The following is a 71,625-nucleotide window of genomic DNA, read 5'->3' on the forward strand; positions in this document are numbered from 1 at the left end:
ATTATTTTTATTTTTATAACTTAATGGGTTAATGGTGGGTTTGGGGAAGTTGTGACCTGACCAATATATGGTTGCCTACTTACCTCCTTAGCAGAAGGATCAGGTCATCATGTAGTTCATTTTATTTGCCTTAACTTTTGCCTAGGCTGCCCTTTTGGGTTTTCAACCTAGTAGGCTCTCTCTCTTTTCTTTTTTTTGCTCTCCTTTTGCATAGATCACCATTTCAAGTTTTCAACCTACCTCTCTTTTCAATACCTTAATTTTTGCCTAGACCGCCCTTTTGGGTTTTTAGCCTAGCGAGATTTTTTTTCTTCTTTTTATTTTATTTTTATTTTATTCGAACCTAGGAAAGAAATTAACATGATTTACAACCACTTCAGACATGGTATTTTCAGACTACCACTTTAGACGTGGTATTTCTTCAATTGATCCATATTGGTTGGTTCAGTGAAACGGTTTGAATTTAAGTCCATCAACCTTACTACTCCCCCAAAGTATATCTGCTTGATAATATATGGACCTACCCAATTTTGCTTGAATTTTCATTCATTTCTTGAATCGGGGCTCAGATCTCTTTCAGTACTAAATCTCCCAACTTCAAATCTCTTACTTTTACCTTTTTATCAAAAGCTTTCCTAAGTCGCCTTTGGTAACCCTAAATGTGATAAAAGGCTTGAAGTTTCTTCTCATCCATCATGCATAGTTGGTCACATCTACTTTACAACCATTCTACTTCAGGGATTTCACTTTCCAATAATGTTCTTAATGAACGAACACCCATTTCAATGGGAAGGACTGCCTCCATCCCATACACGAATGAATAAGGAGTGGCTCTTGTGGAGAACCGAATTGATGTCATATACCCCCAAAGTGCATAGGGTAATTGTAGATGCCAATCCTTGTAGTTCTTCACGCTCTTCTTCAAAATTCGCCCTATATTCTTGTTTGTAGCTCCAACTGCTCCATTGGTCTACGGACGGTAGGGTGAGAATTTATGGTGCTGAATATTGAATTTTCGAAGTAGCCTCTCTATTTCTCCCTTGAAATGCAACCCATTGTCTAAATAAACTGAGCAACTTTCTTTGAGTTCAAAACCTTGTATGAGGCAACTTCCACCCATTTAGTGAAGTAATTAATAGCAACAAGTATAAATTCATGGCCATTAGATGCTATTGGGTGAATCTTCCCAATAATATCTATTCCCTATGTAGAGAACGGCCACGGTGAAGTCATGGTATGTAATGGCATAGGTGGCATGTGCTTTAGATCTCCATGGACTTGGCACTGGTGGCATTTTCGAACATGAGCTGCGCAGTCTTCTTCCATAGTAGTCCAATAATAACCTTGTCTCATTATCTTTCGTAAAAGCATATGTGCATTCATATGTGGCCCATAACTTGACTCATGAACCTCTTCAATTATTTGTTGTGCTTCCTTGGCAGTCACACAAAGGAGATGAATCCCGTCAATTGATCTTCTGTAAAGCCTCTCACCACAAATAATATAGTTAGTGGACAATCTTCTAATGGTCAATTGGTTATTCTTGTTTGCAAACTTTGGATACGTCCCATCCTTGAGGTACTATAGGATGTCTAAATACCATTCACCTTCTCCATTCATTCCCTCATCTTCTTCTATTAACATGCAACATGGATGCAATTGTTGCTAAAGCATCTACAATATGATTCTGCATTCTTGGCATATACTAGTACTGAATCTTACCAAATTTTGAGGCCAACTTCTAAAGACATTCATAATAAAGCATTAGCTTTTCTTCCTTGATCTTCCATCTATTCTAAATGTAAGAAATTATCAAGGCTGAATCACCATATACTTCCAATTCTTTTACTCCAAGATGTAAGGCTACTTGTAACCCCATAATGCAAGCTTCATATTCAGTGGCATTATTAGTGGTAGGAAAGTTGAGCCTACCAGAAAGTGGGATGTGTACCCCTTTTGGAGAAATTAGGAGAACTCCAATGTCACTTCCATTCTGATTAGTTGCTCTATCAAAGTACATCTTCCATGGTTCTAACTCTATCCCCATGATATCTTTATCTGGAAAGTCTCCTTGGCTTTCTTTAGCTTCTTCAGATGAACAGTGGGCTAAGTGATTAGCAATTGCTTTTCCCTTTATAGACTTCTAAGTCAAATATTTAATATCAAATTTTGACAAAAGCAGAAACCATTTAGCTGTTTTCCTATCTTGCACAGGTTTCTCCACCAGATATTTCAAAAGGTCCATTCTTGCAATCAACAAGACCTTGAAAGCAAGCATGTAATGTCTAAGTTTTTGGGTTGCCCATACAAGTGCTACCCATGTTTTCTCAAGTGGTGAATACTTCTCTTCATAAGCCAACATCTTCTTGCTAATGTAATAAATCACATTCTCTTTCCTAGACTCTTCTAGATACTGAGCAAGCAAAGCCCCCATTGCTGTATCCATGGTTGTGAGATATAAAAATAATGGCTTTTCAAGTACCGTTGAGACTAGTATTGGTGGGTTCATTAAATAATTCTTAATCTTTTCAAAAGCTACTTAGCATTGTTCATTCCATTATGTGGGGACTTCTTTCTTGAGCAATCGAAAAAGAGGCTCACATGTCATGGTAAGCTGGGCTATAAATCTGCTGATGTATTGTATCCTCCTTAGAAATTCTCAAATCTCCTTTTCAGGCCTGGGAGGCTTCATCTCCATAATTACTTTGATTTTGTTAGGATCCACTTTAATTCCCCTCTGACTTACTATAAACCCTAACAGCTTTCTAGATGTTAAGACAAAAGTGTGCTTCTTTGGATTCATCCGCAGCATATAGAATTGGATTCTTTCAAAGAACTTCCGTAAAGCTAGTATGTGCCCTTCATAGTCTTTGGACTTCACTATCTCCACGGTCACTACTGATGTTATTACTACTATTATCACTCTTGTTGTCGCTACCTTCATCATCATTGTTAGGGGCTTCTCCCCTTTCCTCATCTTCATCATTTGTTCTTACTTCATATGGGCTTTCCAATATATGTTGGCAAGCCTCCCAGTACTCTTCTTCTTCTATATTGCATATGGCATCTCCCAAAAGTGTGGTCATTGCATTAGGATCAATGTAATCAGCCCAACTAGTTGGGTCCTAATTTGTGTCTTTCTTCTTCAGTTTTAGAAGCTTGTTGTTACAATCAAAGAATAACTCAAACCCAGGCACCATTGTTTTCAACTCAAGATCGTATCTCGGTTCAGGAAATTCCCAATAGCTTTGATTATCTCCAGCTTTAACAAATTTTTCGTTCAATGTGGGGGTGTAAGGCTTTAGGGGTTTCGAGGGACAAGGAAATCCCTTTGCTTTGGCCTTTGCACAAGCCATTCTTCTCACTTCCATTTCTAACAAGTCATCAATAGTAGGTTTATAACCTAGCCCAAAAGGTGATGTGGCAGTAGGAATTATCGAAACTTGAGCAGTTGCTTCATTCATAGTCTTCCCCAAGTTCATCCTTGGAAAAAAATTCATTCTCCTCATCTTTGCCACCACATTATTATTGCTGTAGGGAGCAAAGTCCATGAGAATCTTTTTCACCTCTTCTTCTCTTCTTCCAAAACCAGGCTTCTCAATTTCAAAGCTACCCAAGGTTAATGGCTCTTTCTCATAATCTATACCAAAAATGGGCTTTGGTATGGTCAAAGCATTGCCATATATGGTAACTATGGCTCTTTCATGCGGAAACTAAACCTTTTGGTATCATGGATCCATGGTACGGCCTCTGTATCATGGATCCATGGTTGCCCAAGCAGCATATTGAAGCATGAAACTATGTTCAGCACTTGAAATTCCACTTTCTTGATCATTGGCCCTATGGTGAGCTCTAGTGTCACGGTTCCCAAGACCTCTCTTCTACTATTGTCATATTCTCTCACATGCTAATCAGTTGGCACAAAATCCTCAATGCTTAGGCCTAGGCAACTTGTAGCTTTTAAAGGACACAAATTTAAGGCACTTCTATCATCAATTAGGACCATTGGTATCCTCTTACCTTTGGCATCTACAATAATGTGCAATGAGTCATTGTGGTGCTTCCCTTTCTTCATCAAATCTTTGTCAGAGTAGGAAATAGTGAGTTTCCTACTTATAGATCTAATCATAGCATTCAGATCTTGAGAAGTAGCCATTGTAGGGACTTGGATTTGATTGAGAAGGTCTACCAAATTCTGGCGGTTCTTGCATGAGGCCATGAGTAAACCCTATAAAGATATATTGGTTTGTGTCTTCTGCAATTGCTTGAGGACCTCATCCTTTTTAGTGAGTGTCTGTTGGGTGGATTTTTTCAACGTTTCTATCAAGTTGTCTATCTCTAGGTGTAGGGGTTTGAAGTGTCTCCTCCCCTTGTGATGTGGGCAATTTTTGATGGGTCATTTAGTTCGGTATCTTGGGGTTTAAAGTGTTTCCCCCCATATGCGGATGTTGGGTCATTTGATTTGGGTTCGAAGTGTCTCCCCCCATATGTGAATGTTGGGCCGTTTGATTTGGGTTCGAAATGTCTCCCCCCATATGTAGGTGTTGGGTAATTTGATTGGGGTTTGAAGTGTCTCCTCACATTTGTGGACGTTGGGTAGTTTGATTGGAGTTTAAAGGGTCTTCCCCCATATGTGGATATTGGGTAATTTGGGGTTTCTGTAGCATCTTCACTCCATATATCATACCATGCAGTGGATGTCATACCCATCAACTTTTCCCATGTCATCATAAAGCACTCGGGTAAGTCATAAATTAAATCAGACGGGTCCTTTTCACCTTCCTTTCTAGTCATCAAGCAATTAATCCTCAGTCCTTTTCCAAAATTATGGTTGGGCAAAGGATTATTGGTGATGCTAGGCCTTGTAGGTGGTGCAATCACCTTAGTGTCTATTAAATCTTGAATTGCATGACGAAAGCTAAAACACTTGTCAGTGTCATGGCTTGGGCCCTAATGGTAGGCACACCTCTTACTCACATCAAATCTTATAGGTAATGGGTTTGGGATTGGTCTTAGGTCTAAAGGTTTTAGCAACCCCTTTACTTTTAGTTTTTCAAACACTTGACTTACGGGCATATACAACTCATGAAATTCCCTCCTAGGCCTTGGAGGCGGCCTTTATGATATTTGCACTGGGGCAATAGAGGCAATAAGTTGGTAAGGATTATTTTTGTATATATTAGAAACTTCCGCAGTTTTAGAACTAGACCCTAAATTCTTTTTAAACCTAGGTGCATCCTTATTTTTTATGGTGCCATTATTTATTGTATTCTCAATTTGGGTACCAGTAGCAATTAAAGCTTTAAAATTCAAAAAATACTAAGCAAACAAATACTTACGGTATATAGGTAACAAATTTTTTACAACCATGGTTAATTGTTCTTCTTCACTTGGCCTATTCATCATCTGTGCAGCTTTAGACCTCCACTTGGTAATGAAGGCAGAGAAGGATTCTTTGGGCTCTTTTTTAGTGGTCTCCAAATCTCTCCTCATCACATCCACTTCTATGTTGCACTTGTACTGATGGTGAAACTTGCGGCAGATGTGCTCCCAACTTCTTGCTCTAGCATCATCTAGGTTGGGAAACTTCCTAAGAGCGGTTTCGGTCAAGGTATTTTGAAACATTTGAGCAAGTGGTTCTTCAGTTGCTCCTAGGGGCTGCATAGCCCTCATATACATCTTCAAATGGGACTTGGGGCAGCCAGTACCATCGAACTTGTCCAAGGTTGGCATCTTGAACTTGGGAGGCAATCTTACATCTGGGAAAAGCGAGAGTGATTGGTAATCCATGAGGTCTACCATATTGCAGGCCATTTTTATCATCTCTTCCACCTTATTTATCCTTTCATTAATCTTCTTCTCACCCTCCAAGATAAAGGGATTCTAATCAGTCTTGTTCTCCTCTTGGCCACCCTTCAAGTTCTAAAACTACTGTACGATAAGGTTAATGTCTTCCCTCAACTGGATTTGACTTGCTACCATGGTGTTTAGTAGCTTTTGAGTGTTCATTGGCTTTTGAGTGTTTGGATGCTCTCCTTCTGCCATGGTGATGGAGTCTTCAAACTTCTTGTGGCTTGGGCTATCTTGTAAGTCAAACACAGGATTGAGATGTTGTAACTGTGGGGTGCCTTCTATGTTGACAAGCCTTAGTATTGTGACGGGCTTGGAATTGGAATTGCTAGCTTGAATGTCATCCTTGGATTCTTTTTGGTATCTTCCCTCTGATCTTGACCATATTCTCACCTAAGAAAAGGCTTGGTTGGGTCAAACAAAGCTAGGTTCCCATCTACATCAATCTATCAACCAAACAAACACACACAAGATGCAATGTAATATTAACATGGACAGGTCTAAGGGTAGGTTCTAAGTCATTACATTGTAGGGTGGGTATGTTGTTTCATTGTTTCCCATAGCTAGGATGTTACACCTCCCAACTTGTAATGTGATGAACATTACGTTGGTCCAAACGGCATGGTCTATCCTTTGTATTCAACAAGAAATGATCCAGTCACTTTGGGCTATGAGTTGGTGAGTTAACCACTGGGTACTCGAATCTAATGAAGATCAGTGATCCATGGTTACTACCACCATATGTTAAGATGGGTGCATGCATATTTGTTGTTTTGATGGCACACATTATGACAATTAGGGAAAGCTTTTAACAATCAACATGGCAAATTCAAACAAAATATCACACAAACATCTTAAGACATAGACAATCGAACAAACAAAAACATCATACAAAAAACAAGGGTATATAATTGGTCACTTAAAGTCTAACGCGAAACTTAGCCCAGCGAAGTCACCACTGTGAGAGACCGCGCTTCTTGGAGGGGTGCTCTCAAAAGGAGATTTGGGTGCTTAGGACACCTCTCTTTTGGGTAATTGTGTAGAGTCGTCACTTATTTTTTATACAAAAAAATAAGAAAAAATAAAATACAATTACATGTCCAAAATATCTCAAATTCATTAATTGATTATACAATTACATCTTGGTAGAATTGTTGGAAAATCTGGTTTTGCATCTCATACAAAACACATAGCGAAAGCAACAAACATAGATCTACTTCATTCATGAAAGATAACATGTAACCTTGAATTATAGAACAAAGAATAGAAAGCGTACCTTGATGCAGTGAAATTCAAAAACAAGACTTGAGAATATCTCTAATCAACATCCCAATTCCACATGGTGCCCAAGAAAAGTGGTCTCTCAATCAGACTTTATGTACGTTGATTCTCAAAGAAAGTTCTTCTTCTTCTCATTGTAGAGAAAAACTATTTTCTTTTCTTTTCATCATATGTACATTCTAACTACCTTGGTAGTTATTTTATTTAATAACACTTATTAAATGAAAACTGATTATCTAATTGGGTTAGCCTTTTGGTCCTGCCCAATTGGGCTTTAGTTTGTGCCTTGAGATGGAACCAAAGGAACAAATAAGACTCTATCTCTAATGGGCCTTGGGCTTATCTGTCAATTCTTGACAAGTCCAAAGTTATTATTAATTATATTTAATACCATTATATAAATATAATTGCATTCTAGACCTTATTAATAAATTATATACCAAGATTCTAATGATATCATTTGACCCATCCATGAAATATCCATAGTGAACATAGTCATAATGAACTATCACTTTGTAAACAACTATTTTATTCTTGAGTACCCGGTTTAATCTTTTAGTTATTCATATTTATTGAAATCTGATTTCAATAAATATAAACTTTAGTAACTCCTTACTAAAGTGGGCGCCCCGAATAACCAGTTTCCATTAAACTTATCTTAAAGGGATATTTTATGTCTCTATAAAAAGAGATTATAGATTCCATTTTGAGAATATGTGTTCCCTCAACACTATGTGTGGTCCAGTTTAATATGTCTTAACACTTAAGACACATCAACACATCAACTAAAAGTCTCCACTTCCATGATCAAAACAAACCATTTTAGTTAATGTGTTATAGTCTTCATAGATGAAACGTCCAATTTCATTACCGACTACGTACTACGTTTTGAGTTTACAAGGAACTTGTAATTTATATCTTCTGTGACTAAATCACATGAATTACATTCAATGCATCTCAATGACTATGATAATGTTCTATTAGTTTATTTATAAATAGTCTCATATAATTAAACAATTTAATTATTTATGACATGCCAATAAATTAGATTTTAGGGCATAAACCCCAACAATCTCCCACTTGCCCTTAGATAGCATTCACACATAAGATTGAATGTAAAACTATTATGACTTTAAAAAGATCTCCGAAATAAATACTAGAAAAAAAAAATTACATAAAAGAAAAATAGACACAATCACAAAAGTTTTGTTAGCTTTGGCCATAGGATCCTCCCACATACATATAATTTGAGAGAGCCCTAAAGTGATTTTGTTATTTGTGAGTTCAAACTCACCTATGATCATAGTTTTCAGACCCGGATCGTTCATTGAACCGTAAAAGAGAGAGGTTCAAGGTTTTTAAGGTTGAACCGAGGTCGAACCGGGATCGAACCGTAATGACGTCATAATTAATTTAATATAAATAAATATATTAAATTAGTATAAATAGAAAATTTAACTAAAATAATCCAATTAAATATAAATATCTATATTTTAAATGTATATTTTCATATCATAACTTTTACAAGACAAATAAGAAATATCAAATCCTAAGCAAATTTAAATATAATATCTATTTATTTATTTATTTATATATTGATTAGTTAAACTTGTAATAATAATTATTATTATATAAGAATTAGAAAGACACTCAAATAAAATAAAATAAATTATTTAATAATTTTAAATTGAAATAATTATTTAATAATTATTATATACTTAACTGTAAATTTTAATTAAAATTAGAGCAATAATAGTACCATAACATTTTATACAAGTTTTGCCACAATTTGCCATGTGAGTGGTAGAGATGTAAACTCATAATTTTTTTTTCATTATTTACACTTTACCATGTGTCAAATTATAGCAAAAAATTGTGTAAAATATTGTGATACTACATTAGTCTTAAAAGAATAATGCTAGAGATATAAATTATCTTACAAATTTTTTTACAAACTACTAATGTTATGAGTAATTATGAGTAAATAAAAATGTGATATTAATGGTGGACCTAAATGTGATACAAATTCTTTAATTAGATTGTTAATCAATGCTCTACGACACTCGTTAACATAATCCTTTATAAAAATATTGTAAAATAATGTGTGCTAGAGCATTACTCTTTTTAAAAATACTTAAAATATTTAATGCAACCAACCATACATGTCACGTCATGCTGAAGCAGATGAAAAAAACTTGAATCTAATGGCTGAAATTTTTTGCTTTTACTAAAAAATTAAATTCTTTCATCATTCCAATATTAGCCACGTGAGAGATGCATATCACATCATGCTGGCAGCCGAAAAAAATATCTCAATTGAATGGTTGAAGATTTTTTGCTTTTATTAAAAATTTAAAACCTTCCATCATTCCAATGTTAGACACGTGAGGGACTTTGGAATTCAAAACTCAAAAGAAGTAACAAAGTAACACAAGAAAGAAAGAGAACACATTGATAGCACTGATAGCGGTAGTATTCAGCGAAAAAGAGTGATCTCCATCAACGGAAAAAAGAAAGAGAAGAAAGAAAAAAAAAGAAAAGAAAAGAAAGAAGAAGAAGCAGCAGCAGACGACGGAGGCGTGATCGGCGAATGTGTTGGCAGTCTACTGGCTGCTGCTTCAACTGGGCGCAGACTCTGTTTAGTTGTGTTCTTCTACTTCCTTTTTTTTTTTTTTTTTTTGAGGAACTTGTCTTCTTCTTCTCTGGTTCTTTTTTTTTTTTTTTTCCTTACAAATCCTTTTGTTCAAGATCTGAAATTATCAGATCTCCTTCTGATCTTTGTTCTTCTTCATGTTCTTTCATTTCTTCTAGATCTGATCATAACTTCATACCAGTGTATTGGCCAAAAATCACTGGAAAAGCTGAAACAAAAGGAAACCGTCCAATCCTCAAAAACCGGTCACGGTTCACAGAACCGGGCGGTCGGACCGCGGTCCGTGCGGGTCTCTGCTTTTTTTGCATGGAACGGTTTTTCATCCTAAACAGACCATAAAGTTGAACGGTTCAAAGTTTTTTCGGTCGGACCATACGGTCCGGTTCGGGTTTCAAAACCTTGCCTATAATAGCTCGCCTTCCTATGATGATTTTTGAACATAAAATTCAATATTTTTCGAGCAGATATACTTAATTATAATTGGAATTGCTTTGGCAATAGTATCATGTGAATTCTAATAAAGGCCCAACAAAATTCTCTCGTACATAGGCACCAAGTAAACTTTTACTGTTTCCTTTTCTGTTTGAATTGAATTTATTTTTCTAAAGGACGCTGATAATTTATGGAGGAAAATAATATGCCATTCTAGTTCTGAATGAGAGCTACATACAAGAGTTCATTCCAAGTATCAGGTACACCGGCTAGGCACCAATGGCTGCAATCCATGAACCTGTGTCCAAAAATTCCATAAAATGATGGATGCCCATCTTTTCTAAGTTGCGATAGGGTTGTAACATTGAGCAAGTAGACCGGCTTCGAAATGGTGCCGAGAACTTTCTCTACCACCAGCTCTGCTGGTTCTGGACCTCCTGGATAATTTTGGCCAAGCAATGGTTGTGCTTGCCCCACGCATTGATTTGCACTTGGTTCCCCCCATAAACTTCCACTGATTCAATAAAACATACATATAATTATAGGAAGTGAGGCACTTTTTTTTTCTATGTTATGAGGATGTACAATAACTAAAAATACTAACTAATTGTATAAATAATGAATGATTTTTTTTTTTTTTTTTAATTAGGAAGCGATTTTATCTTTTAATACTAATTGATTAAGAACGAGTCTCTCCATCTTGGATGGTTACAATGTCTTTTCCCTTTACTCCAATCATTGAACTTTCAACACAATGTGGTGTAGAAATTTAGCCATTGCCGAAACTGTTAATATTATAGTCAAGTAAATTAATTCACCATTTTGTAAAAATTTAAACTTTTGGGGAATCAATAATTTATTATGATTTGATCATTATCTCCATTCTACCTCTCATTTAAAATTTAAAAAACATCTTACATGTTGGACCCCATTTATTAAGGGGAGGGTAAGAATTATGGTTAAGTAATTAAAATTAAAATTTCTTATTAACTTAAACTTTTAAGAAAATCGGTAATTTATCTTAAATCAAAGTTAGAAGTAATTTTGTCCCTTTTTGAAAATTTCTAGGGAAAAGACTAAATGCTAGAATTGCAACAAAGCAACAATAACAAAAACAGAAAGAAAATGCAAGGTACTTACTTTGAATGATCTGGAGAAACACCTTGGAAGAAGACCTTAGTTTTTGTGGGGTCGACACTGTAGTCTATCGATTTAGCCCATGTTTTCAAGGCTATCTCGAATGCAATCAAGCGATTCATATCCTTGTAAATCTTTCCCCCTGTTTGAATAAAATCCCATCTGCATTATATTCCAAAAATAATTATTCAAGAATAGGATAGAAAAGCCATAAACTTCAACATAGAGAGTTCAAGCTCAAAAATTATAAACCAAATTAAAGTAACAATAATAAGGGTTCTACATACGGTTGTTCACTTCCCGTGTGAGTCCACCAATGCCATGTATTGAAAATTGTTACGTCGATTCCATTCCATACTTGTGCACCTCCAATCGTGTCTAGGTTAAGAACACGCCCCTCACTTGTGTTTGTAATGTCAACAAGGAATGCATTGCGGTAGAACAACACTTTAACATCGTACTCCTGTGGATTATGGAATATGCATCAGTACATAGATGGTGAAGTTATGGAGGAAGTGTAGCGTCTATCTTCTAAAATATTCAAAGTCATACAAAATTTAGAAGTTTTCATACGGAACTATGATAATAATTTCTTGAAGATCGAGGTGAGATTAAGTTCTAAGCAACTTATTTATAAAATATAAAAGTTCTAAATTAATTTGTAAATGAAATAATAAATTGAAATCAGCCTTTTATTATTATTATTATTTTTTTTTTTTTGAGAATGTGAAATCAGCCTTTTGAATCTCTTCTGACATAAATAATAACATTTACTTTCGTATAAAAGATTTTTAGAAAATTGAAGGCAATAACTTGAGTAGTATATTCTATCCAAGTATATATAAAATATTGTTATGTATAAACTAGGTCGATTGTTTCTTATTCTCAAACGTTGAGCTTCTACCAGTGAAGTTGTTTAATTTAAATGGTGCGTATTAGTTAATTCATATACATCTAGATCTAGTTGTTTCTCAAAAAAAAAAAAAAGATACATCTAATTATTATTCCCAAATTTTTTATTTAATTATTAGTCACACCTAAGTTGTTATTATAACATTGTTATTCTTATATAAAGGGAAATAATACTTTATTTAAACAGTAATTTATTCATATATAGAGACAAACATCGAAAAGAGAAAAATCTATTCAATTTCAACTACAAAGAGTGTCAGGATTATATTTAATAGTAGATAGATTAATTTGTCGGCGGAGATATATATATATATATATATATATTGATAACATGTCGGCGGAGATACATGTTTCAAATTACGATTCTCCCTAACATTTCAAAGTCCAATCATCAAATTTGCCCATTGCCACGAGTTGTAATCATTGTAAGATGTGGTCTATAGTGAAGCAACATACATGTTTGGAATATGATCCCAAGATTTAACCTCAAGATGCAATTATATTCTTAGACTCTATGCCCGTTTTGAGTTTCTTGTATAGCATGCTACTTGTACTGCACAGTCTGCACTCGTATTCAAGGGTGGGACCATATCTAACATAGGGGGGCGATGGCCCCTCACAAATTTTTTAAAAATTAAAATAATAGTAGGCAAATATAAGACTCACCAATTATATATATATATATATATATATAGACTTGGCCCCACAAGAAAATAATTGGGCTCCCAACTATGACATTTCTGTGTAGCAAATTAGAAAAAATTTGTATACTCAACAGAGTTTGGAAAGATGTAAAACTTTCATATAAGATAATTTTGTAGAAATATAACTTTTGTATGCAATATATATGAGTTATGACTCACTTTAGAATTAAAAATCCAAGACATGTTTATGTGGTGCTTTGAGTTTTTCTTGAATTGTGAATCAATGTGATAGTCTAGTTTCAGTCCTCGCAAAGTAAAATCCTCCTAATCATAAACTGTTTATATAAAAACACCTCTTGTATACAGTGGTGGCTTAAGGACTTTTTTTTTTTTTTTTTTTTTTTATAGGGAGGTCAGCATTGGCGGAGCTAAGAATTTGTTGGGGTTGGGGGAGGAAAAATAACTATTAAATTAATTGCTTCAAATACAAAAGAATTATTCCATAACTCTAATTAACTAGTCATGAAATATGCCTTAATAAAGAACATAGTTAGACAAAGAATTCAAGGAACTCATAATCTCACCGTGATCGTGAATGTCGAGACGGCCCCTGTCCTCGTCAAGGTGTAGTTAGCCGTCGGTACAGCTGTATGAAGCATGCAAGTGAGTGATTGCCATTGGTTCAAACTTAACGAGTCACCCACAAACATTAGGCTTTTCCCTCTAAGTCTTGACAACAAATCTCCACCATTGAATCTACATTGAACAAATTAAGCAGAGTCCGATTAAGATATTCATGATTAGCACGCACGCAAACACATATATATTTGTGTGTGAGAGATGTGAAAAATAGAGAAACAGATACTCAAAAGAAAGAACAATCACATGGCACAAAGAATTACTAGTATTGGTAATTTTCCCATGTACGTCCATGGAGTTGTTGCGTTTTTAGTATGTCAAGGAGAAAAATATAACAGCCACCGTATATTACAGCTCTGCAATACAAATAAATATCCTAAAATAACTGGACTAAAATGTGCCAAAACATGGGCAGACCGGTCCATGGATTAAGCATAAAAAATTCTCCCATTTAAAACCTAAAGCTTTTAAGTCGAGTCAGGTCACAAACAAGATTGAACACAAATTAAGCTCCACATAGCCCAATAATTTTATCCTCTGCTTATACTATCATCCACGCCCATCTTATAGGAAATTTGGAATTTTTTAAAGTATTTTTTTGGGCCTTTTTAGTGCCTCTTTCTATCATCCGCCAAATAGGTAAATGTAAATAATTTCCATATTAAACATGGGACAAAACGGGCTTCTGCCCTTTTTGGGAAAATTATATAAGAAAATGTCTCCCTTCCCAAACTAAATAGGAAAAAGCCTTTATTTTAAAACTCGATTTTTGATAAATCAAGTTAAAAAAAAAAAAAAATTCCTGAAGCCCTATAGTAGCGTTTTAAGGAACCTATAGTGACGTTTTTTAACTCGATTTCAAAAAAATCAATTATAAGTAAAAAACAAATGCCACTATAGGTCAATTTCATTGCCTATAACTCGATTTCATTGAAGTCGAGTTAAAAAACATCACTATAGGTCCTTAAAACGTCACTATAGGCTCCTTAAAAACGCTACTATAAGGCCTAACTCGATTTATTAAAAATCGAGTTTTAAAAGAGGAGCATTTCCCTATTTAGTTTGGGAAGGGGGACATTTCCCTATATAATTTGCCCGAAAAGGGCAGAAGCCCATTTTGTCCATTAAACATGTGTTTGGCTCCAAATTAAAAAGTTAGCATATTTTAATATTCAGCTTATTTTTTCTACTATTTATGGGTCTCACTGCACTTTTTGATACTATTTATGAGTCTCACTGTACTATTTTAGTTAATTTTTACCTTTATCTATAATACTTTCAACAAATAGTTTTCAGTTTTAGCAAAATAAACGGATCCCAAATAGACCCTAAAAGAGGTTAGGTGACCGATCGGCGGATTTGCAATTTGCTTATATGCTTCCATAAGATGTCATTGTCCCATATAGCAATCAATATAGAGGCAAAAGCCATAAGATGTCAAGAAATTAAAAGTGGCGCCAAATTTACCATAGCAACAAAATATTTGAACCAACAAAAAATGTTGGAAAATTTTCTAACAGTAATCTTAATCCATTCATCCGATAATATTGCAAAACAGATTGTTATCCAAAAAGAACAAAGTAAACCAAACCAATTTTTATGAACAAATAATCATCCATATATGGACATCTCTTGTAAAATTAAATTGGATTGGATATAAACTATAAAGCAAGCAAACCTTTAAAATATGTGAAAAGAAAAAGATATATAGAAAAGGGTATGTACCTTGGTAAGTTGCAGCCAGTGGGTTGCCATCTATATTTGAGATAATCTGTGTCTGGACGACCATTCTTTTGGCAATCGAATTGCTTCTCAATGAATGTGCAGCTTGATGCATTGTAAAGAGGGTACGATGTATCGAAAACCCAATTCCCTTGGTAAAGGTCACAGCCACTCTCTACAGCTTGTTCCACCTTGTAAGAATGCTCACTGTGTACATGGTGCAAAAGAGAAAGTAGTAGAAATGCAACAGAAATAGAAAAAGCTCCCATGACCATGAGGGAGAATTTGTTGTTTTTGTTGTTCAGGGTTAGTCGGTGAAACTCACAATGTATGTGATTTTGAATAGAAGCAATGTGTATGGATTATAAAATATTAAATATATAGTAATTATTTAGAAGATTATAAATGTAAAAAAAAAAAAAGGTAATAATTTCAAAAAAGAAAGGTTGTCCCAAATTACAAGTCAATAATTTTGTTTCAAGTTTTAACCCAAATCGTAATTAGATACTAAAAATAAATAATTATTTTGTGCACCATAAATGACTAATTACCATATTATGAATCTTCAAAGGACATTCCAAATTTTCATAATAATTTAGTTGCGCACATTTTATCCCAAGTTGTAAAAAAAGGTTTTTGCTATGTGACTCATTTTTTGGAAATGAAATATAATATTTCTCACTTTCTATATATAATATAATAAAAAAAATACTATTCATTACCTTTCATCTTATAACAAATTAAAATGAAGATCAAGGAGATCACAAGATGAGCTTTTTAAAGTAGATGCATCCGAGGTGTGATTCTCTAAACCCTAATTTGAAAATTCAAAAGTGCACATATTCTAGGAACATAGAAGTAGATTTTGGTTCCGTATTTTGTTGCACATAATTTGTATAAGATGAAAATATTTTTCCAATAATATATATATATAGAGAGAGAGAGTTGCACATAATTTGTATAAGATGAAAATATTTTTCCAATAATATATATATATATATATATAGAGAGAGAGAGAGAGAGAGAGAGAGAGAGAGAGAGAGAGATAGATGTAAAAAAGGGTTTTGCTATGTGACTCATTTTTTGGAAATGAAATATAATATTCCTCACTTTCTATATATAATATAATATATAAAAAATTATTCATTACCTTCCATCTTATAACAAATTAAAATGAAGATCAAGGAGATCTCAAGATGAGCTTTTTAAAGTAGATGCATCAAAGGTGTGATTCTCTAAACCCTAATTTGAAAATTCATAAGTGCACGTATTCTAGGAATATAGAAATAGATTTTGGTTCTGTTTTCCGTTGCACATAATTTGTATAAGATGAAAATATTTTTTCAATAATATATATATATATATATATATATGAGTAATGCTACAGACACCAACTATTCTACAAACATTTTACAAACTACTGATGTGGCAAGCTCCACGTCAGCTTTTTAAAAACTAAAATGCCACATAAGATATCAACAAATTCTAATTAAAATAACCAAAAAAAAAAACCCAAATCAACTCTAGGGTGTGCTTCTTGAGTTTTCTGCCTTATCGGTGCCTCCCAGCCTCCCTCATCGGTGCCACTTGTGTCCTTGCCTCACGACGAACGACGGACGGTAGACTATTCCCTCCTTGCCTCACGACGGACAGACGACACCTCCCTCCTTGCCTCATCAGTGCTAACAAACTCCTAAACACAAAACATTTTGATGAAAAACCCCAGCCTGAAGCTTCTCGCGGCCAAAACACAAAACTCCTAAACAAAATGTTTTTATTTTTAGGCTAGAAATAGTGTAGCCTTTTTCTTTCTCATTTCCTATTTTCCATTGAGCTGATATTTAGTTAAGCCATTAGGTCTACACCTGGTTTGCCTTTCACTGCATTAGAATGTAGTGGCATTCTCACACACAATAATCGTTGTTGCAAGAGATGCAATTTGCTGCTGATTTTCTTTAGAGTTGTTATGTTTGGCTGCAATTTGCACACCAACCTTGTGTTTTATGAGAGAATTAAAGGTGTGTTAATTTTTCTGAGATATTCTACTAATTAAGAAAGTTGTTGCTTAATATATGAAATTAAATACAAAATCAGAGAAGCAGCGTTGTGAGTTATGCCAGAATTCTGATTTGGGGTTTCGTCGCGAGGCAGAGAAGCAGAGAAGTTTGAGGTGAGCAGCGGTGAGCGCCATCATTCCGTCCTGAGGCAGAGAGGTTTGAGGCCAGGGTTTTAGAACTCTTGGTTTTCTTTTAGATGGTGTCTGATACGTTTGTTTAGGAATAATTCTGTTTTGGGTTTGTTTTTTGTTTTGTCTAATACATTTGTTTAGGATTAATTCTGTCATGGGTTTCTTTTTTGTTATTTAATTAGAATTTATTAATATTTGATGTGGCATTTTAGTTTTTAGAAAGCTAATGTGGAGGTTGCCACATCAGCCGTTTGTAAAATATTTGTAAAATAGTTTGTATCTGTAGCATTACTCTATATATATACAGTGGCGGTTTCAGAAATTTTGTTTAGGGTGTTCCTTAGAAAGCATAAATTACACAATCTTATTTCTTTTTAACCTTTAGGTAATTAGGTTTGATTCAATGTTATTAATTCCATTATGTTCCTGCCATAACGGCCAGAAAATACTGTGCCGATAAACAAACCAGAATAGTAACCCACCCTATTCCACTTCGGAAAAAATTTCAAGTCATTCCAGTCTATTTTGGGTTTTTCAGTAAATACTAGCCGAAATTCAAGATTTGGCCTGCATGAATTTTGTTCTTAAAAAAAAAAAAATTGTTCTTAAAACCAAAACAAATTTGCATTCTATAAACCAAAAAATCTCAAGGAAAAAAATGAAATGAAATGAACAAAGATACCTGTACAGCTAAAAAAAATCGTATTGAAAAATTTGAGACTCAAAACTTGAGAAGAGGCACTGCCGCACTAGTATTGTTAGAAGACACAAAAGTTACGAACAATAAGGAAGGCAAAACGTAGATGTAAAAGTGTAGATAAAAATGTGATAAAATTTAAAAGTATGAAGTGTAAAAATGGGAAGACATAGGACGTGTGTAGTTAAGAATAAACAAGAAAAAATAATTATAAATGAGAAGTAAGTAATATATGTCTAGTGAGGAAAAATAATACTACAATAGAAAATAATAAAAGGTTAAAAATTGTATTGTATTGGGCAATGTGCTTAGTTGAAGGAATCAAGCCACTGTCCAGCCTATAGTAGTTTTATTATAATTTTTTTTTTCAAATTTTAGTTCAATTTACCATTTTGCTTGAAAGACCCTAATATATTGTTAAATTGCTCAAATTATGGACCAAAATTTAATTTTATTGGCATAAAAAAAAAAATTCAGGGTGGTCCTAAAAAATTTTTAAAGGAAAGGTGGCGCCGCCACTATATATATATATATAGAGAGAGAGAGAGAGTTTGTTTTAAGAGACTAGTAGCCAACGATAATTTTCGAAGAATTCTTATATTCAGAGCTATTACATGACTTGAATAGCTTTTATGTTTTTTTTTTTTTTTTTTTTAATGAATAACTATTTCTTATTTGAAATGTTAACGTGTATTAGGGTATGTGGGCTTTAGGCCCACCTTGTTTACTTGTGCTGCACACTCTGCCTCCTATATAAAGGTACTCATGTATATTTTATTACTTAAGAAATACAATAAACTTATTCAGTATTTCCAACATGGCATCAGAGCCACTGCTCTAATTTTCTTGTGTTTTGCAGTCTTGTTTTGTTTGTATTTTCTGCTGCCTCAACTTCTGTGGTTAGTAAACCCTTTCAATGCCCTCTCTCAACTACTCTGCCGCCGTCAGAAGTCCTCAAGGTTGAATCTCCGCTGCCAGAAGCTCCTCCATCGCCAAAACCACTTCCATCATCGGATCTGTCACCTCTAACCTCCAATTAGGATATAAGACATATCGCCATGTAGCTTTTCAATCCCTCTACACAATGCCGCTGGAAACATTCTTATCTAACCATTGACATGCCGCCACACGCAAGTCAAAGTTTCGGAAAATCTTCCACGTGCCACCAAGGTTGCTCCGATCTTGTTGCCGCCGACCCCATCGGAATCGAATTTCTCCAATCTACATCTTCAAAAAAGAATTGGCTTCATCGGATAGCCCACACGCCGCCCAAAACTTCGGCGAAGTTGATCCATGCGCCACTAGGTTACCTGCTGACGTCATCACTGCCACGTCAGCCTTAGCTAACGTCACCTGCTTACGTCAGCATACGGAACTATGATAATAATTTCTTGAAGATCGAGGTGAGATTAAGTTCTAAGCAACTTATTTATAAAATATAAAAGTTCTAAATTAATTTGTAAATGAAATAATAAATTGAAATCAGCCTTTTATTATTATTATTATTTTTTTTTTTTGAGAATGTGAAATCAGCCTTTTGAATCTCTTCTGACATAAATAATAACATTTACTTTCGTATAAAAGATTTTTAGAAAATTGAAGGCAATAACTTGAGTAGTATATTCTATCCAAGTATATATAAAATATTGTTATGTATAAACTAGGTCGATTGTTTCTTATTCTCAAACGTTGAGCTTCTACCAGTGAAGTTGTTTAATTTAAATGGTGCGTATTAGTTAATTCATATACATCTAGATCTAGTTGTTTCTCAAAAAAAAAAAAAAGATACATCTAATTATTATTCCCAAATTTTTTATTTAATTATTAGTCACACCTAAGTTGTTATTATAACATTGTTATTCTTATATAAAGGGAAATAATACTTTATTTAAACAGTAATTTATTCATATATAGAGACAAACATCGAAAAGAGAAAAATCTATTCAATTTCAACTACAAAGAGTGTCAGGATTATATTTAATAGTAGATAGATTAATTTGTCGGCGGAGATATATATATATATATATATATTGATAACATGTCGGCGGAGATACATGTTTCAAATTACGATTCTCCCTAACATTTCAAAGTCCAATCATCAAATTTGCCCATTGCCACGAGTTGTAATCATTGTAAGATGTGGTCTATAGTGAAGCAACATACATGTTTGGAATATGATCCCAAGATTTAACCTCAAGATGCAATTATATTCTTAGACTCTATGCCCGTTTTGAGTTTCTTGTATAGCATGCTACTTGTACTGCACAGTCTGCACTCGTATTCAAGGGTGGGACCATATCTAACATAGGGGGGCGATGGCCCTCACAAATTTTTTAAAAATTAAAATAATAGTAGGCAAATATAAGACTCACCAATTATATATATATATATATATATATAGACTTGGCCCCACAAGAAAATAATTGGGCTCCCAACTATGACATTTCTGTGTAGCAAATTAGAAAAAATTTGTATACTCAACAGAGTTTGGAAAGATGTAAAACTTTCATATAAGATAATTTTGTAGAAATATAACTTTTGTATGCAATATATATGAGTTATGACTCACTTTAGAATTAAAAATCCAAGACATGTTTATGTGGTGCTTTGAGTTTTTCTTGAATTGTGAATCAATGTGATAGTCTAGTTTCAGTCCTCGCAAAGTAAAATCCTCCTAATCATAAACTGTTTATATAAAAACACCTCTTGTATACAGTGGTGGCTTAAGGACTTTTTTTTTTTTTTTTTTTTTTATAGGGAGGTCAGCATTGGCGGAGCTAAGAATTTGTTGGGGTTGGGGGAGGAAAAATAACTATTAAATTAATTGCTTCAAATACAAAAGAATTATTCCATAACTCTAATTAACTAGTCATGAAATATGCCTTAATAAAGAACATAGTTAGACAAAGAATTCAAGGAACTCATAATCTCACCGTGATCGTGAATGTCGAGACGGCCCCTGTCCTCGTCAAGGTGTAGTTAGCCGTCGGTACAGCTGTATGAAGCATGCAAGTGAGTGATTGCCATTGGTTCAAACTTAACGAGTCACCCACAAACATTAGGCTTTTCCCTCTAAGTCTTGACAACAAATCTCCACCATTGAATCTACATTGAACAAATTAAGCAGAGTCCGATTAAGATATTCATGATTAGCACGCACGCAAACACATATATATTTGTGTGTGAGAGATGTGAAAAATAGAGAAACAGATACTCAAAAGAAAGAACAATCACATGGCACAAAGAATTACTAGTATTGGTAATTTTCCCATGTACGTCCATGGAGTTGTTGCGTTTTTAGTATGTCAAGGAGAAAAATATAACAGCCACCGTATATTACAGCTCTGCAATACAAATAAATATCCTAAAATAACTGGACTAAAATGTGCCAAAACATGGGCAGACCGGTCCATGGATTAAGCATAAAAATTCTCCCATTTAAAACCTAAAGCTTTTAAGTCGAGTCAGGTCACAAACAAGATTGAACACAAATTAAGCTCCACATAGCCCAATAATTTTATCCTCTGCTTATACTATCATCCACGCCCATCTTATAGGAAATTTGGAATTTTTTAAAGTATTTTTTTGGGCCTTTTTAGTGCCTCTTTCTATCATCCGCCAAATAGGTAAATGTAAATAATTTCCATATTAAACATGGGACAAAACGGGCTTCTGCCCTTTTTGGGAAAATTATATAAGAAAATGTCTCCCTTCCCAAACTAAATAGGAAAAAGCCTTTATTTTAAAACTCGATTTTTGATAAATCAAGTTAAAAAAAAAAAAAATTCCTGAAGCCCTATAGTAGCGTTTTAAGGAACCTATAGTGACGTTTTTTAACTCGATTTCAAAAAAATCAATTATAAGTAAAAAACAAATGCCACTATAGGTCAATTTCATTGCCTATAACTCGATTTCATTGAAGTCGAGTTAAAAAACATCACTATAGGTCCTTAAAACGTCACTATAGGCTCCTTAAAAACGCTACTATAAGGCCTAACTCGATTTATTAAAAATCGAGTTTTAAAAGAGGAGCATTTCCCTATTTAGTTTGGGAAGGGGGACATTTCCCTATATAATTTGCCCGAAAAGGGCAGAAGCCCATTTTGTCCATTAAACATGTGTTTGGCTCCAAATTAAAAAGTTAGCATATTTTAATATTCAGCTTATTTTTTCTACTATTTATGGGTCTCACTGCACTTTTTGATACTATTTATGAGTCTCACTGTACTATTTTAGTTAATTTTTACCTTTATCTATAATACTTTCAACAAATAGTTTTCAGTTTTAGCAAAATAAACGGATCCCAAATAGACCCTAAAAGAGGTTAGGTGACCGATCGGCGGATTTGCAATTTGCTTATATGCTTCCATAAGATGTCATTGTCCCATATAGCAATCAATATAGAGGCAAAAGCCATAAGATGTCAAGAAATTAAAAGTGGCGCCAAATTTACCATAGCAACAAAATATTTGAACCAACAAAAAATGTTGGAAAATTTTCTAACAGTAATCTTAATCCATTCATCCGATAATATTGCAAAACAGATTGTTATCCAAAAAGAACAAAGTAAACCAAACCAATTTTTATGAACAAATAATCATCCATATATGGACATCTCTTGTAAAATTAAATTGGATTGGATATAAACTATAAAGCAAGCAAACCTTTAAAATATGTGAAAAGAAAAAGATATATAGAAAAGGGTATGTACCTTGGTAAGTTGCAGCCAGTGGGTTGCCATCTATATTTGAGATAATCTGTGTCTGGACGACCATTCTTTTGGCAATCGAATTGCTTCTCAATGAATGTGCAGCTTGATGCATTGTAAAGAGGGTACGATGTATCGAAAACCCAATTCCCTTGGTAAAGGTCACAGCCACTCTCTACAGCTTGTTCCACCTTGTAAGAATGCTCACTGTGTACATGGTGCAAAAGAGAAAGTAGTAGAAATGCAACAGAAATAGAAAAAGCTCCCATGACCATGAGGGAGAATTTGTTGTTTTTGTTGTTCAGGGTTAGTCGGTGAAACTCACAATGTATGTGATTTTGAATAGAAGCAATGTGTATGGATTATAAAATATTAAATATATAGTAATTATTTAGAAGATTATAAATGTAAAAAAAAAAAAGGTAATAATTTCAAAAAAGAAAGGTTGTCCCAAATTACAAGTCAATAATTTTGTTTCAAGTTTTAACCCAAATCGTAATTAGATACTAAAAATAAATAATTATTTTGTGCACCATAAATGACTAATTACCATATTATGAATCTTCAAAGGACATTCCAAATTTTCATAATAATTTAGTTGCGCACATTTTATCCCAAGTTGTAAAAAAAGGTTTTTGCTATGTGACTCATTTTTTGGAAATGAAATATAATATTTCTCACTTTCTATATATAATATAATAAAAAAAATACTATTCATTACCTTTCATCTTATAACAAATTAAAATGAAGATCAAGGAGATCACAAGATGAGCTTTTTAAAGTAGATGCATCCGAGGTGTGATTCTCTAAACCCTAATTTGAAAATTCAAAAGTGCACATATTCTAGGAACATAGAAGTAGATTTTGGTTCCGTATTTTGTTGCACATAATTTGTATAAGATGAAAATATTTTTCCAATAATATATATATATAGAGAGAGAGAGTTGCACATAATTTGTATAAGATGAAAATATTTTTCCAATAATATATATATATATATATATAGAGAGAGAGAGAGAGAGAGAGAGAGAGAGAGAGAGAGAGATAGATGTAAAAAAGGGTTTTGCTATGTGACTCATTTTTTGGAAATGAAATATAATATTCCTCACTTTCTATATATAATATAATATATAAAAAATTATTCATTACCTTCCATCTTATAACAAATTAAAATGAAGATCAAGGAGATCTCAAGATGAGCTTTTTAAAGTAGATGCATCAAAGGTGTGATTCTCTAAACCCTAATTTGAAAATTCATAAGTGCACGTATTCTAGGAATATAGAAATAGATTTTGGTTCTGTTTTCCGTTGCACATAATTTGTATAAGATGAAAATATTTTTTCAATAATATATATATATATATATATATATGAGTAATGCTACAGACACCAACTATTCTACAAACATTTTACAAACTACTGATGTGGCAAGCTCCACGTCAGCTTTTTAAAAACTAAAATGCCACATAAGATATCAACAAATTCTAATTAAAATAACCAAAAAAAAAAAACCCAAATCAACTCTAGGGTGTGCTTCTTGAGTTTTCTGCCTTATCGGTGCCTCCCAGCCTCCCTCATCGGTGCCACTTGTGTCCTTGCCTCACGACGAACGACGGACGGTAGACTATTCCCTCCTTGCCTCACGACGGACAGACGACACCTCCCTCCTTGCCTCATCAGTGCTAACAAACTCCTAAACACAAAACATTTTGATGAAAAACCCCAGCCTGAAGCTTCTCGCGGCCAAAACACGTCCACCAATGCCATGTGTTGAAGATCACTACGTCCATTCCTTTCCATACTTTTGCGCTTTCAATTGAGTCTAGGTTAAGAACAGCCCCCTCACTTGTGCTTATAACATCAACAAGGAATGCATTGCGGTAGAACAACACTTTAACATTGTACGCCTGTGAATTGTGGAATTTGCATGAGTACATAGATGATGAAGTTATTGAGCAAGTGTAGCATCTATATCTATTCTAAAAAATTAGGAGTCATTCAGAATTTAAAAGTTTTCGTATGTATGTTACTTTAAGATGATGTTTGATATATTTAGTACTTACCGGAGTCATAGAGACTACAGAGTAGTGGCTAAATTACTATAATCCTGATCTTGACATCTTAGTGAACCTGGTACGGTAGTTCTGCAGAAGAAATACCTTTTAGAGAGAGAGAGAGAGAGAGAGAGCCCTAAATTGTTTTCAATTCATATTGACTTATGTCAAAAATTTATATGATGCCAATTAGTTTATTTGGTTAGTAGTTATTTTTAGATAGGTTGTGCTTGTTATACAGAATGTGTTATATAACTGAAAACGTGATACGTGAGTGTGTGAAAACACACTATATGTGTATAACAGGATTTATCCTTCTTGGATAAAGGGAAATAACTTTATTAAAACAGCAGTTTGCTCATATAAAGAGACAAACATAAAAAAAGAGAAAAGACTTATAAGTTCGAAATCAAAAGCCAATAATAGGGAATTCTCCCAATGCTATTTCAACTTCAAAGAGGTCTCAAAAAATTTTAAGAAGAATTTAGATACGGTGTAATAGTTAGGGCTATTGTCCTACAATTCTACTATTTAGTGAGATATAAAAGTTAATAAAAAGGTAATAAAAAGTTAACATAAAAAAAAAAAAAAAAAAATTATTATGTTAACTTTTTCATCTCACATTAAATAGTAATTGCATGATGCAATAGCTAATCCAAATCCATCCATTTTTTAATAGTAGATAGAAGTGTCGGCTTAGATACATGTTTCAAATTCGGATTCTGCCTAATATGACAAAACCCAACAGCATATTTGCCCACTGTCACATGAGCTGTAAACATTGTAAGATGTGGTCCTAGTGAAGCAACATATTTGTTTGGAATTTGATCAACTGGTGGAAAACTTGTCTTTCAGGAAGAAAATCCAAATGCACGGTCGAAAATGATTTTGTAAATTATATTTTTTCCCTTTTTATGTCAGAGTGAAAACGAGGGCTTATAGCATCCACCCATTGAAACCTCCAAGTTAGCCATAACACAGAGATAGAGAGTAGTGAATATTTGCCATTTTGGCTATGAGAAGCAGATATGTGATTACTGTTTGTTAACTTAAGAATTTTCACTTTATCTATTTCTTTTTTTGTTTTTATCCTTTGCTAAATGCTAATTACTTTTATTTCTATGCTAATGCTATATATGATTCTTACTTATTATGGTCAATGAGAAGCAATTATATTCTTAAAACTATCCAGTTTGCGTGCCATTCAAAAGCAACTAATTACTTGGACGTATACTTCTGTAAGATTCCGAAAGCAACTAACTTAAATACTTCTTCAAGATTCCGAAAACAACCGAAACAGCATATTCTCCAAATAATTATTATTAAAAAAAAAACTCATTTATCCCGTCATCAAAATAATTTTTTTAAGGAAAATGTTTAGTGCAAATTCTTTAATATACACATAGTATACACGCTCTACAAATTTAAGGGAAACTATGATTTCAAGTCATAGATATGAACTTCAAAACCATGACTTGAAGTCACAATTCATCTTATTTTTGAAAATTATATATACTATGCGTGCAAGTATGTGTAATAAACCCTCTCTATTTTTTTTATTGTTAATGTATATTAGTCAGCTAGACTCTAGGCCCATTTTAGGTTTTTTGTCCAACACACATACACGTACACGTACAGCATACTACTTGTACCGTACTTATATACCTTTTATATAAATGCACCTCCTAACTCCAAGTCCAAATTTTCTATTCCACTTTTTCTACTCCACTCTATATTTCACCAATAAATACTTGTCATATGTTCACTTAATTAATTAAATACTACTATTAATTAATAACTGTAGTATTAATAAGTCAATAATGATAGTATTTAATTAATTAGATGAATATGTGACAAATATTTATTGGTGGAGTATAGACTGGAGCAGGAAAAGTGAGACAGAAAATTTGGACTCCCTAACTCCTATACGGTTTATTGCATCAAATACAATAGAATATTCCATAATTATAATTAAATGGTGCCAGCCCTAGTTAACTAGTATTGACATATGCATTAATAAATGAACGTACGTAGTGAAACTAAGAATTGAAGGAACTCATATTAATCTCACCGGGAATGTGAATGTGGAGATGTCCCCAGTCCTGGTCAAGCTGTATTTAGCCGCTGGTACAGCTCTATGAAGCATGCAAGTCAGTGATTGCCATTGGTTCAAACTCAGCGAGTCCCCCACAAACATTAGGCTTTTCCCTCTAAGTCTTGACAACAAATCTCCACCATTGAATCTACATTGAACAAATTAAGCGTGGTCCAATTAAGATAGATGTCCATGATTAATATATATATATATATATATATATATAGTCTCTTTTGGCTTTGAAAATAGATGTATATATCTCCATCTATTTGTGGACAAAAAGGTCGATAGCAACTTGACAACCAGATTGTTTCTTTATTCGAAGAAGTTAAGAATTGGGTCATTGTTGCTCGTGAGGATCCAACTGTATTGGACCCCCTAGAAGAAATTATGATTCCTTTTAGTTTTAGGTGTAAGATTCTCACACCCTATACGCAAACCAATTTTCTGTTAATTAATATATATGCATCATCCTAGCATTATTGGCAAATTAGTCTATGATACCTACATTCTACCAATCTTGCATGGTGGATGGAAATGATCATGACAACCACATCAATATTCTACAATTTTTTTTTTCTTTTTTTTTTTTTTCCTTTTGAAAATAAATTTGCTATAAAAAAAAAAAAAAATTTAAGAAACCAACACAAAATGGCTCCAGGAGACTTCGAAGTTCTAATAGACCATATGTATGAATCCTAATAAATGTCCATTTTTCTATGCTTGTTTAGTGCATACCAAATTTGTATTAATCAGGTTTTGTCTAAAATGGTGTTTTCAAAACACGATATCACAATTTTAATTAAAATTTTCTTTTGAGTGTGTTAGGAATGTGTGCTTTATTACTATATTTTCTAAATAAATAAATAAATAATATATAACATCACACCCTACCTACTCTCACAACAACTTGAGATTTGGGTAAAATATGAACGCTACTTGAAAAATGGATGAAAAGGCGCCATATAGATAACAGAATCATAATCATTGTTGTTACGTGTAGTGGGTGATGAATTGATAATGAAAAAGACCATGGAAAAGCCACATAAAGGTTGAGTAAAGTGAATGGAAAGCCTAAAAAGTCAATTCTCGAAGTTTTAAAGTTTTTTTCTAAGGGGGTAAATGTAAATAATGTGCATTCCAAAAGATGTGAAGGTCTTTATTCCAAACTAGAGGCAAGTGAATGTAATAATAGCAAACCTTAATAAGGTTATTGCATTTTTTCTACTAAATAAAGCCTATGTAAGAAAATATATTAATTAAAGTGATTCTTGCAATATAAAAGAAAATAAATTAGAAGAAAAATGCCAACTCAGGTTATTCCTTTACCCATTTTCTTTAATTTCATAAAAAAAAAAGAGGGGAAAAAAATTGCACATGACATCTCTCTCTCTCTCTCTCTCTCTCTCTCTCTCTCTCTCTCTCTCTCTCTCTCTCTCTCTCTCTCTCTCTCTCTCTCTCTCTCTCTCTCTCTCTCTCTCTGTGGGGGTTTGTTACATGGAATATTACTATATTAGACAAAGCCTTTCCCATCAGAAAAAGGTGAAAAAGGGGGGGGGGGGTGGGTAATTCCTTGGTTGGACTTTGTTTTCTTCATGAAACAGCCAACAAACCTTAAAGTCTACGTCAAGACAATCAATGGACACTTCGCCTCCGTTTGGGAAGTGCATTTTGTGCATTTCTTAGTGAAAGTGTTTTTTTTGTGGGTTTCATGTACTGTTTACGGGACCCACAGATACCTTTATTCAACAACTTTTTCTTTAAAACTAGATCCCACAGTATTATTCATACATTTAAAAATTATTTTGCTACAGTATTTTCAGTTTTTAGTTTTCAGTAATAAGCAATATCCAAACAAACCCTTCATCACTAGAGCCACCCATGCACTTAAATGGGTACACTTCTCGAACTTTATAGTATTAAATCTTTAAGGTTGAAGCCAATAAGTTAGAACTCAAATCACACTGTTTTCCTAATAAGAGGAAAGTGCAAATTAAGTAAGATTATGATTTCCAAATTTGTTGTATATATATTTAGGTCCATGATAAATATTTCTATGCGCTGTACACACAATGATTAAGACAAATCAAGATAAGCGACGATACTAGCCCCAAATAAATTAATTACAATTTCCACCGACCTTATAAATGCACAACAAGCAAGTTCAATCATAAGGGAATCACATAGAAGTAGTAGTTTTTTTTTAATTAAATATTTCAGAGGTGTAATCCTACACATGCGGTTCATGAAAGTAGTCTTACTATTTCAGTATTTTGTGTATAAGTATATTAATCTGTGGTAGAAGAAAAAGTATCAATTTTCTGTTCTCTCTTGAGTAGTGAATGCCAAAATATTCACTCTGTAACTTTTCCCACGATTTTTTCTATGCCCCATATCTACATTGTCCTATTCTTTGTTCTCATTCGTCTAGCATTGTCTCTACTCATTTAAAAAAAATTCATAGTCCCATAGAGCAATCATATAGAGGCAAAAAGCCATAAAGCTGTCAACAACTGAATTATAAAATGGCGCCAAATTTACCATAGCAACAAAATATTTGAACCCAAAAAAAAAAAGTGAAAAAATTTCAAACAAAAATCTTATGTTTTGAGGAAGTCACTATATTCCCAGCCGGCCAAAATTCATTCGACCGACAATATTGTAAAACAGATAGTTATCCAAAAAGAACAAAGTAAGCCAAACCAAAATGTTATGAACAAATAATCATCCATTGCCATCTCTTGTAAAAGTAAATTGGATCCGATTGGGTATAAACTATAAAGCATGCAAACTTTAAAATAAGTGAAAAGAAAAAAAGATATCTAGAACAGGGTATGTACCTTGGCAAGTTGCAGCCAGTGGGTTGCCATCTATATCTGAGATAGTCTTTGTCTGGGCGGCCATTGTTTTGGCAATCGAATTCCTTCTCAATGAATGGACAGCTTGATACATCGTAAAGAGGGTATGATGTATCGAAAACCCAATTCCCTTGGTAAAGGTCACAGCCTGAGCCAGTACTCTCTGCAACTCGTCCCACCTTGTATGAATGCTCACAATGTACTTGGTGAAAAAGAGAAAGTAGTAGCAATGCAACATGTATAGAAAAAGCTCCCATGACCATGAGAGAGAGAGAGAACTTTATTTTTGTCGTTGAGGGGTAGTCGGTGAAACTCACAATGTATGTTATTTTCAATGGAAGCAATGTGTGTGGATTACAGAATATATAAGGTGCTTGCGTGGTTGTAATAATAATTCAGAAATATAATAAATTAAAAAAGGTAATAATTTACAAAAATAAAAAGTTATCCCAAATTTCAAATCAATAATTTTGTGTCACAAATTTTACCCTTTTTTTTTTTTTTTGGTGAAAATATAATTCATAACAAACTATGCAGCAGCAACAATCTCAGTACAAACCCTATTACAAAAAACACCATTGAGGTCATCCTCAACAATATCAATTAAGTCCACAGGCGGACTATCAAAAGCAGAAAAATCAGCATCTAAACAAAAACTCTTTTTAGCAAGACTATTCGCACACCTATTTGCTTGACGGAAATAGTGCTTAACACAAACTTGTGGTATGCGAGAGATCAAAATCTTGCAATCATCCAAAAGAGGCGATATGATGTTATTCACATAGGATGGATTCTCTAAGGCATCCACAATAGACTTGGCATCAAGTTCAACTTCAAGAGCATTAATGTTGAGGTTGCTGCATAACAGAAGGCCCTCCCTTAAACCCTACAGTTCAGCGGCAAAACTGTTTGTCCTGCCAATACTCCTACTAAAACCCATAACCCATCTACCTGCATCATCCCTAACCACCCCTCCACAACCTACCAAACCTGTGTTACCACAATAGGAGCCATCTGTGTTGAGCTTCCACCAGCCTTGAATCGGCTTCTCCCATCTAATCCTCTTCAAAACATTCTGGGCCAGCAGCCTTGGAGAGGGAAGACAATGAAAAAATTTTACAGCTTGGTTTACAATTACCAAATCAAGCTTCAGGTTCCTGCTTTTGCCATTGAAAACCACATTATTTCTACTCTTCCAAACATTCCACACAGCAAAAGGAAAAACAACTTTCCAAGGTAGATGAGTAGCACCTAAACTGTGCTTAAATTTGCTATTTAACCTCAGCCAATCTTGAAGGTTGCTTCTCCAAAAGGCTTGGTTAGAGGGTAAAACCCCCAACTAATTCCACAAGCATCTTAACAACGGGCAGTCTCTCAAGGCATGTAAAATGCTTTCAGCTCCTTCCTGGCATAAAGGGCAAGTAGTCTCATGACCAACGGCCCTCCTCTCAAGGCAAACCTTAACTCCAATGCTGTTATGGGCGCACTTCCAAAGAAAAGTTCTAATCCTTGGAAGAGTATTCATTTTCCAAATCCAATGAGCTGAAAAAGGTTCTATACAATCATCCCCCATGGCAATCCTATAAGCACTCTTCAAATCAAAGGTGCCTTTGGGAGACCCCGACCAAGCCAACTTATCAACACTTCTACTCAACAATGTCACTGGGGTTGCTTGAATCAACCTTTTAACCTCTATAGGAAGATCAAAAGGAATCTTCCCCCAATCCCAACCCGTGTCCATCATAAAGCCTTTAACTTCTAAATGGCTAGCCTCCCTTGTGATAGGACCCTGTATCAAGCCCCTGAGAGAACCTCCATTAGTCCAATTGCTTTGCCACACATTCAGCTCACTATCTCTACCAACCAGCCACCTGCTACCCTTATTGAAAGTATCCATACCTTTTTTCATCGCAGCCCATATGTGAGAACAAGGAAGCCTATTAGCATTGGTAGCAACTCTTCTTCTCTGATTACAATATTTCATCTTCAAAACTCTAGCCCAAGGGGCCTCCTTCTCAGTATGGAACCTCCAATTAAGCTTAGACAGGAGAGCTACATTCTTGCCTTTTGTTGATTACAACCCAAGCCCCCTTTCCTCCCTAGACTTTATCACCTTATCCCAGCCGACCCAGTGCATCTTCTTGGCTGCCTCCGAAGAACCTCACAGGAAATTACGATTCACTCTATCTAAACCATCCAAAATTCTACCAGGCAATAAGGTACATGGCATAACATACGAAGGAACAGCAGCCAAAGAGGCTTAAATAAGAACATTCCGCCCCGCCATAGATAGCATGTTAGCCTTCCAACCCGACAGTTTTTGTTTCATTCTATCAAAGATGAAATTGTACTCCTGAGAAGAAGAGCCAGGGTGCTTTAGAGGAAAGCCAAGATACTTCCCTAAGAAAGGAGTGGAAGAAAACCCAAGAATGTCACAAAGAGATTCCCTAGTGTCTCTGTCTACATTTGGAGAGAAGTACACTCTCGACTTAGCTTCACTCACTGATTGCCTAGATAAATCACAAAACTTGTCAAGAACATCTCTAATGGCAGAACAATTTACCCAATTTGCTTTAGCAAAAAAGATAAGGTCATTCGCAAAGAAAAGATGAGAGTACTCAGGACCACTTTGAGAGGCTTTAACTGGCTGCCATGTCTTCATATTGCACTTCTCTTCTATTAGTTGTCCAAGAAAATCCATGCAAATGATGAATAGATAAGGGGAAAGCGTGTAACCTTGCCTTATCCCTCTAGAAGGCAGAATCGGATCCAAAGCTTCCCTATTAAACAAAATGGAAGTGGAGACCGTCGACACACAACTCATTATAACATCTATGAGCTTTATGGGAAGGTTAATCCTAGTAAGCATGTTTCGAATAAAACCCCACTCAAGCTTTTCATAAGCTTTCTCCAAATCTATCTTTAGAGCCATGTACCCCGTCTTCCCTTTCTTTTTCCCTAGAGAATGAATTATCTCTTGGGCAATGATGACATTGTCAATACCTTTTCTACCCGGGACAAAGGCCGTCTGTAAGGGAGATATAATCTTATCCAAGAAAGGTCTCAACCTTGCCACAACAATCTTGGTCACCACTTTATACACCGTGTTACACAAGCTAATAGGTCTGTAATTACCTAATGTCTCAGGACCTTGGATCTTAGGAATCAATGCAATAAGAGTTCTATTCAAATGCTCAGGCACTTTCCCACTCCTCATTATCTGCTTAACTTCCTCAATCAAAGAGTTCCCCACTACCGGCCAAAATTTTTCGAAGAACCCTGCATGCAGCCCATCTGGACCCGGGGCTTTAAAAGGTTTTAGAGACCACAAGACAGCCTTGATTTCTTCTTCAGTAACCTCTCCACCGATGCTCTCCCTATCCCCATCCGAGAGGCTAGCCTGGCACTGGTAAAAACTAGTATCTTCCCTTGAAACAAGCTCGTGAGATGTCGAATATATCCCAATAAAACCTCTTCTAACAAACTCTTTAATATCACCCTTCTCATGAATCCATTCCCCCACTGAATTTTTAATTGCCATGATCTGGTTCCTTTTCCTCCTAACCAACGTCGAAACATGGAAGAAAGCCATATTGCGATCCCCCTGAACTTGCCAATTTACCCGAGACTTAAGCGCCCATAACTCCTCCTCTTGATTAAGAACAAGATCAAGATCCCTAAGGAGATCCACGTCCATCTTAAGAAGAAATTAGAAGGTTTAATAGCAATAGCCTTTTGAATACCATTGATCCTAGCCAACAGAATTTTTTTCCTTGTAAAAATATTCCCGAACTGATTTTTATTCCAATCCACAACATTCCTAGTGAAGCTATCAACGGCCTCTACAAGATTATTTGCACCTCCCCACGCTTGAGAAACAACATCAGGAAAGGTAGGGTCTAACAACAAGCAAGTTTGGAACCTAAACGGCCTCTTCTTCCCACCGCTTACTCTTGGTTGCATTTCTAATAGAATAGGGCAGTGATCAGAATGGTACCTAGGAAGATGGGTAACTTTAGCATCTGGGTAAAGCAAAAACCACTGAGGGTTCACAAAGAACCTATCTATTCTCTCCTGTATCAATGCTTGAAATTCCCTTCTATTGGTCCAAGTGTACCGAGGTCCCGAAAAACCGATGTCTATCATATCACATTTATCTAAACACTCCTTAAACAAAAGAGAACTGTTTACACTCACCGCTCTACCCCCAAATTTATCATCATTAACCAACGGTTCATTAAAATCCCCTGCTATTACCCAAGGCATGTTGTGGAGGTCAGCTACTTTCATAAGGTTATTCCACAAAATATACCTTTCAGCACACCTAGGACTAGCGTACACAGCAGAGAAAAGCCACAAAACATTTGAAATTCGTACCTTAACCGTGAAGTGAATTTCCTGTTCAGTGCTAGCCAAATGAGCAACGTCAACTCTATCAGAATTCCACAGCACCCATATTCCACCAGCATACCCAACTGCGTCAAAACGAATAATTCCATCGAAAGGAAGTCTCCCAGTGATTTCCCTTGCTCTGTTTCCCCCAACACGTGTTTCCATAACCACCAAAATAGCCGGATTGTGCTTTTGAACCATCTCCCTGACACGCTTTTGAAAAGAGGGCTTTGAAGCACCTCTACAATTCCAAATGATGCTATTCATAAGGACTTTAGTGATCTGGAATTGACAACCCTCATTGGGAAGTCCCACCATCACCTCCCCCTTCCAACTCCATCTAATCCACCTCATGAGGTGCACGGCCCCTACTCCCATCACTTAAGGACCCATGATCAGCCCGAGCTGTTTGTACTCCATCTCCAATGCCAAAGCATTCACTAATACAGCCCACTAAGCCGTCGTTACAGTCAAGAGGCCTTTCTTCCACACCTTGATCTTTATGTTGCACCAACCCATACTCTCAGTTCAGGTTACTCACCTCACGGCCACTCCGATCTCCAGAAAAATCTTTGGTACCTTTTCTTTGGGCTTGACCCATCTTTGACACATCAACGGCAGCGAAAAGGAGCTCTCCAACAGGTGACGGTGCGCTAATGTGTTGCATAGCAATCTGACCCATCTCTGACATCGCGGCCCGACCCACCTCTGACACAACGACCACATCGGCTTGATCCATCATGTGTGCAGCGCTACTCACCTTGCTTTTCATCTCAAAGAATTCTTTCTTGTTTCCTTCCCCAGCGGCACAAAACAAAGGAGTGAACCCAGCCCTTGCACGTGCCACAGCCTTCATGCCTTTAACTGAGTTAGTCTTACGGGTTTTATCACCTATAGGACCTTTAGTTTTCAAATCTGCACTTTGGACTGAACCGGATTGGGCTTCTTTCCCTATTCTGTGAATAACCTGCTCCACTTGGGCTTTTTCCAAGATCCTCAAAGGAGCCAACTTCCTCTTTGTCTCCCTGTTAGGCCCGTTGGAACCATCATCCTTCTCCACACTTGCCCAATTCCTCCTATTAGCTATTTGTTGGCCGTTACTCATATACTCAAACACAAGACCGTGTTCAGGTAAGGACACACCACTCCTCTGAAATTTGGTCTCTTTCTTTCTACGTGCCACGACCACGACCACCCATGGTCCATACGATCCTTCATGCATGTCCTCTCGCACAGCATCGTCCTTCCCATGTGGTCCCACCTTTGCCTCAGCGTTACCAGTAGCATGCATAACGTGTGTGCTTGCACCTCTATCACCTGTACCTTCCACCTCCACTTCCTCACATGGCGGCACTAGTCTAACCACAAATGGACAAAGCTCTCTTCTATGGCCCATTCTTCCACACTCAAAGCATAAGTTATCCACATCAACTTGGATACACAACCTTGCAAACTTACCTTTAGCTTCAGTCGCCGTAAAGGTATCAATCCTTAACACATTGCCAATAGCCTTCCCGATGTGTTAGAGAGCCTTAGCATTGTAGTACTCAATAGATAACCCACTGAGTCTTATCCAAACTGCAATGGAAGTCACATTGGCTGTCTCAGGCTTGAAATCTAGTTCCCATGGTCTAACCGAAAGGAAGTGGTCTCCAATAAACCAAGGGCCTCTCTTCAACACATTCTCAACATCCTCTTTCAATGACAACCTTATGAGAAAGAAGCCATGTTCTAGGTCTACAACATCCAACCGCCCTGCTGGCTTCCATAGAGATAATAGTCTAGCTTGAAGAAAATTTAATCCAACAGCTCTACTATATACTTTCACAATTAAAGCTCTCGCCCAAGGTCTTTGGATCTCTTGTTTAAGCTCCTTCGAGAACTTCACAGCTACCATCCCTTGCCTGAGCGTTTCCACTTCGTCATCCGACTCGGCATCATCATCCATGAACTCTTCAAAACAGAAAGCCTGCGTGTATGCACCTGGTATTTCACCCATAAGTTTATCTCTAAATGAAGCATTTTGACTTCCAGAACCCCCTGCGAAACTAGGAGATGAAGACCCAGAGCTTTGGCCTTCACAAAATCCGAGATGGTTCACATTTTTTACTTTTTTATTGCTGCAGACAAGTTCCGCTTGTTCCTCGAGAGAGAGAGAGCGTTCAGAGCGTTCAGACATGAGAAAGCAAATATGAGTTCTTTCTGTTTGTCTCTTATGTGAGTTCTTTCTAAAAATAACAAATTTTTCACGTTTCCCAGTCAAAGGCTTTGTCTAATTGTAAGTCTTTAAACAACTTGCCCAAACAGAAAGAACTTATGTGAGTTCTTTCTAAAAATAACAAATAACGAGTTGTTCAGACATGGCCAAGTTGTGATAGAATACTAAAAATAAATAATGACAAATTTTTAAAGACTTACAATTTTATACGTTATTTTGATTCATAAATTTATCTTTTATATCTAAAAATCTTGACCTTTGATCACTTTGAAATTTTGTAAGTGTAGAATATATGAAAATAATGTAATATAATGGTGGATTTGTCAAAATTCACATCTAATTAAAAAATATTGAGTGATATAGCATTGTTTAAAGTTATATAAAGTATGTTTTAAAAAGCTGAAGCATAGTATTTATTGTTGTTACACTCCGGTTAAGCCACATTAGTGCCATGTCATCATTTATTTTCTATCTTTCTTTTTTATTTTGTGTTTTTCTAATTGCCATTTATTGAGTCTCTTCTTAATTTCAAGTGTTACTTTATCTCCATATCTATTGCGTGTCTCTTCATTAACCCAAACTCTTGAGATTTCGCTATTTTATAGAATTCTTATAGTCACCGATACTTATTTTCAAATCTGTCATGTGTCTTTCCATTAACCCAAACTCTTGAGATACTGTTATTATATGGAATTCTTATAGTCACCGATAGATTGCAACCTCCTCACCTCTCTTTTTTTTTTTTTCTTTTTTTCTATAAATTTTCAATTGTTCTCTTTTTACAAATTGATTGGTATGGCCTTCAATGTGATAGTTTCTTGAGTGTTTTTTCCGTTCTTTTGGCCATGGCTCAAGTTCGTCTACCAAAACCCAATCAAATGAGTGCAAGAGACAGACAATGACTCTAGAGCTTGCAGATAAACTAAAGCAAATGAGAGGTGAACATTGGTAGCCCAAGCCCAAAGAGTATAAAGTCAAAATGAGTTATGCTATTTGTATTATTCTTATTCTTTTTTTATTTATTCCCATCTCATTACTAGGAAAAAAAAACATGGTTCAATTTTGGGATTTCATTATGAACGAGATTGAGTTTTCATGGTCTCAAAACTATTAAATTTTTTTTTTCTTTTTTAAAATTGATTTGAGTTGAGCACTTGATCATGTTTGTTATAAATTGTTTTACGGTTGCCCTTCTCTAGACTGTAAAAATGTTACTCTCAAATTCTCAATATGTTTGCTACAATATATGATAATTAATTTCAATGTGATGTTTTTACTTTGGTCTTTGTTTTATAGTAAAAGTTTTATTCATTTTCATCAAAGAGAAATTGCTATTGTTCTCTTTTTCCAATCATCTTATATGCTGAACTAAAACTGAACTAAATTTCATTTTTATCTCTGTTTGTTTGTCAATTCCTCGACAGATATCAATGATCAAGACTCACAATCACTAGAGGCTTTTTAATCTATTGAAGGTCATACTAACCAATTGGTAACCATTCTTTTCTTAGAACCTTTTGAAGGAAAGAGGAATAAATTTGTTGCTTTTCTTGGGTGGTGCTTGATAATTTGCTTTTTATGGTTCAATACACATCAGCTATATTAGATTTTCATTTCCTTATTCTAATGATTTGTTGTTTATTGTTTAATTTGACTATTTGGTGTCCTAGAAATTGTGGGAAAATGGAAGAGAAAAGAGAGTAGAGTTTGAACCTTAAATTTTTTTTGTGTATGGAACTTGGGATGTAATAGTTTAATTTTTTTATCTTAATTTTTTAAAGAAAACTTTAATTCTTCAAAGTACATTAGCTTAAGTAGATTGTTGTGTTGTGGCTAAAATTTTTGTGTTTGGGACCTTAGTTGGCCAGTTTGGTTTACGAATAACTTTGGGGATTGTTTAGCTTATGAGAAATATTTTGGTATTTTAGGAGTGGCAAAATTCAAAGAACTGAATTATTTTTAAATTTCATTAGTACCTAGCTTTATGCTAATTGTTGTGTGGATAGAAAAACTAATTGGTTCTTAATTTTTGAATACCTATCTACAATAAATGAACAATAATTGGGTTTTTAGTTTTAGATTTTGAATTATGCTATTTTTTCAACAACTTGATTTTCTTTTTATAATTTTCTCTTCTTGAATATCTAGAATAATATGTACATGAGTTTTAGACAAAACTTAACAATACTATTTCTTTTGGATTTTACTATTTCTTTCCTTATTAAACACAATATGATATAGCTGATGTGTTCCAATGAAGGCAGAAGCAATTGCTATTCTTGGGGCATAGCAACTAATACAAACTAATAACTTTCTGTAGCCATTTGAAATTCATAACCTGGAATGTTAATAGACATCTTCTCTGAGGTAAGAACAATTGGCTGAGTTTAGCAATTTTGCCACCAACTTTGACCGTGTTATTGCAATACAAGTGACTCACTTACTTACAATTCATACACACACTATTTTGATTTTCTCTGGGAATTCAAAACAATGACAATTGAGTGATTTATATATGGACACATCGATAAATGTCTATAGTGGACATGGGTGAAATCAATGGCACATTACTATTTGACAATTTGGTCTTTGATGGAAATTGATATAAGTAATGGTCTATTAAATTTGATCATTTTGCTAAAGTAAGGTTTGTTTAGTATGTATTTTATTTATTTACCTTATTGTAAATAAGTTTTTGTACATGATGATTCTAACCTATAAAACTTCACTTTATTTATTTATTATTTTTTGGTGATCTTATTCTTTTCTGTTGGCAACTAACCAGACATCACTTTTAGGAATTAAGAATTTAGCAACTGGTACAAAGGTTGCACCTCAAAATTTAGTAGAATTAAAATATGACACAATCTCATCATGTGAAGAAAAATAGGAAATCTAATGTTGTGTTGGCATGTCCCTCCATTATTGGGTTACAAATATCATATCTAAAATAAAAAATAAATAAATAAATAAAACCAAAATAATATAATGATATATTTGTAGAGATAGAGAGTTGGAAAATAATTTTAGAAATAGTTCAATTTTTTAGGAGAAAACTATCTTCAATAAATTTTAGAGAATAAATTATAAATTGTATCATATTACAAAATAATTATATATTCTCACACATCGCATGGGTATGCGACTAGTATCATATGATAACTATAGCTGTATACAAATTTTGCCACATCCTAAAGAATATTTCAGTTCAATAAAATGACTATCTGCTCGAATAGAATTGAAAGTTGAAACTTTAGATGGATTCAGTCCAGGGCGTCTGCTAAGTAATGGTTAGAGATGGTTATAGTTGACCAAACTGTAGAGGTAGAATAATTCTTATAGTTTATTATTCTGTAACTTTCTTGTGATTTGCGCACTCAATCCTTTACTGCATTCAGTACTTTATTCTTCTTGTCTCCGCTACTTGGAATTAGGGGTGACGTCCATGTCATGCTAATGTTTTCTGGTTTGCTTTGTCTATTTGTTCACAAACGCGCGCGTGTTTTGCCTTTCATAAGCTTGATTTTATATGAACAATAATGAGCAGTCCTACTTTTAAGCATATTCTTTATGGCTTGGTTAACAGGTTAAGTGAATCTTTCGCCTTGCTGGGAGAGTGGCTTTTCCTTTTCTAGTTTTCTTTCTCTTAACTTTGTATTCATAATCAAGTGCAATTTGTATTAAGCAATAAGTAAAACGTAAATGTCCCACAAGTGGTCAAATGCTAGAGTAGCTCTAGATCTCTCAAGCAGAAAAAATTCCTTCAGCGTGGAAAGAATCCACAAAGTTACTCATTAACTCTTTTCTTTCCACAGGTATTTTGCAAATGGGGTCTCTTCCAAGTCTTAACAACTTCAAGATGGTGACACGCTAGTGCACGCCGCAGTGTGAATGCTACCAATTTCAATACCAAACGCAACTAGAGGTAAATCAGATATAAGTTAGTGCTTGTATAATTGTAACTTTTGAGCCACTCTAGAAAGAGAATCCAAAAAAGACACTCAATAGTTAACTATGAAGTTAGAATAATGCCACAGTGTTTTGATTAGTACTTAGCTATAGGAGTGGCAATTCGTGTTCGCGTGTCGGATTCGTATCGTATTAACTCATAATTATTCAACTATATAGATTAACACTAACCCGACATGTTTATTAAATGGGTCAAGATTCCTCAATCTTAACACGGCCCATTTATTAAACAAGTTAGTCGTGTCGACTTGATTATCAGATTTTATTAAAATGAAAAAAAAAAATTTATGAAAAGAAAAGCAAATAAATATTTTTAATATAAAATTCAAAACTAACAAATAAGTGCATCACGAATAATCATTCGAAACTAAAACATATCCCAATATCACAAATAATCAATCACAATATGTCAAATAAAATAAACCATAACAACTAATAAGTTTATATACGTAAAGTTTGAAGGGTATATTAGTAAAATGTCATTTAATTAAACGGGTTAGATGGGTCAAACGGGTTTTATGTATTCAACACTATTAAACAGGCCAAATATGTTAACCCGAATATGATACCAACTTGTTAAGCTTTAACCCATAACCTGCTAATTTTATGTCGTGTCGTGTCGGGTTCGCGGGTCATGTCACTACGAAAAAAACGGCCTATGGCCGCGGCTAAAAATCGCGGCTACAGGTCTAAAAAACGCGGCCATAGGCTATAGCCGCGGTTTTTTTAGCCGCGTTTTATACCGCAGCCTAAAAAGCGCGACTATAGCCCTCAGAGGGTCTATGGCCGCGTTTTATGACCGCGGCCTAAAACCTTGTACTATGGCCGCGTTTTAACCGCGGCTTAAGGCCTTGCCATATGGCCGCGTTTTAACCGCGGCCTAAGTATAAATATTAGGCCGCGGTTTAAACGCGGCTTCAGGGCTAGTCCTCTGGCCGCGGTTAAAACGCGGCCTTAGGATAATCCTGCGGCCGCGTTTTAAACGCGGCCAAATTCCCACACTTTAGGCCGCGTTTTAAGCGCGGCCTAAAGGGAGGCCTTTAGGCCGCGTTTTAGACGCGGCCTAAGGCCCATCCCGAAATTGCAACGGAATTCTATAGCCGCGTTTAAAAACGCGGCTATAGGTTTTTTTTTTTTTTTTTTAATTTCCTATTTTTAGGCAAGCTGACACATGCAAATACAAAACGCAGCCATAATTTTGGCAAACGCTACCAAAAGAACCTGTCACACACACAATTTTCAAATTTACTCCTGTCACACACACAATTAACCAAATTTTCTCAAACACACAATTGTAATTTTCAATACAACAACATACACATGCTAGTTCTAATTGTAATTTTCATTACAACAACAAAATACAACACCAACAACATCATCAAGTTCAATACATGACTATCATCATCAAGTTCAATACAACACCAACATTGACTATCTCATCAAGTTCAATACAACACATGTGAAATCAACAAAAAAGGTAGTAGCATCCACAGTAGCACTGTGAACTCAACAAAAGCAAGGAAATATAGTGTCCCGGGAGCCTCGGCGTTGAACCTATGCAAGGAAATAGTTCTTGACCACATCTCCCGTTCATCCTCAGACTACCATGCATAAAACTATATAAATGGTCAGTTTCTCACCCATCATTATATAATCAAAAAATGAGAAATGTTATCAAACAAAAACGTAGCCGCAACCAAGAAAGCGAGCAAACTTGTTTCCTACGTAACACACTGCAAACAAAAACGAGTATAGAACGTGGTTGTTGAGAAAATGTCTACAAGATAAAATTATTAAATTTGTTACAGCTGTATGTGTTACAATTTTTTTATAAAAAAACCATCCAAATATATAGCTCATGAAATAAGACCATACCTGGCTTATCTACATTTCCATTGACATAAGCCCAAACCCACACCTCAGGATCGTTTACCTCAACTTTTCTCCTTCAATATCTTCTCCATATATATTATATATACATATAAATCTACAGAGAGAGATGAAATGTGTTTAGTTAACATGATTACCATAAAACAACCTCAACAATGTTATCATCATACTTTTCTCCTTTAATATCTTCTCCATATATATCATATATACATATAAATCTACTTAGAGAGATGAAATGGGTTTAGTTAACATGATTGCCATAAGTGAGCTTTGTAGAGCCAGTTTAGCAATTGGGTACCAACAAATACACTATAAGCTCATGGGAATTGATTTTGTCATATTTAATTAGTTGGTACATAGGGAGGCAAAACATTTCAAAATAGACATACCTGTCAATACATAGGTGGAAGAGTCCTCTAACGATGACATTGTGATGGATCGTGTCCCTAAATATATTAAACACGTTGTATTAGTAGTACATAATAATGAGGAGCAATTACCTCGCAATTTCAGTAAAGCAACTACAACATTGAAAGTACCTGAGATAATGACAGAGTATTTAGGAATGGCTGCAATTGGTCTAAGATGTTTCTCTGAGCGGCAGCTATTGCTTCAGTGACTTCCTCCTTATGCCGCGCATGTAATTCAGCGATTTCCTCTTTATGCTTTGCATGCAAGTCGGCTATTTTCTCCTGATGCCTCTGCTCTGCCTGGGCAAGTTCGTCCCTCAACGAATTTTCCAAGTCCGTCATCTGCTGGGTCGTTGCACTGGACGATGGTGGAGTCGATGTATAACATGGCTGGGTGGCCCCACTTCTTCCTGATGGGGTTGGTCCAAAACCGACCCCTCGTACACGTCCACAACGTTCTTTCCCCATCACTTGTGCAAACGCATCAGTTTTTGACCATAAAATTCCTTGGTGACGCTCTCCTTGTAGTGAGCCCCCATTGTTTAAAATCTCATTCATTTTGCTCTGTTTTCATACAAGAACCAAAATAACATATTACTCGCTACAAGCACAATTCATGCCCAAAATATGAAAGAAATAAAGTACGATAAGGCTTACAATCTTAGCTCCCACATCAGTACTGACAGGAGTCCCATCTTTCTTGGAGTATACTTTCTGGAAAAGAACTGCACGCTCCACTGCTTGCCCACTGTCTTTTGCCTACACCATACTCAACAGTGTCATGATAATAACGAAAATTTATGTTCGTGATATGAAGCGGCATGCAATATAATGTATAACCAATTTAAATAGACACGTGAGTTGTTCTCTTTATGTGAATGCTTAGTCTGAACCGGTTTTCGGTCCCAAAGTTCTATATATTGGGTAGCTACCTACAAACATTTCCTTCACACAACTTCCAAACATTTCCTCTCTCTCACTTGTCTTTTGCTGTCACAACGTCAAAACTACGAATAAAACTAAAAATTAAATAGTTAAACACTAAAGTCATGACGAAATGATTTATATATTCCACTTAAAGGAGTCGCTTGGGTAGAATTTATACTAATGACGCAAGCAATAGTAAACATTACATACTAACTTTGTACAGTATCCTCAGATTCATCAGTAAATTGATTTTACAAAACTATTTACATTTATTACATGTGAATCTAAAATAGTAGAATATTAAACCCCTGGCTACTTGTTGTATAATGCATTTCTTACCATATTGTCTGCAATTTGGGCAAAACTTATAGGCCCTGACCTCGCTATGTCTTTCTGAAACGAACGACTTCTCTTGTTGTTATTAACTAATGTCTACAAACACATTCCCACCAACAAATTAAAATGAAACAATTAGTTACATAAACTGTACTCGGTAAATTCAAATACCCCATGATATGAATATTTTAAATAAAAGATAATAGAGCAAGAAAATGGTTGAACCTCCGTCTTTGGATCAAACCAATAGTCAACTAGATCCGCAAACTGCTGCGGCTCAGCCCATGCTGGTATTTTTGCAAGTACTTCTTCTTTGGTTGCACCTTCTGTGTACAATTTCTGTTTCAACTTGGTCCGTCGGTTCCTCCTCAGTTCCCCTAGTAGGTGCATTGCCCACGACATTTGATTAGCTGGAGGGAGAACTTCTGGGTGAATTTCCCACTTTTTCTGAAATGCAAAAACTGAGTTAGCATAGTGCAATAGTTCACCCTACTAAACATGCCATTTAGCAGACATTCAGTTGTACATAACAATTAAATGTAGCGTAATATAGCTATAGATTGAACAAAGTCTAAATTTCAAACAAAAATGAAATAGATGGTTAACTCTCATTTAATATTTTGGTACTAAACGCCATTGACTATCAAATATAAGTACCAACTAGCTAAATAACTTAACAAGAATGAGACAATCTTAATTGTAATTAATATATGTTAGATGAAAACTACGACAGGAGAAAAGTCGATTACCAATAAATTATATTAATTTTATCCTAATATTATTTTTTCTCTGGTTAATGATTAATCAAAATGCAAGAGAGAGAGAGTGTGTGTGTGGAAGTTTCCTTAATTTATTGGCTGCATGATGTTTCTAGCTAGCTAATAGGACTTGATATTTTGGTTAAGGAAGTCACGTGAAAGTTGTCATAACTTGCTTAGGCTGTGCATTGTAAAATCATGTAAGTATTGCTTGCATTTAGGTTCCTTCCTTAATAGCCTTCCCCAACTATGTGTGGCTTTCGGTTAGATGTAATGTGGGTGTTTATGTAGCCGTCCGAGTGTCTCACTTTATTAGCAAAGCCCAAGCACATTTAGTTTGTCTTATTGATTGACCAAGACCACCTCTTATTGTAGTTAGTTATTGTGCAGCAAGTTTTAAATCCTAGTATAGCTATACACAATTAAAAATGCAACTGAAGTCTAGACTTAATAGTAATGAGTACTTATCATGAAATAGACACCAAAAGTTTTAAATCCTATTGAATCTATGAAAGACATAAATATATATATATATATATATATTGACATGTGATCGGCAAGTGCACATCTGATTTTACATGCTTTATTAAACTTCATTGATAAATGTACATGTGAGTTGTAGTTAACTCAATTTGTAAAAGTTGTTTCCCAAAAAAAAAAAAAACCAAAAATGATGTTTTGACTTAATAGTCATGTTATTGATAAATGTTAATTTATATAATATTTAGGAAAAAAAAATACCAATCATGCTTGTTTTTCACATGGATTTTCCACATTGTGTTACAATGGGAAAATAAACAGATGTGTTACAACTTGACAGACTATGATGAATAGAACTAAAACTTAAATAGTTCAACACTAAAGTCATGACGAAATGATTTATATATTCCACTTAAATGCGTCACTACGGTAGAATTCGGCATGTTTCATAGTGCATTGAGCATATTAGGGCATATATATATGGTTCAGCTAACTCACAAATATGTCAAAGACAAAAACAAACAAAGTACGCCAATACCTGAATCTCTGTCCAGGCATTTGCTTTGCACTCAGGAGGGACATGCGCCCAATTCAAAGGCATAAGTGGGCAGTAGACATGGCAGATGCAAAAAGTACCCAACCACCGTACGAATGTCTGTCCGCTCTCCCCAAGCGGTTGGAATGCTGCATTTAACGGCAACTGAATTTTTTATCTGCTGGAAGGGCCCATATTTTTCGCATTAGCGTATTCCCCGCTTTTTTGTCCCATTACTGGAGCCGGGGGTTGCTTGACCCACATTTTCTGCCCTCACATTGCTGGTTTCTTGGGTTTGTTGGACCAAACTTTCTGCATATAGTACACTGGCATTAGGAATGAAATTTCGAAGTTCATAATTAGACAGAAGTTACTGTATATAGCTCAAGTGCACACTCTTAACATGATAGTGATGTTCATCGATAATGGCATTATTATACTTGCTTTTTAGCTTTACTTTTTTTCGTCATTTGTTTCCTTACTTTAATAATAAGTTGTTCATATTTTCATGAATTTCAAAGAAGCAATGGGCAGCCTTGCATTGTTATCTCAAGAACATAATACATTGCATGTTTCCAATCAGCTAAGTATACTAATTTTAAAATCCGGCTAATACGAGACAGGGCGAATAGTAACTTGGGAGATTATATTCTTTGTCCTTTTTCTTTTTTCTTTTTTTGAAAATAAGGGAGATTATATTCTCTATAGGTAGTTAATACTAATTGAAATTACTCATATGAGTCATTCATAGATGCATCTATAAATTATTCAATTACGATAAAGTTTTTGACATAAACGAACAATGGTAATAATTGAGTAAAATTTCCTTACTAAAAATTCATAATTTCCGTAGACACACATAATTTATTTTAAAATGTATTGCTTTTTCATATTATTTCTAAATTAGCCTAAGACTTCACACATAGACATCGTTTTCAGTTCTTCTATGGCTACAAGTACTCAAACAATGTTATGAAAATATGGTTCTAAATTTTTCATACCGTACAAATTACATGCAGTAGATGCTATCCTTAGCTAGCCCAAATACTACTACACTTTCCACCTATGAAACTCTATTAAAGTTTCAAGTACCTCACACAAATCTAGAATTTAAAGCTTACTTTCATATACATCATCTAAGTTTGTCATTCAATTCAGTCTTCTAATGTCTACGATCTTTTTAAATTAATACAATAAAGTTTACGTGTATTCTATGTAATTCTTTAATAAGTTCGTCAAACTGACATGGCATCAGTAGGTGTCCTTCAAGAGTATTATGTTGAAAATGCAAAAGTGATACGTTTATATCATTTTCGGACACTTGATGCCTAATTCTATGAAGATAAGTGGACAAATTGACGAAACGTTACATTTCAAAACACATACTACCTTGAGAAGGGGGTTGGGTCTCATCATCATCACTTGCATCCCCTAGTGTGTGGTCAGCTGCAAAGGCAGCCCGTAGATCCTCCTCCACGCGGTCTCATGAACGCGAGGATCCATCACCAACCTCAATAACCGTCAATGGAAAGTCCCTTCGCAGTCCTGCAACCAACAGCGGAAAAATTATGCATGCAGTAGTAAATATCAAATATTACATTAACAATCAACGTGTAAACTACTTGGGGGTGTTGTACCAGCATCAGGAGCATCCGCTCGTGCGTGCGGTGTAGTATGGGCGGCTTCCAAGTTCTCCTCCCCCCGTTGTTGTGAACGTGCGGGTCCTGCGCCAACGTCTATAAGCGGCAATCGACGTTTCTTCCCCATTCCTGCATCCACAAACTTTACCACACAGAGAAAATGTTAATTATAGAATACAAAAACTTGCATACGATGTAATTGAAAAAGACAAAGTAAAATAACTCATTCTTGGTTCTGACACTATATACAAGCATACATCCAACTGTAACAGCTTTTGTTAGCCAAACACACAACAACGACAAATTGAAACCCTAACACATGATGAAGTTATATCTAAGTTGATAAGAAATGAAATCACAGATACAATAGGTAGCAAAGTTTAGAAGGAATTCAATGCGTTATAAGTACAAATTCTAGGAATACCAATATTAAAAGGAATTAACATATTCATCACATACTAGATAGATGCATTTCAACTAATTCATAAATCAATACACCACTAAACTATTACCCTACTCATCGTCGGTGTACTCGTCCTCGTTCTCATCTTCATTGTCGGACTCATCATCAATAAAATCACACTTGTCTAAGTTGTTTACTTCATGACGATCTCTTTCAGCAATGATAGAGGCATCAATTGTCATTCCCTCTATATCATCTCGAGCCCAACTAAGGTTCTGATTCACAACCTCATTATTGCTTATATTATACGGAACATGCTCAGAGAAACTACATGTGTCATCCTCATCACGTTGGGGACCAATACCAGCATCAAATACATCCCTAGCTTTAGTTTTAACAACAACATACCAATCCTTCTGCCTTTTATCTTCCACATAAAAAACTTGTGTAGCTTGAGATGCCAACACATATGGTTCATCAATTATGTTATCCCCACCATGTATGAAGTGTGTAAAGTTCACCATAGAAAACCCAAATTCATCAGTCCTATATCCTCTTCTATTTTGGTCATCAACCCATTTACACTTGAATAACACATGTTTCATAGTGTCAGAATAGTTCAACTCGATTATATCATGTAAAACACCATAGAACGTACTGTCACCCTCAGTAACGACACTAACTCCACTATTCTGCGTTTTCTTGTTTGACTCATCATTTACACTCCTAAACTTTAAGCCATTAATGACATAATACTTCAGCCGCTTTACATAAATAGATGGCCATTTGGACAATGCAACAAGGGTATCACTAACTCCTTCCCTTTCCCTATCAGCAGTAGTCAACAACATCACCTAACATATCCAAACATAATTATTCACATCAGTACAAGTAATCATAGTTAGGATAGTGTTACAAATTTAAGAAGTTGAAAATGTCATACGTACGTGACCCCTAAACCAACTGCAAAACTTCTCCATGTGGTGCTTATATATAACGGCCTCGGGAACATTACGATTATGGCCTTTTCGGAGTTTGTCCTTTATCAATCTTTTGTGCATCCTGTGCATGCAATTGTATTAGGGTTAATAGACCTAACGTACATTGAATTGACGTGCAATCATAGTTGTATACATAGTACTTACTCACGAAAGTGGTTGATGTTTTCGGAATTGAATAAAATGTAGTGATGGGCTTGGGTCCACTCTCTATTGTTTAGTGTCACGATCGACACCACCCCTGTTGACTCCTCAATCGTCCTGCGAGGTTGATTGAATATAGTTTCCACTCCTTCCATATACCGTGAACAAAATGTTAAGCACTCTTCTACTATGTATCCTTCAGCAATAGACCCTTCCGGAGCAGCTCTATTTCGTACGTACGACTTAAGGCGTGACAGGTACTTATAGAGGAATGATAAGATTAATGATTGGCAGGGTAATTTGAACGTGCACATGGAACTCATAGTTGACCTAAAAAATTACACAAGGCTTACCTCTTAATGGGATACATCCAACGGTAGTGCACTGGACCACCAATCTTGGCTTCAGCAGCTAAGTGCATGACCAAATGAACCATCATCGTAAAGAAGGATGGCGGAAATATCTTTTCCAATTCACACAATGTAACTGCAATGTCTGCCTTAATAGTCGCAATATCTGAGACCTTAAGGGTTTTGGAACAAATTTCTCTAAAGAAGCAAGCTAACTTTATCAAAGGCCTAGTAACATGAGCGGGCAAAGACCCACGTAAGGCTATGGGAAAAAGTTGCTGCATCAAGATGTGACTATCATGACTCTTCAAACCAGAAATCTTGCGTTCTTTCATGTTCACACGACGTGAGATATTGGATGCATACCCATCAGGCACTGTTACGTCCTTCAAAACTTGCAAAAAACCTTTTTTCTCTGATGAAGCCATGTGAAAACAAGCGGGCGGTATGGTATACTTATCAGCACTTTTTCGTTGCAAGTGCAATTCACTCCTTATCCCCATGTCCGCCAAGTCAAGGTGCGCCTTGTAATTATCCTTTGTTTGGTCCTTCAAGTTCAGCACTGTTCCGAGTATATTATCCATCACATTCTTCTCTATATGCATCACATCAAGATTATGTCAACTTGTGATCCTCCCAAGAAGGCAAGCTGAAAAAGATGCTCCTCTTCTTCCAACCACTCTCGTCTTCCTCCCCTCTCTTTCTTTTATTGTAAGCAAGTTGACATTTCCTTCCCAGACAACGTCCAAGTAAATGTTCAGTTTCCAGAATAATGTTTGACGCAACCAGTGGTTCAGGAGCCGATCGCGTATCATTAGATCCATCAAATAACATACTTTCTTTCCGAAAATCGTGGTCAACATCCAACCATCGTCTATGTCCCATGTAACAAAATTTGTGGCCATTTCTCAAATATCGAGAATCGGTCTCCACAGCACAAGAAGGACAAGCTAACCCACCTTTGGTACTCCAACCCGACAAATCTGCGTATGCAGGAAAATCATTTACGGTCCACATCAATGTTGCACGCAATTGGAATATTTCTTTTGAAGATGCATCATATGCTTGTACTCCAACATCCCATAACTCCCTTAGTTCTTCCACTAACGGTTGCAAGTACACATCTATAGCAATCCCTGGTGAGGTAGGACCAGGAATAAGTAATGATAGAATCAAAGATGACCGTTTCATGCATAGCCAAGGAGGGAGATTGTAAAGGACCAACATGACAGGCCATGTACTGTGACTAGTACTCATAATTCCGAAGGGGTTGAACCCATCCACAGTTAATCCAAGTCTGACATTACGGGGGTCAGACGAGAACTGTAAATGCTTACTGTCAAACATTTTCCATGCATCTGAGTCAGCAGGATGCCGCATAACCCCATCATCAGTACGACCATTAACATGCCATTTCATAGAAGTAGCCAGATCAGGTGAAAGAAATAATCGCTGCAATCTTGGCTTTAAAGGGAACCACCGTAGGATCTTTGCAACTTTCTTCTTCCCCTTACTGGATGAAGCATTTTTACTAGCAACTGATGCCTGATTTTTTTTCCACCTTGATTCTTTACAACAAGGACATGCGTCGAGGTTAACATTTTCCTTCCAAAACAACATACAATCATTGGGACAAGCATGGATCTTCTCATAACCCAAACCCAAATCCTGGACTATCTTCTTAGCCTCATAATGGTCCTTTGGCAACTTAGCATCTTAAGGAAGCATATCCATTAGAACTTCAAGCAACATAGTAAATGACTTGTTCGTCCAACCACACAAAGTCTTCAATTGGAACAACACGACAATGGCTGAAAAAATGCTAAATTTCGTACAACCTTCGTATAAAGGTTTGTCTACATCATCTAGTAGCTTGTAAGACTTCTTCGCCTCATCATTCGGACCTTCAACCGGATGTTCCGTAGTTGGACCTTCTTCCATTGGTTCAGGTGGCATTTCATGCGGAGGGCACAAGTCATGCAACATCCCACGAAAATCACAATATACATTTTCGGATTCTTGCACTTGAGAGCTCCCACATTCGGTAGCCGTCATAGCAACCGCCGATTCCCCATGAAATTTCCAAACTTTGTAATTGTTAAGCATCCCCGAAGCCCAACAATGATCACGTACCACATTTACTGGTTGTAAAATCAAATTCACACATTTCGCACAAGGACATAACATCTTTCCATTGCGTGCGGATGGGGAGGTAAATGCCACGAATTGGTTTACACCTTCAAAATATTCCCTTGAACCCCTCTTCTTGTCCATCCAACTTTTATCCATGGTGATATAATTTTACGGAATCTGACCTACACCAAGATTTGTTAATACGAAGGTAATAATTATTATAATTAATTCATTCATTTGTCATTTGTTAAGAATAGACATACCCAAGTATGGTTAAATTTTCTTTGAACATATAACTCTTGTCCTATACTAACTCAATGTCATAAGTTGTAAAAGTAGTTAATCATAAGTGTTTTTAAAAATATGAAAACAAATACCCAATGCATGTAATTGTAATAATTGTAATAATTAACAAATACCCAATGTATCTTAATTATTTTCTTCGTTTATGTAATAAGTTTTAGCTGTGGCATATATAATGAGAATTTAACCAAAGTCAAACACATACAACAATTTACTCAAGTGAGTAGTGAATAAGACCAAACCTCTAAGATAGCGGGGGCAATTGACCAAAAGCTAACTGCTTCTCGGATTTCCTCGGTGGTGCAATAATTGTATCTGCAAAATAATATTTATAAATTCAGACCATAAACTAACTATGTAGCCTAAAGAATGAGAAAACTAAAGACTTATATATATCCTACTAACCAAGTTAAAGTCATACTTTGAAACTTTTATGAAGTAAAGATCGTTAATATTATGACATTATATCTATCTCACTTTAATGACGTATATGACATTAGGCTTAAAAAAAAAAAAAAAAAATTAATAATATTAAAAAAAAGAAAAAAAAAAAAAGAGAGAGATCATGATGGGGCTAGTATTACACAATGATAATAATAACACAAAAATCTATTCAAAAGTAAGTCATTTCCATCCTTTTTTTTTTCTTTTTTTTTTTTTACATTAGAATTACTTATACACACTAATAATATTGGAATATTTAAAAAAACAATTTTTTTTGGTAATCTAAACAACCCCTAATAGATTATGGGATGTGATGAATGTCCTCAACCACGTCCGAGACGTATATGCAGTACTGGTGGATCAGACTGTTTGGTCTTTGATGTTTTAGACCCACAATATTACACACAATCTATAGCATTTCATAAAGTGAAGAGTTAGGAGAGTGATTTTATAGCTCAAAACAACACTAAGTTATGAACCAATATAAAAATTTCTTCTAACCAAAAGGTCACTGTATATTAACTTCTTCCCACACAATTTTCCTTCTAAGATTTTTTTTGGTTTTTTTGAAATGTAATTTGAAGAGAGCTTCAACGTACTAATGTGAATAAGCTCTGTTCATATCTTTGGTTTTTTATATTTTATTTATTTATAATAGAAAAGTTTTGCCAAATATCTCAAAGTCTCCTTTTTTAGAATTGATTTGGTCCATCTAGTTGCCTACAGTCCTAGCCAGTCATAGTTGAGACTCAACCTGATTCAAGTCGAAGACTATTTCTGATGTAAAAGCCTAACCTTTAAATTTATTATAACCAAGGTGCACTCAATAATAATCAATATATTATCATCAACCAAGCCATAAAAATAATCCTTAGCGTTCAAATTTGTATGCAGCTACCGTAGATCTCATGAAGAGAAATGTGACCTAGGTATAAGTTAACAATACTCAAATTGCATGCCTAGCTATGTAAACATTCTAAACAAGTATAGCCATCAAGTCAACTATATATCTATATATATATAGATCTACACCCTAAAAATTGTTCAATCAAGTGGCTCTACAGTTCACCGTAAATTTAAAAAAAAAAAAGTGGCTCTACAAGTTTTTTTTTTTTTTTTTTAAGGTGGGTTTTACCTGCTTAATTAGTATCAATGCATCACTAACAAAAGGAATGGCTTACCACTATAGGCTATTATGCCATTTCCTAATTGGCCTCTTAATTAAATTTTTGGTCTCGTTAATGGGTGATCTTATAGCATTTGTAAATATACAATTTTTGAAAATTTTTGATATTGCTTTTATAGGAAATGTAAAAAATTGTTACAAAAATTAATTACTTTTTCCTTTTTCCATAAAAATTATTTAAAATTATTTCTTAAACCAATACTCTAAGGATATCAATTAACTTTTCTCTTAAATGTTTGTAATGGGTTTCAATTAATTCAACTAGTAAAATATCATTTGTTTAAAAGTCATATAATAGATTTTAGTTCAAATCCAATTGATTATTTAAAAAAATAAAAATAAATTGATGCTTTAAAAAAAAAAAAATATATATATATATAGATATAGATATATACATATATTTTAGAAGAATACAATAAAAAAAAAAAAACTGATATACAATACCTTAAATGTTGTTCCTTAAATTTCCTTCTTAAAATTCAATCCTATGAATACTTAATTAAAAAAATACACTTTTATCTCATGAGATAAAAGCCGCATGACAAAATTGTAAAAGAGGAATCGAAGAGAAAGCACATAACTACTTTACCTAAGTCTTGCCGAAAATAAAATATATTAATATCTTCATCCGATGATAAATAGCATTTTTTTTTTAAAGAATATACCATGTATGTTTTAAAATCCCATCATACTTTAGGGGGAAAAAAGGATTTGGAGCTCTTTATATATTTGGGAATCAAAAAGAAAGTACAACTTAAATTAAGATTAAGATGTAACTAATGCGGTACTCATCAACTATCAACTACTTGGTTCTAATTGCTAGCATAGTTGCTTTCTCTCTCAAATAAAAAAATCAACAAAAATGCTAGTGTTAGCATTAACCATTACAAGCTAAACTTCTAAAAAAGGTTGTACCTACGGTTAATTTTACTTAAGCTTATATTGGCCCGGCTAATACTATGACTATACGGTAATTTTTTTAGCGATTTAGTTCAATTGATCAATCCTTTTCTTGTGAAAAAAGAAAATATTAATCTCTTATCCTTATGAATAAAAAAAAAAATATTTCATACTTAAATCAAATACTTTATAAGATTCAAATTCTATTATACTTATTCAGCTCAAAAATACCTCGGATTACCGAAGTAGGGGTGACATTCAAAACCCTAGAAATCGAAGCATAAACAAGAGAAGTTAAAAGTTGCAACCCGAAGACCCAGATCATGAAATTGAAAATTGCATACAATAGAAATTTGAAGGAAAGAGAGAAAAAGGGGGGAAACTTGCCTGAGTTGACTGGGTGCTTGACAAGTCGCCGGAGTTTTTTGAAGATCGATCTCAGAAAGTGGTACGGCGATGGTGCGTGGGTCGGCGATGGTGCGTGAGATGTAGTGGCGGGAGTGAGATTTAGTGGGTCGGCGATGGCGAGTGAGGTTGAGGATGAACGGAATCGGGTTTTTGAGAGCTAAGAGCTGAGTGATTTCGAAATAGGGTTTTTGAGTTGGAGTGATTTCGAAATAGGCTGAGTGATTTCGAAGGATGAGGGCTGACTGATTTTTGTTTTTGGTATTTATACAAACCCTAGAGCCGCGGTTTTAACATGCGGCTATAGGGTTGGGCCTGAAGTCTCGTTTAGAAAACGCGGCCTGATCCTTACTTGAAGCTGCGGTTTAAACACGCGGCTTTACACCAGAGTTTGGGCTGCGGTTTTAAAACGGGGCCATAGCTAGTCGCGTTTAAAATGCGACCCAAAGCCCAATAAACCGAGGCTGCAGAATAAGTCTATGGCCTCATTTCTAAAACGGGGCTTCAGGTCCGGTCTTTAAGCCTCGTTTTACAAAAACGGGGCTGTAGCACATCTATGGCCGCGTTTTTTAAAACGCGGCCCAAGAAAACGCAGCCCAAAGCCCCCGCGTTTTGTAGTGTATCACTTCTAAAATATATCTATTTTTTAAATCTTAACATTGCACTTGGCTTTTTATTTATTTATTTTTTATATAAATAAAAAAAATTATATGTTCAATAGTTACAATGAGAGAGTGATAATTTGAACTCTAAATAACTATGCTAAAAACACCATGAGATGCTAGTTGAGCTACAAGGTTCTTGACACTGTATTTGGCAGTAATGTTAATAATATGGTGTTGGTAGCTATAAACTATTTTGAGGATGGCGGCAACAGTGACGACGGTGGCAAGGTTTTTGGATGTTGTAAACTTGTAATGGGTAGTAGTGTACCTGAAGGGGAAGGTAGCTATGTTGCATGGTAGTGATGTGGCAATGGTGCGATTGTAGTGTGACGATGACAACAATGCTGATGATATAATGCGAAGAGTAATAGTGAGTTTTATGGGGGCTTGAATTTGTGAAATCACATCTTCTATGGAAGTTAAACTAGAAATTTGGACACAAAATTTCCAAGTTCATGGGATTTTTGAAATACTCTTTTGTCAACTTAAATCTGAGAAGAGTTTTAGGTGGTCTCTACGATTGTGCAAGATGCAAACATCCCCATCCCAGCCATTCTTAATTTTTGCCTTTTGGAACAGGATGGAGATGAGTTAATCCCCAAATTGTAATTTCTGTGATTGTTTTAATGAATTTTTTTTACTCAGCAAATAATAATAATTATGCAAGGGAATGACTAAACGGGCAAAAGCGTATAACTAATTATCTTAATGTGTATTGTAAGTCATCACTCTCCTCATGCACCTAGGTGTTTAACAACAGTTACAATCTAATGCTCCAAAAACAGGTACAATTGTTAAGTAAAGACAGCACTTATCAGGCATGGTAACAGACTAATATTGGGGTAGGACTGAATCATGGGTGCTCAATTCTCACCTCATCTTTTCTTGGAGGTGGGGAACATCTGCATAAAGCAAGAACATGGTGGGAATATGGGCATTTTACCTTCCTAATGAGGTGAAGCCACCGTAGATGATAGTAAGAGAGATGAGAGAGAAGGTCAAGAGCAACGATAAGATCATTGAGAGATACAGACGAGTGTGACTATAAAAGTATTGAGAGATAAAGACAAGTACAATATGTTCCTCCGATGAATAGCATCAATTGTTTAATAGAACAGGGGGTATATGCATATATGATCAAAAAAACAAAAGAGACGTCATCAGCATAAATGTTTCTGCTATTAGCCTGTACTACAGAGATAGCTAGCTAGCTAGAGTCTTCTCTTCTTCCTGGAACCACTTGATCTATTCACAGAAGCTCATCATCAAACAAACTAATAGAGGATTAAGAGGAAGGGATATCAACCAAAAGTTAAGCAAGAGTGTTTCTTCCTTGTATTTGTCATGTCAAACTTCTTGTTCCTTCATCTTATGCCTTACAGTATTTCGGCCCCTTCCAGTTTTCTTCTTTATCAACCTCTTCAGGTGCTTCTAGATGCCTACTGTGGTGATGTTTCTCATGTTTTTCTCTCTTCTTTGACCTCATCTGATGCTTCAAATCTCTTTTGAATATTTAAAGTTGTTTGGACTTGGATCTGCTAGTAAAGAGTAGATGGAAGCTGAATTAGCAGGATCACTTACATGCATAACATCCACCTCATGATTAAATACCTCCTGCTGAGTTGGAAGGTTACTGTCATCTACATCAACCTCCTTCACAGTCACATTCAACAGTTCATGTTCACTCTTCACTTTATAGTAAAGAGTAGATGGAAGCTGAATTAGCAGGATCACTTACATGCATAACATCCACCTCATGATTAAATACCTCCTGCTGAGTTGGAAGGTTACTGTCATCTACATCAACCTCCTTCACAGTCACATTCAACAGTTCATGTTCACTCTTCACTTTCCAATCATGTCCATTGCCAACATCCTCTATACGTGACAGGCGGTCTGTCTGCGTTGAATAGTCCATGGAGCCAGTAAACTTTGGAAGGGAAGATACTGGTGAATCCATAAAATTCTTGATGCAACCTGAGGTTACAGGTGATAATCTTCCATCAGTATTCACGTAAGCTGGATGCTTTCCACCACCAGGTGCAGACCAGAGATCTTTTCTAACATTCATTGCTTCAGTGGTTCTTTCACCAAAATAATCAAGAGAACATATTGATCTTGATGAAGATTTAGAATTAAGTAACAGCTCTCTCCTAGGGGTTCCCTTTCTCTCCAGCTGCTTACTTGCATTAAAATTTTGATTCACATAGTAACCACTGTCATCCACCTGAAGACCTGCACTTCTGTTACTCAAAAAGTTCTCTATAGAGGGCGACCTTCTTGAAACTTTAGGTATACTCATGTTGATGTCCTTGCTCTGCTGAGTTCTATTCCTAACGCTATAATCATTAATAGGACTTCTTGACATGCTGTGACTACCTGTAACTCTTGAAGGTTTGTAGCATCTAGAATCATGCAACTCGGATCTAAAATACCCAGAACCTGGGGAACTAGAGTCAACAGGATGATGTCTCCTAGTAGGTGATCTAGATCGAGATCTTCTCCTTGTCATGTGCCTGCCTTTATTCTGGTGGTAGTTTGAATCATTTTTGCCACCAGAAAAGTATCTATTACGTCTGTGACTAGACTTGTTATGGTGCTTGTGATCATCCCAACAGTCATGGTCACTGGAACGTCTATGATGCCCATGACTGGTGGTATCTTTTGATGAACGGTCCTTGTGCTCCTTACATCCTTTCTTGTATCTAGTAGGAGATCTGGATTTCGACCTTAGAAATTGCAAAGATGAAGACTGTGAACAAGATTGCAACTCTTTAACACCCCTAGACATGTTGAGTATTCAAAGGACAAGACAAATCATGTATTAAAGATCATAATTAGCACGAAATATGTCAGTGATTAACAGAAAATTTAACTAAATAAAAAAGAATGTCACAACTATAACATGGAGCCAGGTATGTTTTCATGGAATTTAAGCTAAAAAGTTATGACAAAATAGGCATTTTTGTTTGTTTCTTAATATATTTGTATTGGTTACAAATACAACCTACTGAAGGTACACATACTTAGAGCTTTTTAAATGATTTTCTTAACATAATAATTTATAGAGCACCCAATATAATATATGACATCATTTTCAATTCTCATGAATAACTCAGTTAGAGTATGCTTCTACACCAAAATCAAATAGAACTAGTTTCCCAACAGTTCTTTCTCTCAAGTCTTGACCCAAAGTTGGTAGAGAGTACTAATGAGATATTATATGATTTTTATCTTGGGGAGGTACACTTCCTTCAAATTTCTGTAAGTTCAATGTCATCGCTCAATACATTCAAGCATTGACAGCTTGCACTTAACAAATTTCTAGACCCCTCTTATGACACGGCTGACAAGTGTATATAAATGATGCATTAACAAACTTTTCATTAGATCTTAGTATTACGTATGTTGAACTACTTGTGGCTTCTTTATCATAATATGCATGCAGGTATGAAGTCTTAGTTTATGATTTTATTACTTACATTGTTGCTCTTTGGTGGAAACCCATTCAACAATGATGCAAATATTCAAGTTAAAACTACCAAATGAATTTTGAGAATTTTCTATAACCTTTATATATATATATATATATATTTTCTTCTTCTTCTTCTTGGGAGAATGGAATAATATGCCCCACAATAGAAAAATCCAACAGCAAAAAATAGATACAATAGAACTGACATTAAATAGAGTTGACATGAATGATAGGATCTAAGTTTATGGATTTTACCATTGAGAATCAAATTCCTCAACTTTCTCTTTTGGTGCAGCATCTTTGTCCCCAATCAAAATTTTGCCAACTTTTGTTGCATGAGCTGCGGTTTCTTTGACAGCTGCTTTTATGCTTGCTTCTTGTTCGTCAACCAGCTTCTTGAACCTCAGCTTCTCACTTGCTAGCGACTGTTCAAAATAATACTGCTGCAGAGTTAAGGCATCATATAGAGAAGGTAGCCCAACATCTGGAGAAGATTGCGGGGATGTATTTGTTGTATGATGTTGAGAAGTCATAGTTAAAATCACTAGTAGCTATGACATTAATCCTATATTTATTATCTTTCTATTGTTCCACCTCCACCTGCAATTTCAAGGAAAAAAGAAGAGAAACAAATCACTCACACAATGAGTTGAAATCTTTAAGACAACAAATGGTAATTGTTCTAAATAAAAATTCTAAAACACTTTATGGCAAAACACTAATCTATTCAAGATTTTCACAGATCTTTCTCTATTTCTTTCTCTATCTGTGGGTTTCTTAATTATCTTGCCCCTTTAATTATTGTATTAATGTTTTTTGGGTGATTCTTTTAGTCAAATAAACATTTACATCCTACAATAACTCGTGGAGGAGATGATACATAGAGAGAGGGAATGATGCAGTAATAAGGTGATAGGAATTAAGGGACTGATATTATGACTTTAGGCTAGTAATGCCACCTCCAAATTCTTATTAGTCAGGTCATATGCCATAATCACGCACCATTAATTTTATTTTTATATGTAAAGATAAACTTTATTATTAAACAAAATACAAGCTACTCTTGACTAAACAAGTAGTCTACTGCTATAGGACTATAAAATCAACAGAACACAAATCCAAAATTCTACTAACGAGGAAAATGAAAAACCATTCATCATAGACATCCAATCATACAAAGAACACAAGATAAAACATTTCAAGTCCAGTGTGGAAGGTTCCTTCTTCTAAAAAACTTGATGATCTCGCTCTCTCCAAATGGCCCACATGAGACAATGGGATAGCCTCCAAAATTCTGTAGCACGACCCCTAACCCCCAAAAAAAATACTCCCATGACAGCACATAGTTACCTTCCTTCCTCCAAGCACACACGCAGGTGCTCTCACACACCATAGATGAATAAAATAGTATGTATAATGGTTCCTTAAGAACTACAAGGACATCTTTGATTAGAGTTCACAATTGAAGGGATTGGTAAGGCTTGATGACCATGCTGTTTACTTAGTCAAGTTCTACAGATTTTTTAACATCAGGAAATTAACCCAATGAATTTTTTTTTTCTTCAGGGCAGTAGAATAGGTACTCGGTGTGAGGCAGCATTTTAGATGCAAGAATGACATTACCACAAAGACATCTAATTCTCATCTGCAGGTGGATATTTTCTAGACCTTAAATGTTGTTAGTTTCTAAGGCTGATAATTTATTACTAAGTTCTTCATCCTTTTTTAAGCCTCAAAGTGAAAAAGTGGTGAGTTCTATCTAATTACCTAGACTTTGGTACAAGTCATAAAGAACCCTCATATAGTAATGATTAAAGCCAAATTAGTTCCGTAAACTGTATAATTTTTATGGTCAAGTGAAAAGAGAAATTATTATAATATTCAGAGTAGCTTTATAGTGTTTTCAACAAGAAACTGGATGGTAGCCACTGGGTTCTAGGATGGCATATTTTAATAGAAGGCTCAAGGATCAAAAAGCTCATAAAGCACATAACCATCACCAGATATCAAAGTAGTTTCTCTTTTCCTTCTCTAAAAATTGTCTTTGTTGGGAATTAGGTGGTGTCCCTATATGTTACATTAACTACTCAAAGAGGCTCCTCAAGGTGATGTCTCCCCAACAGTCTTCAATTATTTATCAAATTCAACCATATAGATATGCTGGATAAACATACATGTTATATTTTATTTTATAATAAATAATTTAATAAGATGCATTAACATTTAGATGTGAAACATGGATGTCTAATAATAAAATATCTATTCCTTTGCTTTTGAGACCAATGGATGTGAACTAGCACATATTTGAGCAATTGTTTCAACTCCATTCATAATCATTCATCGATCTGTGCATCCGTAATAAACATTAAGGTAACCACTCAACAAACATTTCTCCTGTTGCAAACTTCGCATTACCAAAATATTTGCAGCTCAATTCAACCCAATAAAAACCTTCCCTCAATAATTCAAACCCACCTACAAAAAATTCTTATCTAAGACTACACGTAACCCTAAACAATACTTTCTAACCCAAGAAAAAAAAAAACTTGATACTTTGAACTTCTCCATATTCCCATTATGGGTTTCTATTGCTTTTACAGAAAATATGAGGGGGGGAAAAAAGAGCTAAATGAGAACTTCCTTAATCAGCAAGTTTTAAAATTTTCATATATTTCCCATCACATTCTTCAATAACCATATGGTAAAACAAAGTGGTAATTTTAACAACAATTATTATTGAATATAATATGAATCAAAACTCATTTATACATGAAACTAAAAAGAATTTTTATGAAAAGAACAAAGAATCCCAGATCTAGGTTCCTCATCTTTTACTTTACCAATTATGCATTGCCAATAGCTCTATTCTTTCTAAGATTTCTTATACAATAAGTCTATAATACAAACAAGTACAAAATTTATGGTAACAAAAAATCATCAATATATAATAAAAAAAAGAACAGGAGTTAGAGCAATGTGGACCTGAAAACACAGTTGGTGGCTTGTTGCCAAAAGCCTTGGAGGGTCACACAGAATAACAATCTCTTTTCTCCGTACCGTGTCCGTGTGAGTTTGTGGGCGTTTGAGAGTTGATAACTGTTTTGTTTTGTTTTTGTTTTTTTATTATTTTTTTTTATGAAACGTACGCATTAAAAAAATAATACTAATAATAAAATAAAAGAGTACCGATGGTGCCATATAAAATGACACAATTTATGTCACAACTAGCCTATATGACGAGTTGTGGTGAGTCCATGTGAGAACACCCTTTCACCACTTACAGCTCGCCACATCGACGAGTTGTAGCATAATTTGTGCCACTTTATATGGTACCAACATACATAAATTTTTTTTACTACAAAGCATTTGGCTTTAACCATAATAGAAAGGTCACATGCTTGCTTTCTACACATGACTTACTTGACTCTAAATATGTTTAGACTTTAGAGTCAAATTTTATACTTAAAAAAATGAGTGGTGTTAAGGACACAATAAATTGTTATAACATTTTCGCTTAGGTGTCATTGTGTTAGTCACTTATAGGTTAAAATAAAATAATAAAAATTAGACTTTGACCCACCATAATTAAAAACAAGAGTGTTGTGAAAATGTTATGAGATTTATTTGTGTCCATTGAATTTCTCTAAAAAATATAAGACACGGTTTGGGTCCAGTGTCCTGTAAGCTGGATTTAATATAATGCAGCCACATGTCCATATAGAATTGGGTCCAATGCATTTGAACTAAGCCTTGCTAAAAAAGAATAATAATATAAAAATCCTAAAATATATTGATCCCAAAATTGTAACGATTGAAACATGAAAGTTGTTGAGTTCTTCTTTGGACTCAATAAAATTTCGTAACTAGTTGAGTTGTCAGCCCATTGTAGGTAAAAAATGAAATAAAATTATATATATATAAATATATATATATATATATATATATAAATATGTACCAGGACCCACCATAACTCAAAATAAGGGTGTTGTGAAAATATTGTGAGATTTTGTTATATCTCAAGACTTTCTCAAACTTATTAGTCCCTAATGTTCATGCGAGTGATTTTAATCATGTTTTAAAACACAAATTTATTAGTCTTTCCTAGGGATGACAATTTTTCCCCGCACTAAAAAATGAAATAAAATTATATATATATAAATATATATATATATATATATATATAAATATGTACCAGGACCCACCATAACTCAAAATAAGGGTGTTGTGAAAATATTGTGAGATTTTGTTATATCTCAAGACTTTCTCAAACTTATTAGTCCCTAATGTTCATGCGAGTGATTTTAATCATGTTTTAAAACACAAATTTATTAGTCTTTCCTAGGGATGACAATTTTTCCCCGCACTACTTAATCCGCCTCTCCCCGCTTCGCCCCGCACGGGTTTTCCCCACCCCGCAAATATGGTGGGGTAGGGATGGGGCAAGATTTTAGCCTCGCATCACAAGCTGGGCATGGATGAGTTTAGACTTTTTAGACCCACCCTGCCCCGCTCCTTCCCGTCCCCGCCTTGTCCCGCGTTCCCTCTCCCCGCTTCGCCTCGCACAGGTTTTCCCCACCCCGCAAAGATGGTGGGGTGGGGATGGGGCAAGATTTTAGCCTCACATCACAGGCGGGGCATGGATGGGTTTAGACTTTTTAGACCCACCTTGCCTCGCTCCTTCCCGTCCCCGCCTCATCCCGCGTTGTTAAGGGTTATAATTGTAAAATTTTCATACCCTAAAACCTTACTATTTAAACAAACATATTAATATTAGCTTGTTTTATTCTACCTAATGTGGTTCTCTACCTTTATTTTGTCATGTATTATACTATGAGATTTTCTTATTTATTTTTATGATTGTCTTGTTAAATACTTGGATATATTATTCAATTTTTTCTAAAAATTGATTTGATTTGATGGGATAAATTTAGTTGTAATTTCATATTTTTATTAATGAAATAGGTTTCATTAAAAAAATTGTACTAGTTGTAGAGCAAATTAACAAAAAATAGAGTTTTACGAGGTAGGGCAAGTCTTTGCGTGGCCCCAAGGGGCAGAGATGGGCTAAGAAAATTTTTCCCGTCATGCAGGGCAAGATGGGGATGGGGCAAGACAAAATCTTGCGAGGCGGGGGCGAAGACCCCATCCTTTGGACCTGCCCTGTCCCATTGCCATCCCTAGTCCTTCCATCTAATTTGGTTTTTCTTTTCTTTTCTTTTTTTTTTTTTTTTTTTATACATGGTTAATGGAGCAATAATGTGACCTCTTTTTAATGACATAATATCTATTTTTTATTTTTTTAAAAAACTACTACACAATAACTTTGTCAAACCTAAACTCGTATGTGTGCCCCAAGTTTTGACCTAAGTTCAGACTTAAATATTAAATAAATCAAACTCTAACATAATAATGTGTTTGTGAATAAGTTTGCAAACATAAAACCCAATTAAAAATATAGATTATACCTAACAAATAAAAAATATATATAGATTATATTTTATTATAAATAGATTGGAGATTAACTCGTATAAATTTATAAACAAGTTCAAAATATAGAAGATTATTATAACTTATTATGTAGTAAAATTATATATGGTTTTTTTACAATATAAGATTGTTGAATTAAATTTTAAAAGTTCATTAGCAAAAATCATTTCATCTAATTGGCTCAAACAATATAATTTCAACTTAAAAAAAAAAAAATGTGGAACCTCATTAAGGCAGGTCGCTTGGGCCCTATCCTTAAGAAGTAAACTACGAATACACGACCTCACCCTGTTAGAATCATGTATCAGATAATTAATTATAAAGTGGTAAAAAATTGCAGCTTAGTGTTTATCGAATAATAACAAATTTTTTATAAAAAAAAAAAGTTGGGAAAAAGAATATGTTAATCAAGTAACTTCTAAACAAATTCGAACTTGTTTGACGAAAAAATAAACAAACCTTAAATAGCTTATAACATTCACACTAGCTAGAAAAAATAACCCTTTTAACCAAGAAAATTATAGCTCAATTGAGATTCCTATTAATATTTGTAACAGAGACATCTATGATTCAAATGTCTTCCTTTAATATATAAAAAAATTAAAATTAAAAACACATTTTTAAAGGTAAATTACCTATTTGACCCCTAATGTTTACATTATGTGTCAATTTGGTTTATAATATTTCAATTGTATTAATTTAGTCTCTATCATTTTGGTACTATGTCAAAATAGCTCATACCATTGAATAATGGATAAAAAATGCTGACATGGCTAATGATTGTATTAAAATATTATTTTATTGCCACCTAAGCTACCATGTGTTTTTAAAATTTTTTTTTTTAAATGAGACAAAACAAAAATAAAACTTCGTCTTTGGAGGTTGGGATTGGAATAGTGGTAGCTTAGGTGGCATAATATTTTAATATAACCATTAACAACAATCAGTATTTTTCAGAGAAATACTATGTTCACAATATTTTTAATTTTTTACAACAAATTCTAGGTGATAGATTATTATTAGTTTTAATTTGAACTAGTTTCTAAAATTACTTTCTTACCTCCCAATAACAATATGTAACAACTTGCCACGTAAGATTTGTAGCAAATGTGTGATAAAAATATTGTTGACATAACATTTTTCTATTTTTCATCAATTACTTATGGATAGAAACTTAGATTCTGTTTGGAAACAGCTTATTTAGGGTATATTTGAGATCCTCTTATTTTATTGAAATTAATTTTTTTTGCTGAAAGTACTATAGATAAAGGTAAAAATTAGCTGAAATAGTATAGTAGGACCTATGAATAGTATCAAAAAGTGTAATGAGACTCATAAATAGTTGTAAAAATAAGCTGAATAATAAAATAAATTGACAAAATTAATCATGCCAAATGAACGTTTAGTTGAAATTAAATTTTTTTTTTACTGAAAGTATGGTAAATAAAGTTAAAATGTTGCTAAAATAGTTTAGTGATGTCCATAAATAGTATAAAAAGGTGTAATAGAGCTTATAAATAATAGCAAATATAAGCTAAATAGTAAAAAAAAAAAAAAATTTCAAGCCAAATAGGTAATTCAGTTTTTATTTATTTATTTATTTATTTTTATTTTTTTAAAAGTTTTTAATTTTAAATTGTTTATAAATGAAGCAAAACACCTTTTTAGCCTAAAATTTAACCAGGAAAAAACAATTTTTTTTTTTAATTAAAAAAGAAAGAAAGAAACAAAGTAATACGCTTGTGCATCATTCTCGAGCTCAACGGACTGTGTACACCAATATTTTCTAGTGCTTCAACACATCAATTGAGTTTGAGAGTTGAGACATTATCTTTCTTCACTCTCTCTCTCTCTAAGCTTGAGCTCGAGCTAGCGCCATTTTCAGGAAGGAGGAGAGTTCTGTTCGTCGACTTCACCGACGCAGGGAAAGTGCTTTCCAACGGCGCCAATCGAAACCCATATCAGGTACGCTTCGATTTTCCCCCAAAGTTTATTCATCCCGATCGAAATCCATGTGAAATTTTGTCCATTGATGATGAGTATGATGCCCGGTTGTGTGTGCGTGTCAAATTTTGGCGTTGGTGGCGGCTTTGGGTTTAATAGAGTTGATAGATTTGTAAAATTTTCACATGGGTTTCGATCATTTTGTGTTGTAGTTTATACATTTGATAGATTTTTCCCATGTAAAACTCAGGAGCACAACATGAGCTTTGGTTTTTATAGGTGGTGGTGGTGGTGTGTTTCAGTGTTTGCTACTGAGTTTCTGTTTTGAAAGTATGGAGTTCTATGTCAGTATAGAGTTGATTTGGTTCCCAAGGCATTACAAATTCTAGCCTCAGTCAGTGAAGTTTACATACTTTCATAGCAATTCTGTCCCATTAGCGTGTTGGCATTTGGCAGCCTTATACCCAATTCGCGGGTCAATCTTGTAATACCTCTTATTGGTTTGGGGCAGTCATTTAGTGTGAAATGACATGAATATGGTTGCCTAGGGAGAATAATGAATGTTCTTGGTTTATTCTGTCATGATTGGGATGAGTTGGGCTTTGTGGGAATTGCAGTAGCAAAACTAGATAGAATGAAGTTGAGGAAGTAGTTATTTGCAGTAGAAGATTGTGTAACAGAAAATATATCTCTAGGTAAAATGAAATTGTCAACTAGGATTGTTTAATTAACTGAATTTCTGGCCCAAAGGATGTGGTGATCAGAGTTTATTCAAATTGCTCAACAAACTACAAGAAATTCGCTAAAATCTGTCAAATGAAAGTATTACTAAAATCACATTCAAATTTCTCAACAAACTACAAGTAATTGGCTGCACTCTATACAATATACATATTAAAATGGATAGAGTGCGCTGTAATGAATTGTAGTTGTTAAATCTATACGTTCTAATCGTGCACTCTCTGAAATTGGAGTGAATTTCACTTTGCTAAATTCTACAGTTCTATATTGTAGTGCACCTTCTGAAATTCCTTTTAACACTCTTTTAAAATGGCTAAATTTCTATTAAAATTACAAGAATTGTAGTTTATTCATTTAGATTTTAATGATTTAAGAAAACCTGGCACATTTTGGTTTGTTAAGTGAACGACCAATTCGAAACCTCCTTCAAAATATATTCAGAAGATATACTAGTGATTTGGCAAAGTAGTTGAGAACTAAGCCTCCGATTGCCATGGAAGGAATCATGCCTAATGAACTTATGGCGTTGAACAGAAGCATGGTGTGATCTTGATTGTTTTTCATCTATAGCTAGTTGTATGATGATCTCGAACTCATCATCATTGGAGTATGAGGATTCATTAGCAATTATGTTAAATACAGAATGGTCAAAAGAAAAACAAAGAATGAGTGAAGGAAAGATAATTTTGGGTTGAGAGAAAACAAAGTTGACTGAATATGAGAGTGAAAATGAGAGTGTTTGGGTTGAGGTGGACTCAAATTTGAGAGGGAACGGTCTCCTTTATAATAAGAGAATATGATCGTTAAAATATGACCGTTGGGGTGTTGGAAAATGTTAGCATTTGAAAAAAATGACTGTTACAAAATTGAATAAAGAAATAAAGTTTTAATAGAGTAGAGATAGAGTATTGAGCTTGATGTAGGTGTTTGTGAATAGTAGATTAGCTAAAATAGAGAAAAGTGGGCTTTTTAGATCAAATTTGGCTAAAATTATATTGAGCCTGGTGTGGATGCTCTAATATAGTTTGGTGAGGAGCTTGAGCTTGGTTCGTGTTTGAAATAAAATTAAATGAACAATTTAAACTTTAGTACTCTACTTGGCTCAGCTCATTTACTACCCACAATGAGATTTAACAAGTTCCAATCAGGAATGTTTATCAGTTTCAGATTAGTATTGCTGTAGGTGTGGGGCCTAGCTCCTTCAAGATAGACATTGTCTTCCTACTTTTCTCACTGGTATACCAGATCAATACCAGATCAAAAACCCAACCTACACAGACACATCAAGATCAATGTCTTATCTCTCCTCCCCCCCCCCACCCCCCCCCCCCAAAAAAAAAAAAAAAAAAAAGAGGAAAAAAAAAACCCAACCCCAAATAATTATTTTTAAAGGAAATAGAAACTCTATGCATTTCCACAAAGAGTCTTATCCAACTATAAAACACCCGCTGCAAGGTCTGGGTATCACCAATTGGTAGAAAGTAAATAAGGTGAAACACCAGAAGTTGCTAGAGAACTGAAGAAAAGGAAGAGTAACCAAATGAGTCAAAAGGTCATGCACATTTAAATTGATTTTTGTATAAGAAGATGAGCCAACTCTATTTTGTAGAAAGTTAAGCATTCTTGAAGTTGATCATTTGACATGAACAGACACCAAAGACAAGCAAGCAAGACAGAGAGGGTGGAAACATTGAAGGCATCATGGGTAGCCTAACAAACACTATAGACATTAACTAGTAAATTACCACGTGTTTTTAAACCACGCCTTTTCTAACTCTATATATACACATGGACACACACGAATATATATATATATATATATTATTCAAATAATGCAATACCAATGATGAACCCTTCAAATTGATTGCTTGCTCTGGGATAAAAGCTCTCCAAAAAGCAAGGAAGTTTGAAAAAGATAAACAACCCAACTTACCCTACTTGGTTCATAAGCAAAAAGCATCCACTACCATTGCAACAGCAAATGAAACATGTAGCATAACTTAAGAACACACAGAATACACAACATCATAATACAACAAAGAAAGCACTACAGAAATTACATTGAAAATTAAGCAACACCTGTTTCATACGCTGCTCAAGCTCCAACCTAAACGATCGGATTCTGCGCTCTTCGTACCCAGAAAGAACCCTAACATAGAATAGGGCCTTCCTTCCAAAATCTAATAGCTTATTCATACTAATAATAATTCTACTTTCCTGCAACAATTAACATTCATATGAATTTAATTCAATAGCATATAAATCACAATTTCTATGACTTCAATGCCAGAGTTTTAAAGTGTGAATTCAAAATGATTCAGCTAAAGCGCCCTGTTTGGTTGCCATGAAAATATAGGAAAACACTAGGTATCGTTTCGCACACATTTTGCAAGTAAATTACTAAGAGATATGATTAGTGCAATGTTTGGTTTCAATAGGGAGCAAAATCACTTCAAAAGTGACAATTCATTATTGGAATCTGTGTGTGTGTGCATGTGTACACAAACTTTATTCTTTTTCTTTTTCCTCAGCTTCTAAGTTTCTCAGCAACCAAACAGGAATGTGTCAAGAATTTGATAGAACATCAGGAGTAAAAGGATTACAAGCTTGGTTGAAAATTGAATTCACGGCCGAAGGAAAGCCCTAATTTTGACATTTAATTCAAAGAAGAAAAGAGAAGTGAGAGATTCTGACCCTGGAATGGTGGGATTCTGAGGGAGCAGTGTGACTGTGAGCTGGTCTGGCTGTCAATCATCAAGTGTCGTTTGGGTGTATTTGAATTCTTGGGTTATCCGAATCCAGGTTTAGATAAACATGTTGCCCAAACTACCCTGCTTTGTTGTATAAATGTCTTTGCCAAGCTGTGTTACAATAGGTTTATGTGTCAGTTGTTGGATGAGCAAAGACTAGTGTCATAGTCTAAATTAGGGTAGTAAATGAGCTGAGCCAAGTAGAGTACTAAAGTTTAAATTGTTCATTTAATTTTATTTCAAACACGAACCAAGCTCAAGCTCCTCACCAAACTATATTAGAGCATCCACACCAGGCTCAATATAATTTTAGCCAAATTTGATCTAAAAAGCCCACTTTTCTCTATTTTAGCTAATCTACTATTCACAAACACCTACATCAAGCTCAATACTCTATCTCTACTCTATTAAAACTTTATTTCTTTATTCAATTTTGTAACAGTCATTTTTTTCAAATGCTAACATTTTCCAACACCCCAACGGTCATATTTTAACGATCATATTCTCTTATTATAAAGGAGACCGTTCCCTCTCAAATTTGAGTCCACCTCAACCCAAACACTCTCATTTTCACTCTCATATTCAGTCAACTTTGTTTTCTCTCAACCCAAAATTATCTTTCCTTCACTCATTCTTTGTTTTTCTTTTGACCATTCTGTATTTAACATAATTGCTAATGAATCCTCATACTCCAATGATGATGAGTTCGAGATCATCATAAAACTAGCTATAGATGAAAAACAATCAAGATCACACCATGCTTCTGTTCAACGCCATAAGTTCATTAGGCATGATTCCTTCCATGGCAATCGGAGGCTTAGTTCTCAACTACTTTGCCAAATCACTAGTATATCTTCTGAATATATTTTGAAGGAGGTTTCGAATTGGTCGTTCACTTAACAAACCAAAATGTGCCAGGTTTTCTTAAATCATTAAAATCTAAATGAATAAACTACAATTCTTGTAATTTTAATAGAAATTTAGCCATTTTAAAAGAGTGTTAAAAGGAATTTCAGAAGGTGCACTACAATATAGAACTGTAGAATTTAGCAAAGTGAAATTCACTCCAATTTCAGAGAGTGCACGATTAGAACGTATAGATTTAACAACTACAATTCATTACAGCGCACTCTATCCATTTTAATATGTATATTGTATAGAGTGCAGCCAATTACTTGTAGTTTGTTGAGAAATTTGAATGTGATTTTAGTAATACTTTCATTTGACAGATTTTAGCGAATTTCTTGTAGTTTGTTGAGCAATTTGAATAAACTCTGATCACCACATCCTTTGGGCCAGAAATTCAGTTAATTAAACAATCCTAGTTGACAATTTCATTTTACCTAGAGATATATTTTCTGTTACACAATCTTCTACTGCAAATAACTACTTCCTCAACTTCATTCTATCTAGTTTTGCTACTGCAATTCCCACAAAGCCCAACTCATCCCAATCATGACAGAATAAACCAAGAACATTCATTATTCTCCCTAGGCAACCATATTCATGTCATTTCACACTAAATGACTGCCCCAAACCAATAAGAGGTATTACAAGATTGACCCGCGAATTGGGTATAAGGCTGCCAAATGCCAACACGCTAATGGGACAGAATTGCTATGAAAGTATGTAAACTTCACTGACTGAGGCTAGAATTTGTAATGCCTTGGGAACCAAATCAACTCTATACTGACATAGAACTCCATACTTTCAAAACAGAAACTCAGTAGCAAACACTGAAACACACCACCACCACCACCTATAAAAACCAAAGCTCATGTTGTGCTCCTGAGTTTTACATGGGAAAAATCTATCAAATGTATAAACTACAACACAAAATGATCGAAACCCATGTGAAAATTTTACAAATCT

At 34.8% G+C, this 71,625-nt stretch overlaps 7 protein-coding genes and 1 long non-coding RNA gene across 8 annotated transcripts in view; all 8 read right to left on the reverse strand.

Moving 5' to 3' along the window:
- Nucleotides 1-1,795: 1,795 nt before the first annotated feature.
- On the reverse strand, nt 1,796-2,446 carry LOC112017898 (uncharacterized). The gene is made up of 2 exons (XM_024050353.1): nt 2,264-2,446; nt 1,796-2,143 (listed from the first exon to the last, which is right to left on the reverse strand). Exons 1-2 carry the CDS (start codon nt 2,444-2,446, stop codon nt 1,796-1,798), a joined length of 531 nt encoding a protein of 176 aa, XP_023906121.1.
- A 7,983-nt stretch (nt 2,447-10,429) lies between these two features.
- LOC112017899 (protein trichome birefringence-like 43) lies at nt 10,430-15,541 on the reverse strand. The gene is made up of 5 exons (XM_024050354.2): nt 15,274-15,541; nt 13,494-13,665; nt 11,641-11,816; nt 11,357-11,515; nt 10,430-10,730 (listed from the first exon to the last, which is right to left on the reverse strand). The coding sequence occupies exons 1-5, from the start codon at nt 15,537-15,539 to the stop codon at nt 10,430-10,432; spliced, it is 1,074 nt and encodes a 357-aa protein (XP_023906122.2). The 5' UTR covers nt 15,540-15,541.
- A 5,535-nt stretch (nt 15,542-21,076) lies between these two features.
- LOC136063566 (protein trichome birefringence-like 43) lies at nt 21,077-23,132 on the reverse strand. The gene is made up of 2 exons (XM_065764164.1): nt 22,867-23,132; nt 21,077-21,260 (listed from the first exon to the last, which is right to left on the reverse strand). The coding sequence occupies exons 1-2, from the start codon at nt 23,130-23,132 to the stop codon at nt 21,077-21,079; spliced, it is 450 nt and encodes a 149-aa protein (XP_065620236.1).
- A 1,413-nt stretch (nt 23,133-24,545) lies between these two features.
- LOC112017900 (protein trichome birefringence-like 43) lies at nt 24,546-30,221 on the reverse strand. Its single transcript, XM_065764165.1, has 3 exons — nt 29,853-30,221; nt 26,989-27,160; nt 24,546-24,770 (listed from the first exon to the last, which is right to left on the reverse strand). The coding sequence occupies exons 1-3, from the start codon at nt 30,131-30,133 to the stop codon at nt 24,546-24,548; spliced, it is 678 nt and encodes a 225-aa protein (XP_065620237.1). The 5' UTR covers nt 30,134-30,221.
- Nucleotides 30,222-42,755: 12,534 nt separating this feature from the next.
- On the reverse strand, nt 42,756-45,949 carry LOC136063567 (uncharacterized). Its single transcript, XM_065764166.1, has 6 exons — nt 45,789-45,949; nt 44,238-44,459; nt 44,016-44,108; nt 43,407-43,508; nt 42,879-43,313; nt 42,756-42,785 (listed from the first exon to the last, which is right to left on the reverse strand). The coding sequence occupies exons 1-6, from the start codon at nt 45,849-45,851 to the stop codon at nt 42,756-42,758; spliced, it is 945 nt and encodes a 314-aa protein (XP_065620238.1). The 5' UTR covers nt 45,852-45,949.
- Nucleotides 45,950-49,935: 3,986 nt separating this feature from the next.
- Nucleotides 49,936-51,609, reverse strand: LOC112016731 (uncharacterized). The gene is made up of 2 exons (XM_065764167.1): nt 51,159-51,609; nt 49,936-51,035 (listed from the first exon to the last, which is right to left on the reverse strand). The coding sequence occupies exons 1-2, from the start codon at nt 51,607-51,609 to the stop codon at nt 49,936-49,938; spliced, it is 1,551 nt and encodes a 516-aa protein (XP_065620239.1).
- Nucleotides 51,610-57,049: 5,440 nt separating this feature from the next.
- LOC112014887 (uncharacterized) lies at nt 57,050-61,899 on the reverse strand. Its single transcript, XM_024047281.2, has 3 exons — nt 61,814-61,899; nt 59,087-59,431; nt 57,050-58,139 (listed from the first exon to the last, which is right to left on the reverse strand). The coding sequence occupies exons 2-3, from the start codon at nt 59,362-59,364 to the stop codon at nt 57,050-57,052; spliced, it is 1,368 nt and encodes a 455-aa protein (XP_023903049.2). The 5' UTR covers nt 59,365-59,431; nt 61,814-61,899.
- A 7,145-nt stretch (nt 61,900-69,044) lies between these two features.
- Nucleotides 69,045-71,625, reverse strand: part of LOC136063575 (uncharacterized) — a 2,965-nt gene continuing 384 nt past the window's right edge. The window contains exons 2-3 of the long non-coding RNA XR_010625209.1: nt 69,698-69,864; nt 69,045-69,220 (exon numbers count right to left, since the gene is read on the reverse strand). This is a non-coding gene — a long non-coding RNA (uncharacterized LOC136063575). The remainder of the gene's footprint in view (nt 69,221-69,697; nt 69,865-71,625) is intronic.

The sequence above is a fragment of the Quercus suber genome, unplaced genomic scaffold, assembly GCF_002906115.3.
Source record: "Quercus suber isolate HL8 unplaced genomic scaffold, Cork oak 2.0 scaffold_543, whole genome shotgun sequence".
In the NCBI taxonomy this organism is placed as follows: Eukaryota; Viridiplantae; Streptophyta; class Magnoliopsida; order Fagales; family Fagaceae; genus Quercus; species Quercus suber.

Excerpts from the sequence above, each read along its gene's own strand:
- LOC112017898 (XM_024050353.1), bottom strand. The coding sequence starts at position 2,446 with ATGGATACAGCAATGGGGGCTTTGCTTGCTCAGTATCTAGAAGAGTCT. Across the intron at positions 2,144-2,263 it reads ATTACATGCTTGCTTTCAAG|AAGTCTATAAAGGGAAAAGC; the intron begins GTCTTGTTGATT and ends TATTTGACTTAG.
- LOC112017899 (XM_024050354.2), bottom strand. The coding sequence starts at position 15,539 with ATGGGAGCTTTTTCTATTTCTGTTGCATTTCTACTACTTTCTCTTTTG. Across the intron at positions 11,817-13,493 it reads TCTCGACATTCACGATCACG|GAGTACGATGTTAAAGTGTT; the intron begins GTGAGATTATGA and ends CATAATCCACAG. Across the intron at positions 10,731-11,356 it reads GTTTCTCCAGATCATTCAAA|TGGAAGTTTATGGGGGGAAC; the intron begins GTAAGTACCTTG and ends TTATTGAATCAG.
- LOC136063566 (XM_065764164.1), bottom strand. The coding sequence starts at position 23,132 with ATGGGAGCTTTTTCTATTTCTGTTGCATTTCTACTACTTTCTCTTTTG. Across the intron at positions 21,261-22,866 it reads ACTGGCTGCAACTTACCAAG|ATTCAATGGTGGAGATTTGT; the intron begins GTACATACCCTT and ends TGTTCAATGTAG.
- LOC112017900 (XM_065764165.1), bottom strand. The coding sequence starts at position 30,133 with ATGGTCATGGGAGCTTTTTCTATACATGTTGCATTGCTACTACTTTCT. Across the intron at positions 27,161-29,852 it reads ACTGGCTGCAACTTGCCAAG|ATTCAATGGTGGAGATTTGT; the intron begins GTACATACCCTG and ends TGTTCAATGTAG. Across the intron at positions 24,771-26,988 it reads TCTCCACATTCACATTCCCG|GCGTACAATGTTAAAGTGTT; the intron begins GTGAGATTAATA and ends CACAATTCACAG.
- LOC136063567 (XM_065764166.1), bottom strand. The coding sequence starts at position 45,851 with ATGCCTTTGAATTGGGCGCATGTCCCTCCTGAGTGCAAAGCAAATGCC. Across the intron at positions 44,109-44,237 it reads GGTTTGATCCAAAGACGGAG|ACATTAGTTAATAACAACAA; the intron begins GTTCAACCATTT and ends ATGTGTTTGTAG. Across the intron at positions 43,509-44,015 it reads CCCAAATTGCAGACAATATG|GCAAAAGACAGTGGGCAAGC; the intron begins GTAAGAAATGCA and ends AGTATGGTGTAG.
- LOC112016731 (XM_065764167.1), bottom strand. The coding sequence starts at position 51,609 with ATGGATAAAAGTTGGATGGACAAGAAGAGGGGTTCAAGGGAATATTTT. Across the intron at positions 51,036-51,158 it reads AGACAAACCTTTATACGAAG|ATGCTAAGTTGCCAAAGGAC; the intron begins GTTGTACGAAAT and ends TGCTTCCTTAAG.
- LOC112014887 (XM_024047281.2), bottom strand. The coding sequence starts at position 59,364 with ATGACTTCTCAACATCATACAACAAATACATCCCCGCAATCTTCTCCA. Across the intron at positions 58,140-59,086 it reads GAGGAATTTGATTCTCAATG|GGGTGTTAAAGAGTTGCAAT; the intron begins GTAAAATCCATA and ends CAACATGTCTAG.